Source organism: Marmota flaviventris, chromosome 8 (genome assembly GCF_047511675.1).
Source record: "Marmota flaviventris isolate mMarFla1 chromosome 8, mMarFla1.hap1, whole genome shotgun sequence".
In the NCBI taxonomy this organism is placed as follows: Eukaryota; Metazoa; Chordata; class Mammalia; order Rodentia; family Sciuridae; genus Marmota; species Marmota flaviventris.
Window position 1 is genome coordinate 2129856 of NC_092505.1, and position 62854 is coordinate 2192709.

Here is a 62854-nt window from a genome sequence, read left to right on the forward strand (position 1 = left end):
CAAGTTCAAAGCCAACCTCAGCAAAAGTGAGGTGCTAAGCAACTCAGTGAGACCTTGTCTCTAAATGAAATACAAAATAGGGCTGGGGATGTAGCTCAGTGGCTGAGCGCTCCTGGGTTCAATCTCTGGTACCAGTTAAAAAAAAAAGAAAGGTATAATAAATGCACAATGATTCCTCTGCAGGAAACTGTTAGGTAGTATTAATGAGCAGCGAAATGCAAATTAATAACATAAGTAGGGTCACCAGTGTTCTTCAAATTGCTTTTAAGACTAATGAATAATTGAGTTACTTACAGAAAAACAACAGGTGTTCTAACACTGAGAGTAAACAGGTGGACACAAAGGAGCCAATTGAGAAATGTGGAAAGGAAAGATCAGTGGGGCTGACTCATGATGGGCTAACTGGGATCACTGCGTAGTTAGGATTGATGGCCTGAGGTTCCTTGGTGCACATTAGAGGAGACAGTTCTCCAGTAACACCAGTGAGCTAAGATAAAGTCGATCTGGTCACCGAGCACAGCAGCTACATTAACAGGATTGACTTGCAGATGAATCCCCACCATAATCACCATGACAGTTCCTGAGAGAACCCACCCCCACCGTGTGGAGGAGGAGGTAAACATGCTGGGTAAAGACTGTAGAAGGTGATGTCAGTTCCTAGGGCAAATGTAGAACTGTAATAAATTTATTGTTCTCTGCTCGGAGATGACCCACTTTCTCTTGTGTTCTTTGTTTGAGCCCTATTTTACTTTCACTTCTTGCTTGGCCTTTCCTGTCTGCCATTAAATTTCCTTTTGTGGGAACAAAAGAACTGAGGCTTGGGGCATCAGCTTGCCACTTGACTGTGACAGAACCATCCAGTATGGGTATTGAAATTAGTGGGGTGGAGTGCTTGCCTAGCATGCATGCAGCCCTGGGTTCCATCCTCAGCACCACAAAAAATAAATACATGAAATTTTTAGTGGGTAAAAGTATGAAAACGTGTGCCAGGTTTCCAAGGACTTACAACAAAGGGAAAGCAATATCTTTCCAATAAAGAGATCAGAAGACACCCCCTCATGAAGTGACCAAGGCATGGCCAGAGCTAAGACATCAATGTCCTTAGGATGCCCTAAGAAATATTCCTCAAAATGACTGAAACTTTCCCAGTTCCTCTCAGAGTGCTGTGTGGGAGAAGCCTGGACCAGAAAAAGGGCCTCTGGTCGGGTGCTGGGAGAAGGCGAGGGGTCACAGACCAGTCACTGGCACAGTACCGCTGTGCTGGCTTCCTGCTTTGGGTTACCGTACCATCTGTAAATTGTGTAAGATGTAAGCCTTTGGGGACACAGGAAGAGCTGGCAGGAGCTCTGTGATTTTCCCCAGTACTTAGGATGAAACCCAAGACCTCTACTACCGAACTACATACATCCCTGATCCTTTTTATTTTATTTTGAGTCAGGGTCTTGTTGAGTCTAAGCCCTTGTCCTGAAGTAGTGGGAAAACAGAATTGGGGCCAGATCTGAAAGAAGGTTATCGGGAAGTTCAGAATCAAGGGTTAACCAATAGCACTGGTACTTTTCCAAGCACTGATGGGCATAATTTGGACCGCCAGCATTAACCCAAGAGCTATGTAAGTCCCTGGACTAGCACACTCAGAAGACAACTTGTAATAGGGTCCCTTCTCACCCTCTTTTATTTTCATGTGAATAAATCCTAGTCCTTTTACTCCTGCCTTCCATTACTGTCTGTGGATTTCATTCTTTGAATTTGCAAGACCCAGAAAGAAACTGTCCATGAGCTGCTGGGGTCGACTGTGACACCGAGGCATAGCCCATCACTAAGAGCTGCCACACACCACTGGATAGTAGTGGGGAGGAGTCCAGCTGCACCCTCTGAGCTGACTGTGATTCACTGCTAACACTAAAGCGGGCTTTCTCCATTGCAGAGGCCTGCAGGTGATGCACACCCCACCCACCTGCAGAAGCAGAGAATCTAGTTTCACCTCAAACTCCAGTTTCATCTCTGTGTTGCCCAGACTGGCCTGGAACTTGTAATCCTCCTGCCCCAACTTCCTGAGTCACTCGGATTCCAGGTTGAACCACTGCACCTGGCTTCTTCACTATTTTTAAAAATTATTTCAGAATAAAAGATTTTGAAGATTGTAAAAAGGAGATAATCTGACAATAATTTGATTAAGGCAATAATTTTACAAATTCACAGACACTACATTTTGCTATCAGCTCCCACAGGCAGGGATTTTTGTTTGTTTCCTGCAACCAGAACACTGCCTCACTGATGAGTGTGTAAAAAGCTGCCTGCTGGGTCTCAGCAAGCACAGAAGGGTGCACACTGTCCCACAAATAATAAACTCCAACATCTGGTCTCCCTGCAACATCACGGTGACCCACTTCCTGACCTGAGGTTGTCCTGTTGTCCTCTAGAGTGTCAACACTCCATGATCAGGGGCCCTGTGGTTTCTAAGCCTTGGTCTTTCAACTCCAGGCTCAACTTGATGAAAACATGCCAGTCCAGGTGTGCATGCGACATCCTTAAAAGCACAGCTTAACTCCCATGCTCGGGAACATATATGTGACGAACAGGGAGGAAGTACCATTTCTGGGGCTGCTGTGACAACCACCACAGACCTGCTGGCTCAACACAGCAGGAACTCCTTCTCAGGTTCTGGAAGCCTGAAGTCCAGGGTCCAGCTGACAGGCTGCCTGGGGCGTGCCCCCTGAGGGCTCCAGGCTCCTTGGCTTTGGCTGCCGCAATCATGCTCCAGTCTCCGCCTGTCTGCACTGGGCCTTCTCCCTCTGCCAACCTCACCAGCCATTCTTTCTTTGTGTCCTCTCCTCTTATTAGAACACCACCATTGGACTCAGGGCCCCCCCTGGTCCAGCAGGATCTCCTCTTAACTAATTACATCTGCAAAGACCTTATTTCTGTGCCCATGAAAAGTCTGCCACTGCCACCGAATACAGCTAACAGAGAAGAAAGAGCCTGACGGGCAGCAAGCCACAGGTGGGGGTGGAGGGCTGTCCCCAGACTCTGTCTCTCCCAGACTGCAGGTGCAGAGGCTGGGATGGGGCTCCTGGGGACCCATTTTTACCACAGCTGGTGGCACCAGCATGGTCATTGATCCTTGCAGGAATCAATTCTCTTACTGTGGCTGCGATGCTGTCTCCAGGTCACCTGGCATTCTGGGCGTTCCTGTTCCTCTAAACACGAAGGGAAGATGACCACTGAGGCGGGCGGGTGGCTGCCGCTCAGCGGTGCCCTTCCTCCCGCTTCTCTTCAGTCAGGTCCTTGAGGATGAACAGTGCAAGTTGACTTGCTAGTGCCAGCACCAGTCAACCTCTCACCAACTTCATTTCCAAAGTGAGGTCACACTCGCGGATCCTGCGTGGATGTAACATTTTGGCGAACACCATCTAGTCCACTCCAGGTGTGGGAAAGGAAGACAGACAATGCCCACTGCACTCGGAAAGGCCCACTGTGTGCCCAGGACTTCAGGAACGCCTTCACGGAACCTAGAAACCTTCTGCGAGGGAGGTGCCATGCTGACCCTCTGGCAGATGGACATAGAAGCTTCCAGGTCAAGCACCGGGTTCAGGGCATGAGTGAGAAGGCAGAGCACAAGTCCCAGCAAGTCCTAGTACCTGTGGGTGTGGCACCCTAGGCTCCAGCCAGGACACATCCCGAGCTGGGATGTGGTGCCCCTGCGGGATCTCCCTCCACCCCTTATTACAGGACATGGGGAAGGAGCTTCCCAGGGCCTGAAAGAACAAAGCCTAGGTGTTCATTCATAATTTTCTATGTATAGAATTAAAAAATAGTTTAATCACACCGTAGTGCTAATTTTATGAACTTCTTTCACTACACCGAGCATGTTCCCACAACATCACTGACTTCTCAAAATGCATAACATTCTAAAATAAAATAACTTTTTTTCCTAAAAGAATTTTTTTTTGGTACTGAGGAAGCGCCCCAGGGGTGCTTAACCACTGAGCCGCATCTCAAGGCCTTTTTATTTTTTATTTTGAGACAGGGTCTCACTAAATTGATGAGGCTGACATTGAATTGAGATCCTTCTGCCTCAGTCTCCCAAGCTGCTGGGATTACAGGCATGCACCAATGCACCTGGCTCAAAAGTTTGTTTTTTTTTTTTTTTTAAAAAAAAAAGGTCTTTTTTTTTTCCTTGCTGGGCATGATGGCACACTCCTGTAATCCTCAGGAGCCTGAGGAAGGAGGATCACAAGTTTGAGGCCAGCTTCAGCAACTAGTGAGACCCTAAGCAACTTAGAAAACTCTGTCTCAAAATAAAAAGTAAAAAGGGCTGGGGATGAGGCTCTGTGGTAGAGTGCCCCGGGGTTCAATCCCCAGTACCCCAAGAATACATTCAGAAAGATACAGAAAATTGCAGAGGTGAGTTTTAAAATACCTGTCCCACCCCCCAGGATGGCTAATGTGAAGTCTATGCCCTTCAGTTCTGCAGGCATCTATCCGAACCCCTGGAGTCTCCAGGGGAAGGGCCCAGGAACCCGCATGGCATTTGCACCCACATGCTGTCCTGTGAGTACTCCCTGGTAACTACAGTGCTCCTTGCTGTGGGAGGAGCCCGGGTACTGCAGTTGCTTCCACTTTCTGTGAGGGCCATGTTTATTGATAAATCTTCTATGCAGCCATTAATTTTCCTGTGATAATTGTTTGACTTGACAACTTTAATTTTGAAGTCTTGTTTTCTTATTTCCTAAGTGTGTAGGTGTCAAGTACTTTCCAGCCCCTGCTCTGTGGCAGACATGGAGGTGGGAGCAGACATCACTCCCTCCTACCAACACAGGGCAGCTGGCTCCCTGGCAGAGCCGGTGGGAACCTACAGCCCTGCCTTGTTCCTGCCTTGTTTCCACAGCTGTTACCTCCCACTTGTAAAACGTGGGCACCTGGGGCACAGCGAGGAACCGGCTGTCTGTCCACAGGGGAATCCCCAAAAGCACCCAGGGAGACACGGAGACAGAAGGTGGTCAGGACAAGAACAGCAGGTATGCCCCCAAAGTGGGGTCCCAGCGAACGCTTCTAAGCTCAGCAAACTCTGCTACCACTAGGAAGTAGGAGTGGCCTCTGTGTTGCCCTTGACTTACCCTCATCTTTGTGAGCTCCCCGTCCTTTCAGAGATGGCCGGCTTAGAGGGGCCCATCTCAGAGGCAAAGCCACTACCTGCCCCACGTGGGTATCCCAGAGCAGCAGGCTCAGGGTGGACTCCTATGCTTTGGTTGCCCCCCTCACCGGCACCTGACCTCTGTTCTGCTGTTTCCCTTGAAACGGGCGAGTTGTACATTAATAAAGGCCCAGCTGTTCAAACTGTCAACGTTTCTTTCTCTCCCAACCAGTTTCAGACTGGGATTCAACTGGTACGAATTCTGATGACGATGTTTTTGATGGGAACTGGGAAAGGTAGATGAGTCACTAGCACAGGAGTGCTAACAAAAGGTGGATTCGCCTGGGGCAGGGCGGACTGTGAGACTCTCAGAGAAACAAATGAATAAATACGGCTGGGATCCACCCTGGGAAAGCAGGGGTTTCACAGGCGAGACTTCAAAATAGTTTGACTTCAAGATCTTGATCTTTCCAAATACAGATTTCAAATGTAAGTGATACTCAGGCTCTTGTGGTGGGGCCAGGGTGACTCTGGTGGGGAGACAGGAGATTCATTCTTTCCCGGGCGCCTGTAGATGAAAAACAGTGGCACCAAGGAAAGAGGTACAAATATTTCCAGAATATAAGTATTTCCAGAGCGTCCCACAGAAAACCCAGCAAAACTCAGTGCATACACAAGCAACAGTGACGATGACAAGGCTCACAGCTCCTCTGGAGCTCACTGTGTCCGGGTGCTAATTCACTCACTTGGTCCTTTAGAGAGCCTTTGGGACTGGTTATGTGTCATCCCCACAGAAAGGTCCAGCAAGCAGTCCCACACCACACAGCAGGGACCAGGGCTGCATCCATACCCTGGCAGGTGGGCTCAGAGCCAGCCCTCTGTGGCTCACGTACATCTGGGTGCGCCCACACCTGCAGCAATACGACCCAGAGCAGCCAGACCACAAATGGCCAGAAAACCCACTGACACGACCAGGTACAAGCCAGACGACAGCCCTGCTGGTAGCAGGGCAGTTCCTCTGGGGGTTATCCCTACAGAGCCCCCCCCACCCCTTTGCCTTCAGCAAGGCTACCCCCTCCCCGCCCCAGCAAGCCTCATGCAGGTGTTCTGCCCCCGCCCCTCAGCCCTGAGTTCCAAGCTCCAAAAAGAAGCCCCACCTAAATGGTTATGATGTTAACTGTTCCATAACTTCTAGACTTATGGAGACCAGAGCCTCCGGTAACTTTCCTAGCGCCCTTCCTAAGTCTTTAGCTTTGTGTCAACTGCTCTGAGGTGTAACCTGCAAGAAAGCAATCTGTCTGAAGTACTCCACAGCCAGCTGTGCAGGCCTGTGATCCCAGCTACCCAGCAGGCCAGGCAGGAGGAGGCGACTTAGACCCGCCTCAAAGGAGTAGAGCACATGCCTAGCATATGTGAGGCCCTGGGTTCAGTCCCCAGCATCACAGCAACAAACAAACAAACAAACAAGCCAGGTGTGGTGGTGCACCCTTGAAATCCCAGCAGCTCAGGAGGTTGAGGCAGGAAGATCACAAGTTCGAGGCCAGCCCCAGCAATTTAGGCCCTAAGCAACTTAGTGAGACCCTGTCTCAAAATAAAAAGTGCTGGGGATAAAGCTGGGGTGGTGACTTAGTGATAAAGTGCTTGCCTAGCATGTATGAGGCACTGGGTTCAATCCCTGGCACCACATGAAAATAAACAAAGGTATTGTGTCCACCTATAACTAAAAAAAAAAAAAAAATTAAGTGCTGGGGATGTGGCTCAGTGGTTAAGCACCTCTGGGCTTAATCCCTTGTACCAAAATAAATAAATAAATACCAAGGCCTGAGGATGTAGCTCAGTGGTAAAGCATCCTGGGTTCAATCACAAGCACCAAAAATAAATAAACTACAGAAACCAGCCCCAGGAGGTCAAGATCCATCAAGCCATTCTAACCAATTAAGGAGGAGACCCACACTCCATACTCTCCCTATAAAAGCCCTGTGCACCCCTGAGCCCCCAAGACTGAGCCTTGAGAATGATAGCCCCTCCATCTCCCAAGGTGCCCACCCTTAAATAAACCTAATTCCCTCCTACCAACGCTTGCTTCTCCAGGAGTGGCTTTGAGTTGCCAGCAGGCCAGACCCTGGGTCAGTTATGTGCTGCTCTTGGCCCAGATAGGCCAGGACAGCTGCTTCTTAATGTCTGTCTCCACTTCCAACTTAGGACCGACCAGCCAGCCTCAAATATGCCCCTTAAGTCAAGTGCATAGAGCCCTCTTCTAGTGAGCAGCACCAAGACACAGCCACGCCTCACTTTGTCCACAGTGAGGCCCTTCCCCTGCCTACCTTCAATCTCTGCTGAGGGCCATCAGCCCCTTGCCCGGCAAGCCTTTACTAAACCCGCTTTCTAAGTGTTGGTTCTCATGGGGTGGCCTTTGTTTCCATAATTTAGTCCTCATTGTAAAAGGAGGGCACTGATAACCTAACCCGGGTCCAACAGAGAGGGAGGATCAGACACAAGGAAATCTCCATGGGACAAACCTCCCTGCCTCTGTCCTTGGCTACCTATTTTTTGATGCTTTTTTTTTTTTTTTTTTTTTTTAGAATTTTAATATTTATTATTTTTTTTAGTTTTTGGCCGACACAACATCTTTGTTTGTATGTATGTGGTGCTGAGGATCGAACCCGGGCCGCACACATGCCAGGCGAGCGCGCTACCGCTTGAGCCACATCTCCAGCCGGATGCTTTGTCTTCTACACAGAGGAGATCTCCATTTTTACACGGATGGAATCCTCACTCAATAATCAAGGGAGTCTGTCCCTCCCCAGCCTCAGGCCAACTGCACTGACTCCCCACCTTCCGAAAGTTGCAGCATCAGATGCCCCCCTTCGCCTCCCCTCAGGGCTGCTTCTGCTCGGACAGTGAGACAGCACCTTGGAGTGGACCAGACCAGTGTCCACCGAGGAGCAGCCCTAGAGGGGGAGGGGGAGGCTGGATCTTTCTGAGATGCTAGCCCAGGCAGCTCCCAGCGTGTATCTGTCCCAAATATAGCAGGCAGCCCTTCCCTTCCCCCATGGTGAGTCTAACCAACTCCTATACCCAGATCCCACTGAAGCCAGATTTAAAGTTAGGTAGTCAGTGTAGTTAGATAAATCGGGTCTAATACCGAGTGAAATCTAAAATGGAGGCCATGCTGAGAATGATTCCAGGAGACGCAGGACACCTCATGGAATGTTAATGAAGTCCTGAAAAGGCCCTAGGCCAAAATCCATCCCAAAGAAGTGTTAATGAAGTCCTTCCTGCTCAGACTACTTCTTTGGCCCACCTGTGTCCCACCCCTGGGGCCTTCCCACCTACATTCCATCACCAAAACTATAAAAAGGGGAAACAACCGCACTTCCACGGATTCCACCTCTTGGGTCCCCTTCTTCCTCTGGGAGAAGTCTTTTCTGCTGTCCTTTAATAAACTTCTAATTTCTACTCTGACCTTGCCTGTCGTGCTTCTTTGGTGTTATTCTTCAACATTGGGGAAGCAAGAACTCGTTCCCCGTCAACAGCGGTAACACCACCAGAACCAAGCCCTTTCCTAATTCCTCTGATACGCCCCTGCCTCACTCCAGGCTGAGGCCAAGTCATTTCCTTCTCCTTCTTGGGCCCCGGCGTCCTCCCTCGTTCCACATTCCCTGTGTCCCCAGGTGACACAATCCTGATGTCCACTGCAGTCCACATAACTAGCTGGCACCAGTGGGGCAAGGGCCGGGCCTTGCAGAGGAGCGACCCAGGCAGCCAGGTGGGCACCCAGGGGCAAACCATCTCCAGGCTGTTCTGGGCCCCCGCTTCTCCCCTTGCCTTCTGCAGCTCTCAAGTCCTGCTGGGCCTCCGCAGTACTGGCTCGCACTTGGCGGCAGGGTCTGGCTGCCAGGACCGGTAGCTGCGCAAGACAATAGGGTGTGGCAGTCCCACTGCACTTCGTGCCCACCACCGTACCCAGTGGTAGGACGCATGCACACCTCCGCTCACTGCGCAGGGGCCGGGAGCCCCAGATCCCTCGTGAGTGTCTGACCCTACTTCGTGTCCACCACGCAAGGGTCGCACTTCAGGACCCGTCTCGCAGGGCTGCGCCCGCTCCCACTTCCCGCGCACCCGGCCGCGCCCCCGCCAGGTCCTCGTGACTTGGTCACCTGGAGGACGACACCAACTCGGACGGGGGAAGCTCCTTCGCCAGGCCTTGGGTCCGCAGCCAGAACACGCGCGCGTGCGTGGACGTGCGTGGGCACTCGTGGGCGAGGGCGCTGGCGCGCGCGTCTGGGAGACCCCGCCCGCGCCCCGTTCCTAGCCAACCTTGCTGGACACCCCCCGCGCTTTGGTTTCGCCCGGTCACGTGGGCGCCGCGCCTACTCCAGAGCTGGGCGGACGAAGGGTCCACTCCGCCGGGTCCTGCGCTGTCACTTCGCCGTCCGCTCGGTCCCAACTCCGCCGCCATCATGATGTGCGGGGGGCCCAGCGCCACGCGGCCGGCCACGGCCGAGACGCAGGACATCGCTGACCAGGTGAGGCGGCGGGCCCCCGAGTCTTGGGCGCGGAAGCCGGGGCCGCTGCGGGCTTCAGAGCGGGGGACGCGAGGCCCAGGACCTGCTGGGTCGCCCCCAGGCCGGGGACGGCATCCGAGCGTCGGGCTGCGGAGCGGGCGGCGGGCGGGCGCTGGGCGCTGGGAGCGCTCGCTGGCCCTGGGCAGTGGGCCGCCCGCGCGGGGCAGGCGCGACGCGGTGGGGGCCGAAAGGCCTGTGCGTGTTTTGTGGCTGCGCTTATTCTAGCTTCGTTTTTAAAACTGAGTTTATACTTTTCTCCAAGTAAAAAGTCCAAAACCAAAATAAAACCCAGGCCGGGCTGCCCACAGCCCCTGGCAGTGGCCCCCCTCCCGGGCCTCTTCCCATCTGAAACGCGGTGTCTTCCCCTTCTGCACCTGCCCTGGGCAGGGTTCCCCCTGGCTGTTCATCAGCAAAGCCAGGATCCTTCACAAGCAGGACAGGCTCAGGGTTTTGAGTAAGAGGAAAAGTGGAACTTTGTCCTTTAAAATCCTGGCTGCTGCTTCCTGAGCCCACTGCCATGTGACTGGCTCACCATGTCACTGCCTTGGTGGTTTGGGTCATCTGACTGTAGTAAGGGTAGTGAGTCAGTCCACTGAGACCTTGAAAATGAGGAATTTGCCCAGAATGCACTTGCCAGGGCCCCCGTGAGCCACACTGGAGAAAGTCCCCTCTGAGCTGCTCATAGCCAGCGGTCCTTACCAGTTTCCTGGGCTCCGTGATTTGTCATTTCTTACTCAGCCAGGACAAGGAGTGGCTGTCTCATGGGAGGGACAAGTTAGCAGTAGCTTTGCTGCCGGGGAATTTTTAGGATGGGTTCTGAGGTGAGGAGGGGACAGGGGCACCTGCCCAGCACCTCCTGTCACCACAGCACGCTGGTGACTGCAGTTTCTCCCCTTTGCAGATGAGAACAGACATCAGAGACTAGCCCTAGTTAGAGGGAGATGGAGTCCTGCATGCGATAGCAGATGCACGGCAGAGTCTCCCCCAGCCCAGAGGGACCCTGCCTGTGGCTCCCCTGTCCCTGGGCCCCACCTGATCCCCTGAGGGCTGGTAGCTTACAGCTTCCCAGCTGACTGTGGCCATTCAGAAAGCCTGCCAACAGGACCAGGAAGCTTCCCTCAGCAGGCAGGGACCTGCCCGGCCCAGGCCCCGCAGTCCTCCACCATCTGCATTGGGTCTGCTCACTGTTCATGCTGCTGCTCCTCAGGTGGGCAGAGAGCAGCTTTATCTTCTCAGCTCCTGGATGATTTGTTGGACAAGTGACAGCTGGGACTTGTCACTGTGTGTCCCCCCAGGTGCAGCACAGTGCTTCCATCAGAGATTTGTCTTTCCATCAGGGACCCGCCCTGGAGGTGCTGCTCGGTGACAGAGCCTGAGTCAGACTGCACAGTCCCCTCATCTCCCAGCTGGGGCCTCTCTCACTTGCTTTGCTTTGCTAAACTAGAACCAGCCCAGTCTCTGCAGAGTCGAGGGACCCAGTGCCCCAGCCAGCATGGATGCATCCACAGAGCTCCGGCCGTTGGTGTTTTAGTTTTGGGGTACTGGGGCTAGAACACTTCCTACATGCCCCACACACATTTTGCTTTCTGTTGTTTTCCGTTGAGAGAGGGTCTCATTGTTGCCAGGGCTGGGCTCAAACTCCTTGGCTAAAGCAGTCCCCCTGCCTCAGTCTCCTGAGTAGCTGGGACCAAGGTTTGCACCACCACACCTGACCACAACACTGAAGCTACATTACACATAAACATGTTAGTTTTTTTAAAATGATTTTTGCTTTACTTTGCAGTGCTAGAGATGGAGCCCAGGGCCTGTACAGGCTACGCAAGTGCTTAATCACTGCACTGCACCCTCAGCTCCCTTAAAATGTTTTTTAAAAACAAACTTGCTCTTTATTTCCACCATAAAGATTATCAGCTTCTGGGATGTTGTTGGTTTTGGGGGTGCTAGGAATGGAGGCCAGGGCCTCAAGGTTGCAAGCAGTCTACACGAGCCACACCCCTGGCCTCTGAAAGGTCAAGTCCCCAGGATACAGCCTCAACTCAAAAGCATGTTTCTGTTCACTCATTGCATGTCCTAAAGCAGCCACCTCAAGATACAGGCGAAGTGCTGGTCACCTGCTGCCTGTGGCAAGGTTAGGCTTGGCCTCTGTGCCCACAGAAGGATGCTAAAGGAACTGAGATGTATTTGTGAAATGGAGGCTTAAATTTAAACATCAGAGATCTCAGTTAATCGAAAAGTTTTAAAAGATTAGGGCTGGGGTGTAGCTCAGTGGTTTCCTGTGTGCTTAGTATTCTCAAGGCCTGGGTTCCATCCCCAGCACCAAATAAATAAAAGATGAATAAGGGATTAGATAAAAATGGTACACAGGGCTGGGGCTGTGGCACTGGGTTCGATCCTCAGCACCACATAAAGATAAATAAATAAATAATAAAAATTAAAAATGATATACAGCCGGGCATGGTGGTGCATGCTTGTAATCCTAGTGACTGGGGAGTCTGAGGCAGGAGGATCACAAGTTCGAGGCCAGCCTCAATAATCTAGTGAGCCCCTAACCAACATAGCAAAACCCTCTCTCAAAATTAAAAAATAAAGGGGCTAGGAATGCTGCTTAATGGTAAAGCACCTCTGGGTTCAGTCCCTGGTTTAAAAAAATCATACTCTTTCAAATGAACTATTTGCATATTGAGTGGGGAAAAAAGCGGTATGAACTTGTCTACAGTGTTGTAATGAAAATATTAAATGTCCTATGCCCACACGGGAAGGCGAATGCCATTCTGAATGTGTCATTAGACTGGTGGAACTGAGCAGGAGTTGGTTTCTCCACTGTCACTGGGAGGACAGTTGCGGTGTCCGGGTTGTGAGGCACAGTTGTGCTGGGGGCTGGTGCTGGAGTCCTTCTGTGTTGTCACCCTGCCAGGTGAAGTCCCAGCTTGAAGAGAAAGAGAACCAGAAGTTCCCTGTTTTCAAGGCTGTGTCCTACAGGAGCCAGGTGGTGGCAGGAACAAACTTCTTCATTAAGGTGGGTGCTAGGGCCGGGGTCCCTGGCGCCAGGGCACAGTGCTATGGGGGTCCGGGCTGCCCCCACTTTGGGGGACCACGGGTGCTTAGGTAAGCATGGTGCTGTGCGTGTGGGGGTGGGCATGTGCACCAGGCCAGCTGGGGGCTCTGGGGGAGGCAGGGGGTGGCGTGGGGTCCTGCCCGTGAAGGAGGAGCCGGGGTTCGGCCGGCCCTCACAGGACTCTCCCGCAGGTGGACGTCGGCGATGAGAAGTGCGTGCACCTGCGGGTGTTCCGGAGCCTGCCGCACGAGAACAAGCCCCTGACCCTGCACGCCTACCAGACCGACAAGGCCAAGCACGACGAGCTGACCTACTTCTAGTCCCCTCCGTCCCCGTCACAGACCCTTGCAGGATTCTGCTGAGTGCAGCACGGGTTTGGGACCACGGAGCGAAGAACGTCACCTCTGTGCCGAGCCCCTTATGGCCCGGAGGGTACTGGGAGGCAGCTGCTGTCACGTGGCGGTTCCAGTGTCCTTGAGATGATATTTTCCTGCCCCATTTATGATCTTAATCACTTTCAAAGAGCCCCACCCTGACTCTCCTTAAATATATTTTCACATCTTTACTAGTTGCTCCTTTGTTTGGAGGCTGTTTCTCTGAACCCTAGTCCATCTAGAGATAGGCCAGGGGCAGCTGGGTTGACGTTCTCAGCACTGACACCACAGGGCTGTGGAGCCCCAGGCCAGCGTGCTCAGCCACGGGGCTGGTGGCCAGGAAGGCCGGGTTCTCCCACGCTCTGGCCGTGGCCTCCTACGCCTCAGCCCCCTCCAGGAAATAGAAGGTTTCAGTAAGCCCAGTTCTTTTTTTTTTTTTTAAACCAGGGATTGAACTAAGGGACACTCGACCACTGAGCCACCTCCCCAGCCCCATTTTTCATTTTAGACACAGGGTCTCACTGAGTTGCTAAGCACCTCGCCATTGCTGGGGCTGGCTTTGAACTCACAATCCTCCTGTCTCGGCCTCCTGAGCCACTGGGATTACCCACGTGCTCCGTTGCACCGGCTTCCGTAAGACCCGTCCTGAGCTTAGCTCTGGGTCTACTGGTACACGCTCGCACACTTGGCACCGGAACAGAGATGTGCACAAGAGGCAGTAGCACCCAGTGTGACAGAGACTAGGTGCAGCCGAGCCTGGCAGAGCAGGCAGTGAGGGAAACCCCTGGAGCTCCTGTGGGGCACGCTGCCCTGAAGGGAGGTGACTGGGAGCCTGTTCCTAAAATGCTGTGTGGCTCCTGTGGAGGCCGCCTCCTGCTGGGAAGCCATGTCTGCCCCCACAGTGTTAGGGTATTGATGGTGGCACGCCTGTGACTCCAGTGACTGGAGGCTGAGGCAGGAGGGCAGCAAGTTCAAGACCAGCCTGGGCAACTTACAGACCCTGTCTCAAGTTAAAAACAGAAAGGCTGGGTGTGTGCTCCGTGTGAAGCACCCCGGATTCATTCCCCAGCACCCTGTCCAGGTCACGGGTGATGAAGCCCAGCGAGACCTCGGGTAGGTAACGGGCCGGTGTCCCACCCTCCACGGGAACTCGAGAACGCTTTGAGGGCTGAGGAGCGGCTCAGTGGCAGAGCGCTTGCTGACGAGCATGTGCGTGGCCCGGTTCCATCCCGTGCTGTAAAGTAAGGAAAGAAACAAACACTGATAACATGCCAACCCAGGCCACACCTCCCACTGAGACGTTCCCTGGGAAGGCGGCTGGACGGATGCCATTCAGGTCTGGGGAGGGCCGAGTGCCCATCTTTGCCAGAAAGGGAGCAGGAGGCACAGGAAGAGGAACCGGGGAGCCCAGAGCAGGAGCAGCCCGGCTCGGAGTTAGAAGGCCGTGGGAGCAGGACGTGTCAGTGCCTCTGGAGAGGGGAGACTGACACTGGTCTAGTCCAGGTGACGGGCAGAGTGGCCCCGCAGCTGTCACCTGCCCCAGTGGTGCCGGCATCAGGAGGCGAGCTGGCTTTCCATCCTGGGGACCGAGGTCGTGTTGCCGTGTGTACTGTGGGCTGTTCCGATGACCGCCCTCTGGGGTGGGCAGATGGCTGTGTGGAGGGACACTCAGGATGAAGGGGTTTGGTGGCACTGTCCTGCTGAGACCACCCAGCAGTGGCAGAGTGAGGGCTCCAGGCTGGGTGAGCGCTGTCAAGGGGCCTGCTCATGGCAGGGGCCTTGTGGATACCCTGCAGTGGACTCCCCTGGGTGAGCCCGAGCAGGTCCAGGTGCCCAGCAGCCTGGTGGTCACACTGGTCGTGCTCCTGGACCAGTAAGGATGGTGCCAGTCCTGTCCAGGCCTCAGGATGATGGGCCCTGAAGCCCGGGGGGGGAGTCCCACCCATGGGCAGGACACCAGGGTGGACCACTTCCCGCCCTCACAGTCCTGGAGAGCCGTGAGGACAATGCGGGGTCCTGCTCATGCCTCCCACAAAGTGTCCTGCACTTGTGACAAATGGCACCAGAAGCCAGGGCAGCAGGCACACTGGCGCCTCCCCAGGGACTAGGCCTCTCCAGCTTAGTACAGAGCTCCAGTCTGGGTGGTGGGCTGGGGAGGAGGTGCGGGCAGCTCCGGCAGGTGTGAGGACTGGTCGGAGCGTGGCCCCCTGTGAAGGGCGCACTCTGCTTCCACACAGAACTCCCCTGCGTGGGCGCCCCTCAGGCACCCCGTGTGGGCACTGTCTCCACCCAGACCTGGACAGTGCGACACGCCAGACGTATGCTGGCCAGGAGCTACCCCACCCTGAGCACCAAGACCTCACCCAAGCCCCCAGCTGAGCGCAGTGCTGGTCCCCAGCCGCCATCACCCTCTCAGTCGCCCTGCAGGTTCACAGTCATGTCACTTTTTCCTGAGCCTGCAGTTTTGCAGGCCCCAGGTCCCCATTCTGGCCAAGCTGGCTGCCCACCCGCTGTGCTGAGTTCTGTCTATAGGAGAGGGTTCTGGTGGGCAGCCAGGAAGGCTAAGGTGTCCTTGCCTGTGGGGAGCGAAGCAGGTGCCTCTGCCATGCCCTCACTGCCATCAGAGACAGTGTGGTTACGGGGCGGGGTGAGCCGACCAGGTGACATTAGACTCTCCTTAGACAAGAGCAAGAACATGACTGGACGCACGTTGTGCAAGAAGACCGCAGACCTGGGGCTCTGATGCTCCAGGACGGGCGCACGTCCACAGTCCCCTCGGGGCTCCTGGCAGTGGCAGCAGAGGGTGCAGGTAGGGTACAGCCCGCACCCAGCTGGACGCTGCTCACAGCCACAGCACAGCAGCCCTGCGGACACCCTTCTCTCCGGGTCCTTCCCTTGCCCCCTCCCACAGCTGTGCCCCCTCCCAGACACCCTGCCCATGTGAGGACAGCGGGCAGAGCAAGATGTGTGGGCCGTCATCACAGACGACCAGAGACTCGGCCTTCCTGCCCAGACCTTCTCCAGCTCCCTCACGGGGCGCTTAAAGGACACTGCAGGTGCTGTGGGAACAGGTGCAGCCCCATGACCAGGTGGAGCTCAGACAAGGCCGGCCGAGGGGCTGGTGCTGAGCACGCTGGGTGGAGAGCCCTCGTGTGCCAGAACTGCTCTGGGGGAAGGCCGACCTGCTAGGGCAAGGAGAGGCCCCCGGGGCAGCTGGAATGAGGCAGGTGAGCCCCGCCTCTCCTCAGGAGGCTGCCACCTGGCCTGGGCTGGCCAAGCAGCGGGGACCTGTCCCCTTCCTCCTCCCCCCTCTTCCCCATGGAGTGCTCACCTGTGTGCCCACAGGGTCAAGTGATCCAAGAGCAGCGTTGTCAAGGTCACCAGGTCGCTAGACTAGCATGCTGTCACTAGTCTGGGGTGGGCCTGAGCTTGGGGATCTCCCAGAAGAAAGGACCACAGCCTCTGTGGGAAGTGTGGTGGCCTCTGGGTGTGCACTCCAGGGACGGAGATGTCCCTGAGGTTTTTGGATACTGGCAGGACCGGCCCTTCCAGGGAGGCAGGCTAGGGGCTTGGCCAGGTGACACCCTCAGGAGCCCAGGCGCATCCAGCCAGGGTCATGCCTGCGGATATGGCTTTGCCTGCAGCCAGCCATGGGGTCCTGGGGATGCCCAAGTCGGGAGGCTTTGCTCCAGGGATCCTGGAGCTCACAGGACCAGTGGGAGTCCACGGGCTTGCAGCCTGGTCACCTCCCTTTGCTGGGGCATGGAGTTGTGGGGTGACTTCTGTCCTGCCCTGGCTGATGTCAGAATCAAAAGCTTTGGGAACCTCGGTTCTGCCGGTCTGGGGTCAGGGGTCAGGAGGGGGTCAGTCTGGGTCCAGGAGCTGCTGTGCCTACAGCAGACGGGTGGTTCTACGTGTGGCCAGAGGGTGAGCCGCAGGAGCCATGAGGACCGAGAGCAGAGGGAGGCCACCTGGCCACACAGGTGGGCGCTGAGGGGGGTGATCAGGGCGTGGCCACCTCATCTGCTTTGGCTGTGAGCACATCTGGCTCTCCAAGAGCCCAAGAACAGACCCTGGGCAGGGGGTCCTGGCCTGGACATCCGACTCTGAGCAAACCGCCCTCCTGGGGCCAGGAACCAGCACCACAGGGAGGACGGAACAAAGGACCTTGCTCTCCCCAGTGCCAGAGGTCAGGGGCCCAAAATGCAGGGCCGGGCTCCCTCCCAGGACCTGGGCGGCACCTCGGTTCTTGGTGCTGCCTGCTGTACTCCTGCCTGTCTTCCTGTGGCCTCCGTGTGTCCAGGTTCCCCTCTTTAAGGACACAGCCATTGGAGGAGGGGCCACACTACCCCAGTGACTCGACTAATCCATCCGCAACCACCCTCCTTTCCAAAGAAGTTGTGTTCGTGGGGACACTACCCTTGCGGGACACTAGGTCACTAAGCCACAGGGCAGCGTCTATACCCATAAGCACCCCCTTCCAGCCAGTGCACAGCACCCGCCCCCACCAGGCGCTGCCTGCCTGCTGGCACCCGGGGGTGGTGGCCCTAGAGCACCAGGGCCTGGAGGCAGACGGGGAAAGTGCCATTCTGCGGGCCCTGGCTGGGTTCCCCTCTAGCAGTGGGCAGGGGAGCCCTGCTGCTGGAGCACAGGAGGTCGGGAGTGGGACCACAGCCTTGTCCAGGGTCCAGTCCTGGTCCCAGGGGCTCACTGGGTCCCACAGGGACTCTCGTTTGGAAGTCACCTGTTGTCTTAGCTGTCCAGAGCTGCCAGGCCCAGGATTGCAGTCACACGGCCACCTTCTTGTGAGGACACCACATGTTTAGGGTCTTGACCCTGTACAGCCACATCCTACTCATCTGATTAGATCACAAAAACCATATTTCCAAAAATGTCGGATTTTGAGGCTCAGGGACATCCCCGAATTTGGGGAGCCCCTGTCCAGGCCTAAGTTAGAGTCCCTTTCAGCAGAGCTACCTTAGAAGCAGACCCTGACTCTGCACTTGGAATGGGTCACCAGCAAGGCACGAGGATTACAGCTCAAGAGCGCATTACAAAGAGAGAGGGCAGAGGGGCAGGCCAGTCCCGTCCTCTCCTGGCCTCCCTGGCTGGAAGCCACCTCCAGGCTGGGCTGAGGGCCACCACACAGGAGGGGTGAGGCCTGGGCCAGCCTCAGTCGGCAGCTCTAGGTGTGCAGGTGGAACTCTTGTGTGGCACACTGAGGGAGGTCCTTCTGGCGTGGAGGGTGGGTGACGGGCGCACGGCAAGAGCAGGGTGCTCATGGGCATGAACAGGCACAAAGGGCCCTGACCCAGGGGAGGTGCTGCGGCCAGCCCTGCCTGCAGTCACCAGAGGCAACCTCCTGCAGCCTGCTCATCACTCCCTGGCACCTTCTCTGCCTCTCTCCCCTTCCTGTCCTTGCTCTGGCACAGTGGGGAGGCCCTTCATGTCACTTTGGCTGTGACCCAGGCTTGGAAAGTCCCCAGCCACATGGCTCCGGGGTAGACCTGGGTGAAGGCCAGCCTTCCCCACCCTACCAGCGAGGCCCCGGTGGAGTCTTTGCAATGGTTGAGATTTGAGGCCCAAGCGTGATCCGCTGCTCAGGTGTTTGGGGGGGTGACCAAGTCAGGACCCACCCCAACCCGTGGTGGACGTGGTCTGCTAGATAATGGCCCCAAGGTGCCAACATCCTCATGCAGGAACCTGTGAGAACGGCGTCGAGGGTCTTGAGATAGAAGACGGCCCTGGGTTATCTGGGAGGTCCAGGGTCACCACGGGGTCCTTACAAGAGAGAGGCAGGAGGGTCTGAGTCCCTGAGATGGAAGACACAGGAGGGGCCAGGGAGCGCAGCGCTTCCAGATGCTGGGAAAGGCAGGAGACGACCCTCCCCTGAGCCCCCCGCAGGCACCAACCCTGCGCCCCATTTTTAGACTTCTGTGGAACTGTAGGAGAACGGATCCATGTCTGTGGAGACACAGCAGCGTGGCCTCGGCACACTGACCCCAGACCCTGGCTCCAGGCCAGAGGGCCCTGCCAGGCGCCCAGCGGCAGTAACTGGGAAGTGGGCTGGGTGTGTGGCAGGTGGCTGGGGTCCCCTGAGTCAGCCTGCCCCTTGCTGAAGTGTCACACACAGGCCAGGTGCCATGAGATCACAGTGCCCACCAGGCCAGCAGCCTGCAAGTCACCATCTAGGAGTGGAGCCGAGGAGCAGGGCCAAGGCCCAAGGCCCGCCCTCAGGATCCTGCAGGGAGCCCCAGGGCCCAGGGCCCCAAGAGAACAGGGCACAGAACGAGAGGGGAGCCGGGTCCTCGGGTTGAACGGGACATGGCTCTTCCCTCATGAGATAGATCTTCAAGGAACCAGGTGCCACCATCAGCGGCGGTGACCAGGCCCAGTGGCTGGGTGACAGCAGGCAGTGACTGCTCGGCCAGCCAGGCCACGAGGCTTTCAGCCCGGCACAGTAATGAAATCAAGGTGCTCCAGGGAGCTCATCACCCTTCCACGCGTTGGCCGCGAAAATACTTATTTGTGGATGATCAGCGAAGTCAACAGGAGCAGGGCCCGCACGGCACTGCAGGCTAGTGTCACTGCCACCCACACAGACAGCAAGCAGGGCTGGGACGTGGCTACCAAGACACGGAGCCCCCGACCGTCCCTCCTGCTGCAGCAGGGACTGTGGGGCAAGAGGTGCCTTGTTCCCAGGGCAGAGGAGCCTCCGGCAGGGGCAGGTGGCCCCAAGCAGCACCTCAGTCTTCCGTTGGTCCAGTTTTGCAGTAATTGTAACAACTGGGGGGACCCCAACTATGGGTCTGCTTCAGGACAGCTGTCAAGTTAACAGCGCTCACAGGGCCACTGCGGCTTCTCACCCTTAGAAGCCATGTGCATTAAATGAAGAGCTCCCTTCATTCTCCACCTCCTCATCCAGGAGACAGCCCAGGTACCTGGAGGGAAGAGTCTGCCAGGCCCACCAGCCCTAGCACCCATCCTCCTCGCACCATGGAGCTGGGTCCTGGGTGAGAGCAACACCAGTGGCCTTCCTGGTGACAGGGTAGGGAGGGATGCTACGGGCAGGCTCTCCCCAGGAGCTCCCCGGTCAGCCAGAGGCTGTTAGGAGAACTTGCCCAGCACAGGACCTCAGGGTGGTGCGCTCTGACCCCACCTACCCAATTCTGCCACTAGGGGGCGCCCCTTGGCCAGCTGTTCCAAACTGACTTCTAGGACAGCGATGGCTCCTGGCCAGGGTGAGCATCATGAAGGCATCTCCCTGCCCCAAAGGGTGTCATTTGCAGAAGGATCAGAATCTTCCCTGCAGTGGTCTGGGGGAAGGGAAGAGGAGAGACCTGGGCTCAGGAGCACTGTTCACCATCAGGGTTCATCCTCAGGCAGCAGATCAGAGATGGTGACCACAGCTTCCTGCTCTGAGGAAAGGGGCCTACCTGGTTCCCAAGTGCAGACACTTTTTATTCTTAAACACAGGGCCCAGGAGTGCTTAACCACTGAGCCACACCCCAGTCCTTTTTATCTTTTGAGACAGGATCTTGCTAAGTTCCTAAGGCTGGCCTTGAACTTGGGATCCTCCTGCCTCAGTCTCCTGAGTAGCCGGGATCACAAGTGTGCACTACTATGCCTGGCTGGGGATGCACTTTAAACCCATGTTTATTCTGCCACCACCAAAACAAGAAAACCGCCAGGAATAACTTTCTATTAATATGAAGTCTTAAAATACAGTCAGCTCTGAAATCGCTCATTCATCTCTTCTAAGCAAATAAGCACACTGGGTTGAGATGCCAGGCGGAATGTTTTTAATCAGTCTGCACCCAGAACACACTGCAGAACAGGAGACACACACACCATGAAGGCAGCCCAGCACTAACCCCGAGGCTGTGATGCTGAGGAGGGTGGGGATGCACACCCAGCCCTCCTGCTGTGCGGCAGGGCTGCAGCCTGGCTCCCATCTCCAACAAGGAGGACTCACATGGGAAGGAAACAGACAAATTCCCCAGAAAAGCGGCTGATGTCTGATCTACCAGGGGCTGGGCCAGGTACCCACCTCCACCTCTGCCTCTGCCCACCCAGCCCTGCTGTGCCCCCTGCTGGCTGAGGCTGGAAGTGCATGGCGGGCAGGCAGGAGCCCACCCACTCCCACCTGCAGGTGGCCAGCTGTTCCTCTACTGCTGCAGCTGCAGCGAAGGCGCCTGCCTGCCTGTGACATATGAGCGCCTGGCCCAGCTCTGCTGAAACCCAGGCCCTCCACTGTGCTGGGGCCCTGTGAGTAGCATTCACCCAGACCCCAGGACCCAGCTCAAGGCTGCCCTGGCTCAGGACTCATGAAGGACCTTTGGGCAGTGAATCTGGCCCCCCAGAACCATGCTCTCCAGGACAGGGGTCCTTCTGAGTGCCCACTTAGTCGGCTCTGGGGTCACTTTCTGTGTGGCATGCTCCTCTGAAGGACCTAGCTTCCTGGAGACCCGGTGCAAGAGGCCACGTGGGAAGCCCCCTTGGGCCCGCAGGGAGGGGCGAGGGGTGGAAACACCCAGGAGCCACACCTTGAGGGCAGAGTGGTCTGGGCCACGTGAGGGCCACCACCAGAGTTGTCCCCCTCTGCCCATGCAAACCCCAGTGCCCTCTCCCTGGGCAAAGCCAGAAGCTTGGGAAGGATCCTGAGGGACCCTGCCCCATAAGGAGGAGGTGTGTGAAGGAGGTGCTTGGGAGCTGCTGGGAAGCAGGAGAGACGAGGGGCTCTCTGGGCAGCATGAACATGGACCCAGGGCCTCCAAGAAGTGGGCCCCTAAGGCTGCAAGGACAAAGAGTCCAGAGCCCAGAACACTCTCACCTGCTTTTTTCTGTAGTTTTCAACTTAAGAGAGAATATGAGGCTTGAGGCAACAGGACATGGACACTGTGGTCAGGAGTTTTCTGGAAGCCAGCGACCAAGGACACCGCCTGCTGGCCCTGAGTGACCTGCCTTCTCCCAGGGCCTGATGGCCCGAGGCCCACTCAGGGTGCCTGTCTCCTTACTGTGGGTGATGGTGGAGGTGACCCACCCCTGGGGGTGAGGGCAGCCCCTCCCTGGCAGGCAGTGCTCCTGCTTTGAGGTAACCCCGGGTACAGCTCAGCCAAGCCCGGCTCAGCCCGACGTAAAAGTAAACGTTACAAAATAGTCTCTGACAAGTTTAAGAACAGGACGTGAAACAAAGCATCGTTTTTACAATTATTGGTATATATTGCGAAATCAACACAGAGGCACACGATTACCTTGGCAGGACTAGGCGATGATTGAAAATCGATTAAAAAAGGATCACATTTTGTAATTCCTTCTTGCAGTCTTCAGAAGGCTTGAGAAGCTGGATTAAGAAAGTATTAAAACCCTACCCCCTAGGATCGAGCGAGCAACACTGGGCTAACACAGCGTTCACCTCGGATTGTTACGATCATGATTCTGATGTCATTAAAACTATGGAAAGTAAAAACAAGCCTGGATTCTAACTTGGACCCGAGCTGTATCAACAATCACTACCAAAGCCCACGGTCACTTTGGACAGCAGGCTGTGGATCTGGACCCCGAGGCGGCACCTGTGGTGTGGAAACAAGGCCGGGAGCACCGGGACGGTGGCAGTGCCACTTTGAAGACCTGCGCTCACAGGTGGGCTGGCCAGACCCTTCCTTGCGAGGAAGCTAACGTTTTCTCTTCTTTTACTGGGGGTGGTGCATGGCTGGGGATCCCACCCAGGGCCTCGCACAGGCTAGGCCAGGTCTGCCACGGAGCCACACCCGGCCCTCTTAACGTTGTTTCAGCATGGGTCCCACACCTAGAGCCCCACTTGGAACATGGCTCCAGCTAGGGCCCCTCCTGTCCCCAGGGCCAGGTTCATGAAGCTACAGGCAGCTCCACAGGGCACTGGGGGAAGGAGAGGGGCTCACCCTCACCTGGATTAAGCCCCGAGGTATCACTCAGGAGCAGAGGGTCCACGTGCCTGCAGAGTGCAGCCCCTCAGGTCCTCTGCACACACAGCTGGGTCTATGGCCCAGGCTCCCAGCAGCCTGAGTCTCCCCACGGTGTGGAAAGGACACACACGTAGGTCCCTCCTCCAGCCGGACACTTGCTCTCGTGTTAAGAAAGGAAATAAAGGAAAAAAAAAAAAAGATGGGGGACAGGAGAAAGAAAGGGACACTAATCAGCTGTCCTCATTGCTGGCACTGGGTCCCTGGCTCCACCTGGCAGTGACAGCTTTCCTGAGAGGCCATGCAAAGGCCCCTGGTCAATTTGGCTGGTCTTCCCTGCCTGGCTCTGGCCACAGCCTCCCTTCTCCTGTGGGTCCAGTGGTCTTGTGCTGGGAGAAGTCTGCCGTTGGGACCAGGAATCATGGCAGCAAACACATCCGGCTTGGTGGCCTGGCAGAGAGCCAGTCAACCGTGGCCAGGGAGTGCTGACCTCAGAATGGGAGCTGCATGGGGTCAGAGAGGTGTGAGGGTGCTGAGGTCCCATGGGGACGGCGCCCTCGGTTCTGGGGCATTTTCCAACAAGGTGAAGAATGCAGACCTGGAGGAGGGTCTTCCCGGAAGACACTGGACTGCACTGAGTGGGGGTGGGCTCTGGGAAAGGGGCCACCATGGGCATGGAGCCGGGGTGCCCCGGAGGAGGTACCCCACTCCCCAGGGTGCAAGTGCTAGGAGAGGCAGACCTTGGCACCCCCAAGAACTGGGGTGCAGGAAGGAAGGGTGGGAGGACAAAGGGGCCACAGACACGCAGCCCCACTTGCCTCGCCGGAGTGGCCCCAAATTCTGGACAAGGTGGAACCAGAGAGGTCATCTTGAGCAGCAGACAGCTGGACTGGTGCTGGGCCGCTGGCCTCCACCACTGCAGCCCACGGGGTCCGAGCCGACCACCCGTGTCGTGCTCCAGCACCTGTCTCCAGCAAGCAGCCGGCACAGACAAGGAAGGAGGGGATGAAATGGCAAGAGGGGACAGCGGACACTGCCTCGTCCTGCACCCCACACACGTGGCCCCACGCAGTGTCACCACGGCGGGCAGCAGACCCACGGCCTAGTGGCACACGACAGATGGAGGATGCTCCCAAGGAACCCACAGGGCACCTTTCTCCAACCCCACCAGCTGCCTTGGCCAGGGGCGGCCCTGCTGCACCAGCACGTCCCTCCCAACACCTGGCAGATCCCCAGAAGTTGTTCCCGAGTCACAGGAGTCCCACTGATACCGTGAGGACTGCAGACTGACTGGAATCCGCTGGGCCCTGGAGAGGTCCCTGTGCGGTGACCACACGCCAGTGTGTCTGAGCGTGCAGACGTGAGCAGCTGTACAGCTGCGTGAGGCCAGACCCCAGGGACCCAGCACGCAGCAGACTAGGACAGTTCCAGTGCAGGAACCGAGAGGGGACAACCAGAAGGACAACACAGGAACTTGGCGTGATTCTTCCAGATGCTCACGGTTGAGACCCGACGCAATCCAAGACGCGGACAGAGGCCTTCATGGGCCCAGCCCACGCGGGACAGGGGTTCCGTGGGGCAGTGGCAGCCAGCGGCCCACCGAGGGCAGTCAGGAGTCCTGAAGCCTTGGGGGAGGGGGCCGGGTTTCCAGATCACAAATTCCCGTGATGGCTTGTTACTTTTGAAAAGCACACTGGCAGGTTTCACCATCGGGACCCACGATGCCCGACACTCACAGATGGAAGGCAAGTCAGTCATGGCACTAAGGCAGACGTCACACTGTCACAAGGATGAAAACAGGGACATGCTGTGCGCTGGGGCGAGTGGGTGACCTCAGAGCACCGTGGCCTGGACGACGATCTCTGGGTCCTCGATGTCCTTCTTGCTCTGCACCATCCTCAACTCCAGCTGTGCTGAGCTGGGCTTCCGTCCCTCCCCAGCCTGGGCTGCAGACCAACAAGGGCCAGTGAGAGTGGCCCGGGAGCTGCCTGCCCTGGTCCCCCGCGCCCGCCCATGTCTAAGCCAGTGGAGTTTGGAGAAAGGTGCCCTGTGGGTTCCTTGGGAGCTCCCCCATCTCTGCCTCAGCCCCGAGCCTCTGAGCTCCAGGTTCAGGACAGGGCTACCCACCAGGGCCCCCGCCCCCCGGCTGCTACCTGCAGCTGCAGGGGTCTGTGCCCTCCCGACAGGGCCTCCCTCTGTGGGCAGCTACCTCTTGCGCACTGGATGGTCCTCTGCAGAACGTGGTGCATGGCCGACACGGTCTTCTCGCAAGCCACCTGCAGGGAGGGAGAGACACTGTGGCCCAGCCCCTGGCTGCGTCTCAGAGCTGACCACCACCGCCTGGAGGGGTGTTCACATGCACCACCACACAGGCCCCAGACATGGGAGCCCCCAGGGCTGACCACAGGACTGCCCGCCACAGAACCTGGACTGTCCCAGGAGGCCATGTGTTAGGGCTCAGGCCCATCCTGTGGGGCAACTGGGGGCGGTGGAAGCGCGAGAGGCGGGCCCGGCGGAGCCTGAGGTCACGGTGTGTGTCCTTGGAAGAGGGGTGGAATGCCCACCTTTTCCTCTCCTGTGCTTCCTGCCAAGTGGGTGGCTTCTTCCCCCACACTCCCACCATGACCGGCCACCAAGACCCGAGAGCACGGGGCCAACCCACCATGGACTGAAACTGACCCCAAGTAAACCTTTTCTCTTTGTCCTCTCAGACATCTTGTCACAGTGACGGGAGGTGGCAAGACCAGACAGCCGTGGGAAGGGGCTGTCTCAGGAACTCAGTGCTGCCTGGTGCGCAGCACGTGCTTAGCTAGAGTCCCTGGAGTTAACTGTCAAGGCCATCGGGGAGAACGCTTGTCCCCAAGGCAGCCAGTCATCATCACTGCTGCCTGGGGGTCAAAGGCTGGGGGGATCCAGCGGGTGTGGGGGCGTGAGACTCATTCTCCGAGTCTATCTGGGCGGGTGAACCCAGGACCTGGCCCCCAGAGCCCTGAGCCCTGGCATGAGGCCTCTTCCAGGTGGCAGCTGGGTGTCTCCGCTACCCTGCACCTTAGGATGCAGGTGCCACAGCCAGGTACAGGTGGCAGGTCCTGCGTACACTCTACCCTGGAGGGAGGCAGGAGGGGGCCAAACAGTGAGGGCACCGCACGTTCCAGCCTGAGCTCAGGGTTCGCAGTGGCTTGCCACTCGAAGGCCACAGTGGACTTCATTTTATAAACACGGAGCCAGACACTGGCGGTACTGACTGACTGGAGAATTGCGTCCAACCCCAGGGGACCTGCCGCCCTTGGGTGCCCAGCAGAGGGCATCAGGGAGCCACCACCAGAGCTGACTCCGGGAGCCTTTCCCAGAGAACACCATCACGGTGGCAGGGCTGTCCCTTCTGGCCCTCGCGGTGTTCTACAGGATGGCGGACCCCACCCCAAAGGGATCTGGGTGGGTCTGCAGGGAGGTTTCCAACTCTGCTTCCCCTCCCCTGCCCTCTCCTCCCCTCAGTCCCGCCAACTCTGCTCCCAACAGCGCGAAGGACACTGGCGCCAGTGGACAGGGTGTCAGACAGGAGTGACCCGATAAGCGTCCATGATGCAATTTCTTGCACACAGCGCAGGAGGAGTCCCACTGAGCTCCGCGCTCAATCGAGTTTTCCATGAGAAAGGCCCTGACACGTCACCCTGTGCACGAGGTCAGTGGCAACTGACCCACTGTACCCAGCAGTGCCTGAGCAGGGCCGCCCATCTCAACTGCACAGAGCAGATGGGACAGACTCCCAAGGGTCCCCAGGGAGCAGACCTCCATGCCAAGGCCTGCAGCGACCTACTGCTGGGGCCTCTGTCCTCAGCTCTGGCTCGGTCCCTGGGGTGGGGGGCTGGCTGCAGCCTCTCAGACCCTCAAGTCACAGCAGGGCCCCACACAGTGGCCCCAGGGGGCACCTAGCAGGCTGCCTGGACTCAGGGCTTCCCCTGGCGGACCTGGCTGACCCAGGAGGGCCCCAGCCTTCTTGTTTTTGCCATGCTGGGGACGGAGCCCAGAGCCCGCACACGCCCTGCAAGGGCCATACCACGGAGCCCCACGCCAGCCCAGCCGGGGTCCTGAGTGCTCTCCCACAGCACTGTGACCCCTACTTCCCAAGCGGGGAGAGGGCAGATTCACTGTGGGAGTGGGGTCCTGAGCCCAAAGCCCAGCAGCCCCTCCCCCTACTTGGGCTGCTGCTCAGGCCAGGCCCCTCCCTCCCCCTGGGCCTGCTGTAAGGCCCCGCGCAGGGCACGCGGCTGACCTTGAGGTTGTCAGGGTGCTTGTGTGTCCACGCCAGGAGCATGGCAGCAAAGAGGTCCCCGGTGCCCACGAAGACAGCATCCACCCTGCGCATCTCCATCCGGATGCGCTCGGTCACTGTGGTGCCATCAGGCCTCTCTGCAGGAGAAGACAAGCCAAATAGCTGACCCCAGACTCCCTGGCCGGAGGAGGATCAATCCTGCAACAGGAGGTAGCCAGCCCACAGTATCCCAATCCTCCCTGGACCAGAGGGTCAGCGCTGCCGGCCCTTGGGGTGTTCACACAGAGCGCAGGTGACCTCCTGGGTGCCCCGGGGCTCTAAGAGCATGTTGTGCTGCCTCCCGTCCCCAGTGCCACCCCCGTATCCCTAAACAGAAAGTGGAAGACAGAAGCCACAGTGACGATGGCCTCAGGGACAAGGTGCAGCTGACCAAGCACCAGGAACTGCCGGATGTCCTCAGCTGTGTGCCCACACACCGTGCCCAGAGGCAGAGGTGCCAAGGAGGCAGCCACCTGGGAATGCTCCCTGGGGCTGTGGGTGTGACCCCCGTCACTGTCCCAGCAGGGGACCCGGCCTCTGTCACCCTAATGTGGTTCAGAGAAAATCGGCCCACGTGGTATTCCCATCGCCACTCAACGCAGCCCAGCAGAAGGCGCTCCCGTGAGATCGGGGCCCGGCCCAGCTCCAGGTGGCCACTTGATAAAAGCTGTGCTGTCCAGGGCTGCTCACTGCCCTGAGCCTCCTGCAATGAGAAGTGCTCAGGAAATCTACCACCAGCTGAGCACACGACACTCCCTGATGGCCAAATGTCCCCTGAGCCGTGAAGACAGAAGATGCACTCAGGCCCGGTCACTTACTCATCCTCTGGCTGCCCAGTGCGATCAGGTAGTCACTGCCCTGCGAGGAAGGCAGGTCGGAGCTGGTAATGACCACTGTGTCAGGGCCCATGGCATGCAGCACATCCATCACCTGCGGTGGCACAGGGAGCACGTCAGCCCAGTGGACACGCCACATGCCCACTCCACCCAGCACGTCCCAGTCACAGAGAAGGCTCCTGGGTGTGCACAGCCACCCCCTCAGCCCAGCCAGGGCAGAGCCAGGAGCCTGCCCAGGTCAGCAGCTGAGGCCCAGGTCAGCAGCTGAGGCCCAGGTCAGCAGCTGAGGCCCTGGGCAGTGCTGGCTTGGAGCCAGGCCTGAGTGGGAGGGGTCTGCCCTGGGTCAGACCCCGACGGTAGTGGCCCTGCCTGACAGGGACACGTGGCAGCTGTGAGGGTCAGGGTGACCTGCATCTGGTCCCTGGCCATGTTTACTGGACTGTGCCCAGAGCTCGTGGCCTGGGTTTGAATGTGTCCCCTGGGGCCGTGAGGTGGGGCCTTTGGGAGTGAGGGCCTGGTGACAGGGCTACCGGGGCCAGCTCAGGTCCCCTGCTCTGCCACTCTGCCGGGAGGACACCGCCCCTGCACAGAGCCCTCCCCAGGCGTCTTGACCTGGGACTTGCGGCTCCAGTGCTTGAGCCGACGCCTGCTGTTTACCCACCACCTCGGTTCTGTCTTTTGCTTTGAAAGCAAAGGACGGAGGTGGCTCCAGTGGCAGCTCGAGGGTGGAGACCGTCCCCCAGGGCTGTGCTGGCATGAGGGCAAGTGGCAAGTCCCAGAGGGGAGCGCCCAGGAACAACAATCTGCCCTGGGCCGCGCCCGCTCCTGCCTGAGCCCCGCTGCACCAGGCAGCCTGCCAGGGGGCTGGCCTGGGAACAGCCTGTTCCGGAACCCCCCTGCCCACACATGCACCCTGCTGGTCTCTGGAGCCCAGGGCAGGTGGCCTTGTGAAAGGACCCCAGGGGGCACAGCTCACAGCCCAGGCACCGCTGCCACAGGCTTCCTGACCACTCCTCTCGGGAGGAAGGTGTGGGCCTGAGGTCACTGCTGGGGGGCTGCAGGCCTCGGGGGCGACTGCCGAGCTCACGGACCCTAGCCTGCAGCGCCACTGGGGGCAGGCGGCCATCTGGGCTGCGCTCTGAATGTGTACGCTGCGGTCCTGATCCCAATGCCTCAGAAAAGAGGTCACAGCAGGGTGGGACATCTCAAGGACAGGCTGCGGGCCCTCTAAGGAGTGCACACAGGCCGCGGTGAGGCGTGCTGCCTCCCAGCCCAGCAGGCCCTCCGGCCCCCTCAGAGGGAGCCCTGCAGCACCTGAGCCCCAGGGTGCCGGGGGTGTGCTGCTTTTGGCCCACTGTGCGTTGGCACTTTGTCCCAGCAGCCGCAGGGCTCGCAGGACTGCTGTGATGGGCAGGGCAGATCAGCCTGGGCCCTGCCACACGCTGCCCTGCCAGCACCGGCTGAGGAGGAGGGGACAAGGGCCAGCTGGCTGACCAGAGGGCTGGGTGCAGCCACATCCGGGGCCAGAGCCAGCCTAGCTGGGTGCCCATCTCCTGTCCCCAGATCTGTGCCGCACCCTCCCGCCGTGAACAGTGTGACTGGCCACACGCACGGCCCCCAAGGTCTCCTCACCGCTAGCGCTTCTTCCTGGCTGTGGATCTTCCTGCCGCTCAGCAACCTGGAAGACAGGTGGGCTGGGGTCAGGGGTGATGTCTGGTCCTAAGGGGACTCTTGTCCACTGCACTGCTGTGAGGTTCCAGCTGTGCTGAGCGTCCACGGTTCACAGTGGAAAGGAACAGCCCCACAGGGCCCCAGTGACCCACGCCACAGCACACAGCCCCTGTGAAGGGACCAGCGTCCAGACCCTCCATGGACTCACACGGTCATCGCTGTACCAACAGCTCAGGGTCAAGGTGAGATATCACCCCCCAGATTAGACAGGGCTAGGTCAGGGATCCCTGGCCACCAAGAGTCCAGGGGCCACACCTATGGATGACAGGCCTCAGGGACAGAGGGACCAGCTCGTGGCCAAGAAGAGCAGCCTCAGCTCCGCAGCCTGGTGACTGGCTTTCCCAGGTCTCTGCTCCTTCAATTAGTCAGGCAGGAGGCCCACAGCCCCTCTGAACCCCACAGAGAGACCCCGCGGCCGGCCTGCCTGCCTGTGGCACCACCGTGGCTCCCCACCTGGAGGCATGTCCAGCCTCCAGCGCCCTCCGCTGGCCAGAGCGCCCCCCTCCTATACCTGGCTATTCAGGTAAACACAGGCCAGCAGGTGGGGCCTGAGTGAGTGCCACTGTGACTCAGGAGCAGGTGGCAACCTCGGGGTAACCTGACCCCAGTGGGGAACTTCTGGGGACACTTCAGGGGCAGGCACAGGATCCTCTGAGGCCCGCCCTGTAGGTTACTTACTCGGCCTCAAACTGGTTGGGGGTTATGATGTCCGCCACGGGCACCACCTTCTCTCTGTACACCGGGAGGAGGTCCTCGGGAACGTACTGAGCAGCACAGGAGACAAGGGGGACTCACTCACGCTGCAGAGGCTCGCGCCACTGAGCAGCGGGCAAGGTCAACACAAGGGCAAGGGGTCCTGCAGGAGGCTGGGGCGGGCAGAGGAAGGGCAACTCCAGGGACAGGGGTCTGGGATGGGAGGTGCGCGATGGGCCAGAGCACAGAGGAAGGAGAGGCCGCGGAGAAACAGGAGAACCCAGAGGATGGGGAGAGGGGTCCTGAGGCCAGGGTTGGCCAGAGTGGCCCAGGGCGCACCTGGGTCTGGGAGCTGACCCGCACATCTTCTGGTATCTACGGAAGCCAGGCCGTGAGCCACACTCACGATCAACTCATTTTTGTCTTAAATTGCCCAACAAACAGTTCGACCTAACAGCATTCTTTAGCTTCCACAAGTCCTTAAGAAGGGCCCCAAAGCCAAAGTCCAACATGAGGGTGTGCAATGATTCTGCTTGCTTTAGGGGTACTCCCAGGTGCCGCGGGACAGCTGGTTTCTAATCCTTCCCCTTCACGTAGCTTGGGGACCTCCCTGGAGACCCAAGACCCCTACAGATGTACCCGTGCCCTCGGTGCTCAGAGAGCCCCCAGGTGCCACTGCTCCAGCCACAAGCTGGGAGGTGCTGAGAACGGGTGGGGTGCAGCCAGCCCACCCAGGCCCTAGCTCTTGCCTCAAGTCGGACCATGATATCAACGGAAGGTTCTTCAAAACCTGGTTTTCAGCTGGTGCCACAGCGCACACCTATGATCTCCCACGACGTGGGAGGCTGAGGCAGGAGGATGGCAAGTTTGAGGCCAGCCTCAGCAACTCATCAAGACCCTTAGCAACTTAGCAGGACCCTCTCCCAGAATAAAATAAAAAGGACTGCAAAATGCACAATGACACACGCTTGTGATCCCAGCTACTCAGAAGCAGAGGCAGGAGGAGCTCAAAGTAGGCCAAGGCCAGCCTGGGAAACTTAGCAAGGTCTTATCTCAAAAAGTAAAAAGGGTTGGGAGGTCACTCAGCGGTAGTGTGTGCGCAGAGCATTAGTGAGGAACTGGGTTTGACCCCAAGCACTACAAATAAAACAGAACCAGTTCTGGGCAGAGCATCCTATTTCCTCCTTCACATCTGTGTAGGAGCCTGAGACTGTGGGTTCTCTCCACCTCTGAACCGAACCCGTCACCCCGCGCTTAGGCTGCTCTCAGATCACAAGGAAAAATCAACCTGATCAAAACAAGGACAGGTCCTAGTCAACGAACAGGTCGGGCCTCGGCTCTTTAGGACCCAGACGCAAGCATCCCGAGCCCAGCACAGGGAGCAGCACCAGGAGCAGGCAAGGCCTGGTGCCGGGTTCCAGAAAACAGGCACTGGGGAAGGTGCCCAGGAGAGAGCACGGAGCAAACCAGAAGCCCACGAGCCACTGACCAAGTGGGGCAGGGAGGGCAGCTGCCAGGCGTGCCCTGTGCCAGTGGAGACCATGCTCGGCTTCTGCGCTCAGTGACCTCCCAGCACACAAGAGAGACCAGGCCCACGGGCGGGCGGAAGGCAAGACGGTGCAGGTGCTAAACTGCCGACCTCGAAACCCACGGGCAGGACGGCCCGAGTTCCTCTGTGTCCACCTCTGTGAGGGCCACAGGACGGACTTCACCTGGTCCAGTTTGTCCTGTGCAGGGGCACTGCACCATGCCTGTCTTACCGCCTACTTTGGAACAGCTCGTGAGCTAAGAATGATTTTTGATTTTTAAATGTTCAGGGGCAAAGGTAAGCAAAACCCACTTTCCGCACAGGAAATCCAACTTCAGTGTCTGCCTGTGACCTCCGCTGGGAGGCGGTGCCCCGCTCGCTGGCACTGCGGCTGCCCTGGGGCTACAGGAACAGGGTGCCGCAGAGCCCAAGGGCTTATCCACAGCCTGACCGGCCCCCGAGCCTCCCCCGCAGGCCCCGAGGTGCGGCCTGTCTCTGGGTGTCACAGGGCCGGGCCAGGCCCTCACGGCAGCACCGAGACTTACCATGGAGCCTTCGCCGTTCCACTTGTCGCCCATCACGGGATCGCACACTGCGGAGACACAGGCCGCCGGTCAGCCTGGCGGTGCGGGCACCCCCGACCCCTTCATGCCACCCCCGGCCAGATGTCTGTAAGGGCCGGTGGGCTCAGCAGCAGAGTGCTGGCGTGTGAGTGAGGCCCGGCTTCAGCCCCCAGCCCCACGATGCACGGTGGCAAAACGTCAGTAAGGCGGTGAGCGGGCAGACGGAGGAGGGCCCACGGAGGAGGGGAACCGCCACCGCCACCTTCCCCTCCCCCCGACTGACACTGCCTCCGTCACACACCGACTCCCCACTCCCAGGCCACCCTCAGGCCCTGACCTTCCCAATCCCCACAGCTCATCTACGTGGAATCCTATTTGCCCTCTGGAGACTGGCTGCTTACGCGGAGTGAGACATTTTCAAGATTCATCTGGGTCATAGGGTTTCCTTTCTTCTTCTTTCTTTCTCTTTCTTTTTGGTACCAGGGATTGAACCCAGGGGTGCTTCACCACGGAGCCACATCCCCAGCCCGAGTTTTTGAGGCAGGGTCCCAGTAAGTTGCTGAGGCTGGCCTTGAACTTGTGATCCTCGTGTCTCAGCCTCCCAAGCTGCAGGGATCACGGGCATGACCACCCTAACAGCCACTTCCTTCCTTTTAAGGCTGACTCGGGCTCTGTGTTCCACACCACCCTGTGCCTGTCCACTTGACCATCAGTGGACCTGGTTGTGTCCACCTTTGGCTGCTGTTAACACGGTGCACAATTGGTGGAGGGTCTGCCTCAGTTATTCCGGCACACAGCAGGGAGGGAGCTGGGTCGCGAGGTGACTGCGCGTGACTTTATGAGCGACTGGCAGACTGTTCTCCGTGGTGGCTGTGCCATTGCATATTCCACCAGCAGCGGCCAGTGCTTGCTGTTACGACCACGTGTGGGTGTGAAGCCGGGGGAGCACAGTCCAGGCACCCCCCCAGCTCCCCACTGTCCTCGGCTACCTGGCTCCTGCGTTTCCTTGTCTAAGACGACTGGTGAACTCTGACCTAACTGAGGAGCATCTGCACCATTTCTCAAGTGACATGGAAGAGCATCGAGGGGCTCCTGAGCCAGCACAGCAGTCCCTCCCCTCCCTGGCCGTGGACAGGCCAACCCAGGTCTCCCGGCACTGGCCTGTACAGCAGCATGGACAAAGCAACAAGCTGGGGCAGACCCGCCACTGACCGGGGGGACAGGGTCACCATGCCCCTGGAAAAGGTCCTCAGTCTGCCAGTCTGGCGACACTGGCCCTGTTCCAGGTGACAGGATGGGCCCAGAGCTGCCTGGCCACGAAGGAGGGCTGCTCTGTGCAGACACACCCAGACGTGGCCACTCCCCTCGCCCCCTTGCAGCCCGGCCCTGCCTGCGTGCCACCCCACGCCCACGCCCTTAGGGTCATGTGCAGGCACATGCTGGGTACCCCGACTTTTAGCACATTGACTCTTCTCTCTCACACGCCCGAGAGACCCGGGAAACGTTTCCAGCTCCTCTGCACAGCCGCGAGGTTCTCCTGGACACCAGTGGACAAAGCTGACTGGCCAGGGGCAGAGCGGGAGGGTGACCGGGAGGAGGCAGCTGGGCCTCCCTTCCTGTGCTCCCGGCCAACCCCACTCAGCGTGACGGGTGCACCCTGGCCACTCGGGCCGAGAGCGGGCTGGTCCAGCACCCACCGTACACGAGCCTGGAGTTCTGCTGCTTCAGCTCCCGCACGATGTCCACCACCATGGCCAGGAAGGACTTGTCCCGGGTGTAACCTTCGGGGGGAAGAAGCCAGATCACCCTCTTAGTACAGCTGCTCCGCGACCACAGGGGGCCTGGGCAGCACAGCAAGGCCTGTGCCCAGGCAGCACGGGGCCAGTCCAGGGTCATGGAAGGAGACCAGGCCTTTTTCTTTTTCCCAAAAGAAAGGCAACATTTGACATGAATGGACCCCTGGGTGCCCAGCACATGACTGAGTTCTTCCTTTCTTTTATTTTCTACCTTCGATAGTGAGCACGTATCGCTTTTAACCAGGTGTTTTTTAAAAGTTCCTGCTGGCCCCCTTCCAGCCCAGCAGCACCCCCAACACCCACCTGTGCTGCCCGCCATGGCCCCAGGACACCCAGGACCCAAGCCAGGCCCCGAGTGGCAGGCCCAAGGCCACCAAGGATGTGACACGCCTAGGGCACTGAGACCCTCCCTGAAGAAAGCAGGGACCAGGTGCAAGCCTGGGGAGGGGGCTCTGGCCCTCGGCGGCTGCTCGCCCTGGGCACGCACCCGTGAGCACATAGTCGTACTTGTTCACGCTGTTCAGCTTCAGGCCTTCATACAGCTCCTGCAGCTCATGGGCATTCAGCACCTGGCCCTTCCAGTGGGCGTAGCCTGCAGGGGCGGCAGATCACACGGGCCTGAGGCACGGGGGGCCAAGGGTGGAGCGGCACAGGCCTCTCTGGTGGCCATCTTAGCCCAGGGACAACTGCCCACCCTCCCTGGGGATGCCCAGGGGGCAGCCCAGGCACAGTGCCTCGGCAGGCCCCCAACACGTGTCCAGCGCCCCTGAGAGCCCCAGGTCCTGCACCAGTGTCTGCACGCTCTGCTGGCCAGTTCCTGCTGCAATTGTGTCCGGCAGAACTGGGGTCCTGAGTGGGAAGGGCAGCCAGGCTGCAGGAGTGGCTCAGTGCCCTCCCCCCATCTCCGGATCCAGTCCCCACTGTGTTCCTGGGCATCAAGCGGGGCTGTCACCCAGCACTGGGCACCCTGTCCTGACACCTCCACCACAAGGTTACCGAGTGGCCAGGAAAGCCTTGGACCAAGCTGGACAAGAAACAGACCCAAGTGCCCAGCCTGCCCTTGACCAACAGGAGTCCAAGCAAGGTGTCCACTCCAGGACTGCCCGCAACCTGGGGTACACCTGAGGTGCAGGACGCTGCAGCACTGCTGAGGGTCCCCTGTGCGTGCCAGGGGAAGCCAAGTGTGGAAACCCCACCTCTCACCACTCCCCCCACCCAGGGGCCTGGCGTCCCTGACTCACTCCCCCGAACACACGATCGCACAGCCCTTCTGTTCTGATTCTTGGAACAGCAGAGTCCAGGGGTGGGAGGCGTCAGACCATCCGACTCCCTGCATGAGGGGCCTGTGACACCCCTCCCCGAGTGTCTGGCCTGTGTGGTGACAGCTGTTCCCATGGCAAAGGACCCTGGCTTTCCCAGGTGCCATCCTAAGGTGTCTGGAACAAATGCCATTCTCCAGAACAGCCCCACGGACACACGAGGGTTCGGCTGCCCCACCCGGCAGAGGCACCCTCCGGTTCTGACTGAAGAAGGAAATGCAGGACCCCAGGTACACGGTGGACTGGCCAGACAGAAACAGACTGACCCCCGGCTACCAGCTCAGCTGGTCAGGAGCCTGCCCCTCCAGGCTCCAGCTGCCCACTATCTGGGATGCCCCTGGGCCCTGGGCTAGCTTTCCTAAGGAGACCTGAGGCTGCCATCAAAATTTCACAGGCCTAGTGGTGCGGGGTGCAAGACAAAAAGGTCCTTTCTGACCCTTGGTCTCCAACATCCTTCCAAATTGGGGGGTGGGGTAAACCCAACTGCACACCTGTGTCCTGGTGTGCTCAGGCACCTGTGACGAGGTACACAGACCCTGCTGAGACCTCGGGTGCTCATTCCCTCACATTCTGGAAGCTGGAAGTCGGAGATCAAGGGCTCAGGGCTGGCCTCTCCGGAGCCCTCTCCTCAGTTCAGATGCCATCTTCCCCTGTGCGTCTGGGCGCTATGGCTTCTTCTTCTTCTTTGTTTTTGGTAGTAGGAATTTAACTGAGTCAAGGGTTGCTTAACCACTGAGCCACACCCCAGCCCTTTTTAGTTGTTGAGAGTCTTGCTGAGTTGCTTAAGGCCTTGCTAAGTTACGGCTGAGGCTGGCCTTGAACTGGCAGTCCTCCTGTCTCAGCCTCCTGAGCCACTGGGATTTCAGGTGCGCACCACCAAGCCCAGCTCTGATGTGTTCTTCTTATGAGGACAGTTGTGTTATGTCAGGGCCACCCCATGACCTCATGAACTTTAATTAGTGCCTCTAAAGGCCTCATCCACATAAAGTCGCATTCTAAGGTCCCGGGGATTAGGGCTAGAGTGGGGACACAGTTCAGCCCCTGGCTCACTAGGAGGAAGGTGAGCCGCCAGCACCCAGCCAGGTCCCAAGCACAGGCCCCACGGCAGAGCACAGGATTCCTAGAGAGGTGGCTTCCGGGCGGATGTATTTGGATCTGCAATGTCCCCAAAGGTCCATGTGCAGCATGGTACTGTCGGGGCGGGGCGGGGCGGGGGGCTAGTGAGGTTTTTAGGTCGCCGGCGTGTGCCCTCAAAAGCAACGGTAGGCCCCCAGTCTCCTCCTTTTATGCTTCCTGGACAGAAGGTGAGCGGTTTCGCTGCCCCCGGGCTCCCCTGTGATGTGCCGCCCACCACAGGCCGCAAAGCAGCAGAGCCAACCAGCCTGGGGCCTGGGCCGAACCAAGGAGTCTGAGGGAGAGACCAGACAAACACAAAAGGCTGGTCCCGGGGGCCTCCTGCACCTCCCTTGTGACTCAGATGGGTCCAGAGCCTGCGAGAACCTTCTGGAAGGGACACTCGGATCCTTTGGTCAACCCACAGCAGCAGAGAAGGTTTCCCACTGAAGTCCCGCCCCCGGGTAGTCCCAAGACTCCTGCCGCCAGCCCTCTCCAGTCCTCAGGCTCCCTGTGTCCACGCTGGCTGCCCCTGGCCAGCTGCCTCACTCTCCAAACTCCAGGTGACAAGACAGTGCCCCAGTCCCAACCACCAAGCCTCAGCCCCGCCAGCTCCATACTGTCCGCTCGAGGCGGGGACCTTGGGAACAGGAAGCTCTGGCAAGGCCTGTTAAGGAGCAGCAGGACACAGGGAGGCTAAGGCCACCAGGCCCAGAGAGACCCTTTCACAGGGCTGTCCCTGTGGCATCGGGCCCGGACTCCCCAGGGCCCCCCTCGGCCAGGCAGAGGAGGAGTGATCAACCCCAAGCACTCAGTCTCCACTGAGCTCCCAGCAGATGACACATCACACGTTGTCACGGCTCCTTGCTGGGAGTCAGGTGCAGCCCGAGCCCCCTCACCTTTCACCCCTGGGTGAGGTGTACACTGCAGAGCATGGAAGTGTCCCCACGGCCCGATTCAAAACAGCCCAACGCTGGACACAACCAGAAGGTGCGACTGGTGGCTGGACAACAAAATGTGGCCACCCCGGGGGACCCCGCTCACCCGCGAAGGGCAGGGAGCACCCCAGGCTGGGATGCGAACAGCTGCTTCAGTGAGAAACGCCACATGTGGAGACCTGTGTCCCTGACCCCATTCACAGCAAGGTCCAGCACACATTCAGATGGAAAGTAGTCTGTGGAGGCTGGGAGAAACAGCCGACAATCTTCCTTCATTCCCGTATTTTCTTTTAAGCTGCCAGAGTTGAACCTAGGGGTGCTTAACCACTGAGCAACACCCCAGTCCTGTTTATTTTTATTTCAAGACAGGGTCTTGCAAACTTGCTGAGGCCGGCCTTGAACTTGGGATCCTCCTGCCTCAGTCTCCTGAGCTGCTGGGACCACAGCTGTGCGCCACTGTGTGCTGCTCTGATGGTGGAAACATTCTAGAACATCGACTGTGAAGATGGCTGCACAATTCTGTGGATACACCAAACCCATAGACTCTGGGCACAGTGACACACATCTGTAATCCCAGCGGCTCAGGAGGCTGAGGCAGGAGGATGGCGAGTTCAAAGCCAGCCTCAGCAAAAGTGAGGCACTAAGCAACTCAGTGAGACCCTGACTCTAAATGAAATACAAAATAGGGCTGGGGATGGGGCTCAGTGGTTGAGTGCCTGAGTTTAATCCCTGGTACCCCCACCCTCCAAAAACCCCAATGACTTACACTTTGATGGGTGAATTAATCGCATGATACGTGAATATCATAATAGAATTGTTTTAAAAAGGGGAGGGCAATAAATATGTATAAGTCAAGAAGTTTCTTCTGGCAGCTGGGGACATAGCTCAGCTGGTAGAGTGCTCGCCTTGCATGCACAAGGCCCTGGGTTCAATCCCCAGCACCACCACCACCCAAAAAATAAAAATAAAAAAAGTTTCTTCTGGACCAATTAAAGGAAGATTATACAAAAATTAATAATTAGCATTTAGAAGTGTGTTTTTGATTACATTGATTTAATGTAATAACTGATTTTCAAAAATAAATAAAAATAACAAGGGGGAGGGGGCCTCTGGCCTGGAGGAGAGGGCAGACCCTGGAGTAGGGCTCAGAGCTGCTCGGGCACTGCCACCCAGGAAGTGCACAGCAGGCAGCAGAGCAGGGGAGCCTCAGTGGACCCTGGCTGGCTCAAAGGGCCATGGGCTTTGTGGCCCAGGGCAGAGACAGCACGTGGCTGAGCCTGCATGGCCATGGGCTTTGTGGCCCAGGGCAGAGACAGCACGTGGCTGGCTCAAAGGGCCATGGGGCTTTGTGGCCCAGGGCAGAGACAGCACGTGGCTGAGCCTGCATGGCCATGGGGCTTTGTGGCCCAGGGCAGAGACAGCACGTGGCTGAGCCTGCATGGCCATGGGGCTTTGTGGCCCAGGGCAGAGACAGCACGTGGCTGAGCCTGCATGGCCATGGGGCTTTGTGGCCCAGGGCAGAGACAGCACGTGGCTGAGCCTGCATGGCCAGCCCCACGTGGGACCACATGACAGATAATCGCTGGGCTGAGGCAGCACAGCCCTGGCCCAGGATGCTGGCTGTCACTGACATGGCAGTACGCCTCCCCTGCACGAGGGGCCTTGGCGGCTGCTTCTGGGAGGTGGGGAGCAGGTGAGAAGCCCCGCACTCCAGGAATGAAGGTCATTCAGTCAAGGACCTGCAGGTCCGCCACCCAGGACACGGCCTGCGCAGCCTGTGACGCGAGGACAGAGATGGCGGCATGGGGTGCTCCACCCGCCCCAGAGCTGCAAGGTAGGAGCTGTCACTCATCCACCAGCTCCATGGCTGCCCAGGGGCCACACACCTTGGGGGCAGGTGAGAGGCACCAGCCTGGCTTCTGAGCAACAGTGTGGTGGGGCGAAGGGTGGGAACAGGTAGGGAGCCCATGAGGCAGAGGTGCAGTGAGGCCTCCCCTAAGGCTCACCCCTCAGTTGGTGGCCCTGAGACAGAAGCACCATGAAGCCCCAGTGGGGCTGCACAGCCAGCCCCAAGTGGGCCACCTGGGGCCCCCGGGGCCAGCCCAGCCCCCGTGGTGTCTGGAGGTGGGAGCCTGGGGCACAGGCACTTGTCCACTCAGGGGATTCCCCAAGCCATGGGGTGGGCCCCAGTGAAAAGAAGCCCCAGCGCCCTTGCCCTCACCCTGCACCGGAGAGCTGCCCAGCACCCAGGGGTCTGTCTTTACCTCCTCTGGGACAAGCCCAGGCCTTTCTGCCTCAGATCCCAGGGTGGCCACCCAGCCACAAATGGAGAAAGGTGCAGGACCTGGAGGGCAGCTGGCCACATCTGCAGCCCGAGGCCCTGCCCTGCTGGAGTGCTGGAATCGGCAGGGGCAGCAGGGGCTCATGGGCGGACGTGCTGAGGGGCTCCTTGCAGTCCTCAGGCACAAAGGCAGCCACTTAATGTGCAACCATGGGAATGGAAAACGGCAGTCAGAGCCCATCGGTTTCTGGACGTCTCTGGACTTCAGAGCCCTTACTGACAAGCAGAGGCTCCATCTGACGCTGGCACCCACCCCAGGTTATAAGGTTAATACCCCATCCAGGTCTTAACCTCCCCGGAGCCCTCCGGCACCCCTCCTGGGAGCACCCCGGAGCCCTCCTGCACACAGGGCTGCAGCCCACCCTGCGCGTCCTGCTGGGCTCAGAACAATGTCAGGGGCATGTCACCCTGGCGAGTGGGGCCGACTCCACACACACAGCCCCTGAGGCCACACAGGACAGGTCGGGGCTGTGGGGTGCACACCCTCCCCCCAGACAACCCCTCAGTGCTCAGAGCAACCAAGTCCTCGGCGTCCCCATGAGCGCACACACACACACACACACACACACACACACACACACGCGCCCCGCTCTGTGGCACTGGTGTTAAAAATCCAGACTGCCTACAGGCTCACCTTGGAACTTAGGGGACCTCCTCACACCCACATCGACCCCCTCCCTGGTGGACAGGGTGTGAAGAGGCCTCCCGCAGGGCTGACCCCGCGGGGAGGACAGTGCTCCTAGCCAGGCACCAGCCCTGGGGCTCACCCATGGAACTCTCTCCCCAAGCTGGGCCTTGGATCACCACCCTGGTTTTCAGAGGAGGACACTGAGGCACAGAGAGGCCCTGTCACCTCTTCTAGGTCACACAGCTCCAGAGCAGCAGAGCTGAGATCCAAACCCAACAGACATCAAGGATGAGGAAACCCTAGCTCCTGCCCCCAGACTCAGCATAGAGTGACATTTTGGGGCCCTCGTCCATAGGAGGGTGGCACTTTGGCTCCCAGGGGCCCATGCCACCTACCTGTGCTCAGCTCTACCTCAACAGCTGCACGAGGCCTTACCTGTGTGATTTGAAAACTGGACAGAGTTCACCGCGTCGATCTCAAATCCCAACACCTGCAAGACAGACAGCAGGACGGGTGTGAGAGCCCAGGGTCGGGGTCCCAGGGACCCCTCATCAGGGCCCTGATGACAGCCCGAGCACCTGCCTGGAGGAGGAGGAGGGGAGTAACAGGGACGGTGGGTACGGCTCTCCATGACCTGCTGCCCCCTGGCACTCTCGGGCCCCCTGTGCCCAGCCAGGGGCTTCTTGTCCTTTGTTTAGGAAACTCATGGGGCGCAGCAGCCCAGAGGCTGAGGCAGAGCCCCTGTCCAGCCTGCTGAACTCACTGAAGGGGTCATGGATGATTCCGGAAATTCCACCAAACGAAATCACTCAAGGAAACCAATATAGTGCGGGGACCAGCCACGGCTGTGAGGCCATCTTGGGTGCCAGATTTTCGGTTCCCAGCCTCCGCCCTTCTGAGGAAGTGAGGCCCGAGCCTGCCAGGCCACCTGGTTGGCCATCCCTGCTCCTCACGCGCCAGCTGGCCCGAGGTTCCCCGAACCACCACAGCCACCTGACCCTCACTGCTCCCTGGCAGGGAGTCTCCTACTGGCCCTGATGGGGTCACTCAGCCAGGGCAGCTGGGCCCTTGAGACACCCTGGGCTGCGGGGTCATGTGGGGGGGTCTCTGTGGTCAGAGGAAGCAGATTCGCTCTCAGGGCAGGAAGCAGTTTATTAAAGAAAATTAAAACCTGTGAGTTTAAAAGCTTACGTTTTTCTAAAAGTAAGAGCACTTTTCTGGTGGAGGGAGGAAGGGGAGCCACGTCTGCGGGGCCGGCGGGGCCTGTGGGTCTGCAGGGCCAGCGGCAGGCTATGCCGTGGGACGCGGTGCAGAGGGAGTCCTCCCTGGCTCTTCCCACTTCCCTGGCCTCCCACGTTCAGTAGGTAGGACTCCCTCGGTGCCCCTCGGCTGCTGGAGGTGGTAGACAGCAGACATAGGACAGAGGACACTCTTCGGCCCATTACCTGGATCACTGCCAGGCCTACCCACCTTGCCCACCTGCCTCTGCCAGGCTGGTCCTGCGGGCACCATCACAGTGGACCTACAACGGTGGCCCTGCCAGAGAGTCCCCTCCCTGGTCGCACACTGCCCACTGTGCCCCTGAACAGAGCCAGCCATTCCAACGGCCCAGGGAACTACTCAGCACGGAGCCTGTCTCCCGTCCGTGGCCCTGTGCCCAGTGTGGGAACAGAACAGCAGCCCCCCCCCTGCCCCCGGCAGGGCCAGGCGCTGCAAGAGCGCAGGGCGCAGCACACGCAGCGGGGCGGTGTGCAAGGGCTCAGCCACCTGCGGGCCCCGGCTCTCCTGCTGGCCCTACGAGAGCACAGGGAGAGCCTGGGGCCTCCCGCACCCCACCTGCCTGCCCACACCAGGCTTGGGCCCTCCTGTCCCCGTGTCAAGGCCAGACATGCCATCAGCCCTGACTTGGGGGCCACGGGCTCAGGTGTTCAATTGACTGGGAGGCTCAGGGCTTGTCCCCGGGCTCTGTACTTGGGGAGGGCTGGCCACCTGCAATCAGGACAACTGGCCATGCCCAAGGAGCTTGAGGCTCATGCTGGCCAATCCTCCCACCTCCCCTGCCTCCTCTGCTGGAAGACACCCCACCACCATCTCCAGGGACGTCCCTCCTCCTGTGTGCACCCCTCCATTCCACCACCTTCCTGAGAGCTCACCTGCTGGCTGCCTCGACCTGCTCTCGGCTCCCTGTGGCTGGCTGTCCACCCCGAGGGGCCTCTTAGCTCCCAACACACCAGCCTCTCCAGAGGGCGCTGAGTCTCCCCTCTGCCCCCGTCCCCACTCCCAGCCAGGTCTACGGTGGCTCCTTCCATGCTTAAGTCACCAAAGGGCCACTGACGAATCCACCAACCAAATGTTCCACACTGGCAGGTGCCACCAACCCAGGGAGAGGGCCTGGTGGGCATGGGAGCTGGGGCCTAGGCCTCAGGGAGAGCTGAGTCGAAGGCCGCCCACTCCGTCCACTGGTGACTCAGAGGTAGCCCACCAGGGGGGAGGGGACAGAGCTGGGAGCATGAAAGTCCCGACAACCAAGTGTGAGGACTTCCAGGTAAACATGGCTCAGAATCAGACCCTCCCTTGGGCCAAAGTCCCAGGAAAATGAGAACAAGGAGCTCTGAGAACCAATTGGCCGGTCAAGGGGACGAGGCAGCAGGAGACAGCAGGTCACCAAGATGCTTTTCTGGTGCTATTTCCATAGAACGTTCCAGAAAAAACCTTAGGACCTGCAGCGGGCAGAGAGAAGTGGGCCGCCTCCCCGGCAGAAGGTGCTGGACAGAGGGCAAGAGCGCACGTGGCAGACACAGACAGAGGCGGGCAGCGTGTGGGAGACAGAGAGAGACAGAGCAAGTGAGAGACAGACAGAGACACAAAGCATGTGGGGGACAGACAAGAGACAGAGAGACAGAGGCAGAGCACGTGGGAGAGGCAGAGGCAGACAGGGTCTGTGAGAGACAGAGAGCATGTGGGAGAGACAGACAGACAGAGGTAGGCAGCGTGTGTGAGAGACAGAACATGTGGGAGAGACAGAGATATGCAGAGACAGAGGGACACGTGGTGCACGTGAGAGACTGAGAGAGCCAGGCAGGGACGAGAGGCAGGAGGCGGGCAGCAGAGATGGCAGCTGTGTCCCAGCCAGGCGTGAGCAGCTGGCCGGGTGCCCTGGCATTCTGCACATTCTGTCTGCTCCGTGGGTGGCGTTCACTTGGAGCTGAGCCACTGGACGGTACACTCACGATTTGTGTTCACCAAGGTCATTCCAAGGACTAAGCCGATGCATCACTAGAGTAATCAACAAAAATCAGCAGTCCCACCCACAGAGTTCACTTGCCTGGCCGGGCCCCCTCTACGCGACTAACGCGGCCTGCAGCATCTCAGTCCCCAGACTGAGGAAGCAGACTAAAGCCACGTGACACAATCCTGAAGATCCTGCCAGTTCTGGATGTGGACACTCAACCCTTGTGTCGAGAAGGAAGCTGCTGTCCTCTGCTTTCAATGACAGCTAAGGGGCTGAGATGCGCTTGGCATCTCCGTTCCAAACGCCGCCCCATCAGCTTCTTCAGCGTCACATGCCTGTGGCAGCACCCCAAGTCACCTGTCAGCGCTGCACTTCAGCCACACTCGGGAGGAGGCAAAGCCAGGCGGGCTCCCAGGAGCCCTCGGCCCGGGAGGAAGGGGTCTCCACCAGGCCCTTCCCGAAGGCCCCTGCCTCGAGCTGGGAGGGCACTGATGCCCTTCCCTCGCTCACAGAAGCCCTCGCCACGGCAGGCCCCATGGCCCCCAGCGCAGGTTCCCCGCACGGCCCCTCCCCGCTTTCAAGTTCTAATGGCCCCAGCCTCTCCCTTCACCCCAGGCCAGCTGCTGGCCCCTGGGTCACCACTGGGTTCCCTTTTTGCCTTTTCTGGCCTAGCAGCTGCCTCATTAGGCTCCCCACCTCCCCTCCAGGGAGCCACAGACTGCTCCTTCAGCTGAGGGTCAGGAGATGGCGGGCAGCAGGCAGACACAGGCCCCTGCCAGGGTGCCCCAGACCCCTGACTCACACAGCCACCTCAGGCCACTTTGGGGACAGCACTGCTGGTCTGTGCCTCCTGAGGGAGAAATCACTTTGTGTCACAGAAAGCCTGGTGCCCAAAATGGCCTTGGGGCCCCCTGGTTCAAAGAGTGACACCAGTGGGCCTCACCTGCCCTGGGTGGCTTCTGCATATGGGTGAAACCTGAGGTGGCCTCTCTCCCAGGACTGTTACTAGCCAGGCGGGTCCCACCCAACTCCAGTGGCTGCTGGGCAGAAGGGGAGGCCCGAGACGTGAAAACTGAGGACTCTGAGTGGCCGTGTGGAACCGGCCTGCACGACTGCACCCCTCCCGTGGCCCCGAGCACCCCAAGGCCAGCAGACCTCGCCTCTTCCCAGCTAGCTCACCGCACCTCGCCATCACTTACGCCCTGCAGCCTGGAAGCCTCTGCGCTGCGCAGCGGCCCTGCGCCCTGTGCCACCTGCATCTCCCCCCATCTCCCGCCACAGCCCCGCTGGGCCGGCAGGAAGGGTCCACACCTGGGAAACCAGCACGTGCCTGTGAGCCAGCCCCTGCCCACCTGCACACAGCTGGCACACAGCCAGGAGATCTGGACAACCCGCTTCAAGACAAGGAAGAACTGGCTGGTGCCACCCAGGGAGAGAGGACCGGGAACCGCTCCAGCTCGGACGCCCCTCGGCCTACCTTCCCACAGGTCCACGTCTGCTGGCACGGCCCCCCCGCAGCCTGTTCACTCTGCCTCACGCCCTCCCTGCGATGGTCCTCACTGGCCTCTGAGCTTGATGCTGCCCCAGCTCCCTCAAGTCGTACCCCTTGCACCCCTCCAAACCTGCCCCTGAGGGTCCACTGCTGCCCAGACCAGTGTCCACCACCACAGCCTCACACCGCAAGCAGCAGCCAGGGTCCCCGCCATTCCATGAGCCCCTGCTGCAGAGCTGCTGGCCACTTTCTGGACCCAAAGCCCCAGAGCCACTGTGCCATCAGTTCCGCTCCCTCGCCGAGGGCAGCACCCCTCCACCTGCAGTTCTGCTTCCAGGGTCAGCTGTACAGTCCTGACAGAGGGCCGTCCCCCACCTCTCCCACAGACAGGGCATGTGAGACAGACACAGGGACACAGAGAGTGGGGGGGCAGGCAGACCCCAGCTGTTCTCTTGTATTCCTCACTGCTGCCCAGACGTCTCTCACTGGTCTGACCGTCCCCACCACAGGTGTGTGTGCAGGAAAAACCAGCACAAAGAGTCCTGGGCCTACCTCCACCCAGGCATGGCCAGTCAGGGGAACAGTGTGCTCCTTCCAGCCCCCAGGGCCCATCAATGTCTTGCCTCCTGGACTCTCTGCAGCACCTGGAGTCTCTGCAGCACCTCAGACCTGCCAGGATGCTCAGGGGCTCAGGCTCCCCGCTCCCACGGCCTCTGAGATGGGGTGTCTCGGCCAAGAAGCTCAACAGATGAAGCTCCAGTGCCCAGAGTCAGCCGCAGCACGGGTCCAGCTGAGGAAGGCCTGGCAGAGCACTGGGAGGCTCAGCGCCCCAGGAGGCGAAGATTCACTGCCGCCACAGTGGGCGCGCCCTGGGAGACCTGCAGTGGGCAGCCTCTGCCCCTCAACACCGATGGTGCCTGAACTGCAGCAGGGGGTCCCTGGCCTGTGGCCTGGGCGAGATCTGTAGCTGTGTGCATGTCGTGTGCATGTTGGACACAGGCTGTCTTGCCGGGAGAGGAAGCTGCTCGGACTTCCTGCCCCAATGCCCAAAGCAGCCCAGGCAGGGCCCAGGCAGGACCTGGAAAGGCTCTCAACCCTCCACTGCCGGAACTCCATAGCAACACGGCTCAGGTGCACCCAGGAGGAGGGGCACTCCCGGCAACAGGGAAGCCAGAGGCTCTCTGTTCCTCCCCCTCCTTCCACCCACAGCTGCACGATACAAGCTCCTCCTCCTGCCACAGCAGCCCCAGTACCCGGGCCCCATGGCCACCAAGCATCCCCCACTTGGCAGTGACGCAGGCTAGCGGCTGCTGTGGGCAGGTGGCCCCCACTCCCAGCGGCCCCGTGACGCCTTCCTTCCTGGGTCTTCAACCCTCCTCTCACAGCGAGACAGACACAGAGAGACCTGCCTTGAAGCAGCAGCTCGGATCCCTCCTCCCGGGAGAGGCAGAGTGACTCAGAATGCAGGAGCGGGGAAAGCTCCGGAATATTCCAGCACAGTTCCTCCAGGGGCCAGCCCACCCTCACTCAAAGCCTTCTAGGGGTGGAGAGGAGATCAGTCACCTGAGCAACCTCAGGGCCCAGGGCCCATGTCCCTCGAGGCTGCCCACAATCCAGCCAAGCCACATCCTCATCCTGATCTCCACGGGAACTTCTGGAGACAGCCTGTGTTCCCCAGGGGGCCTCCTACCTCCCCAGCTCACCCCCAGCCCCCCAGTTGCCTCTGCCCACGTGTGTGCCCTGCCTCTGCAGTCACAGCTCTGCCCCCGCAAGCCCCCAGCACCCACTTCTGTGCCCACAGCACTCACGGCTAGGACCATGATGCCAGGCAGGCCCCGCCATGGGCAGTGGAGTCCAGGGTCTCCCAGGTACTGGGCTGCCCTGCAAAGCCCCAAGGCAAGGGTCTCACCCCAAGCTCCTGGCAACACCTAGGGGCTGACCATGGTCAGCCCATCTTGCCATTGGGTCACTCAAGAGACTTGGTAGCCTAGCCACGGTCCTTCTAGGCAACCGGGGGTCACAGAACCAGGCTGGTAGGAAGCCCCGCTCCTCCTGCCACTCACCAGCCTGTCTGCCACTCCCCTGGCTTAGCAGAGGTCAGATGGCCAGACAGCTGGGGGCTGCTGAGCTGTCCAGAGGCTGCCAAAAAGGTACTCCCGGCCCAGCATGGGCTACTCAGTGCGGCCTCGGGCCTGTCCACCCCAAGGCAGCAGAGCAAACGCTGCAGGTTCCAGCTCCAGTCCTGCTGCACCTCCCTCTGTACGCAGCTGCTCTTCCTGACCTGCTCAGCAGGATCTCTGCCCAGTGCTGGCCCCCTCCTGTGCCTCACTCACACACAGGAGGCCACCAGGTCAGCCTTCCTGGGGCCACAGGAGGAGGGGCTGGCAGGCTTGTGCCAGCAGCGGAACCCCTGAGAACAGAGGCCCCATGTGGAGCTGGGTGCGGAGGGAACAGGATGGCAGCTCCGCCAGGCAGGGAGGGAGGGCGGCAGGCGGGCAGGGAGGGAGGCGGGCGGGCAGGGAGGGAGGGCGGCGATACCGGGCGGCATCCCTGAGCCCGTCCCCAGCACTCCCCCTCCTCTCTCCTTTCTTCCAATCTTCCCCATGTCACGGCTCCAGGTCACCAAGTAGGACCGGCCATGACTACTTCAGAAGCTCTGTGTGGGCGTGCAGCCGCAGACGTCAAAGCCAGTGAGTGAGTCAGCGGCCGGCCCTGCAGACTTGTCCCCGCTTTCCATAGCATCACCCCAAGCCTTTCTGAAATGAGGCCAGTGTCCTGCAGAGGGCAGAGCAGCACCAAGAAACGCACCTGTAACGCACAGGCACCCACCTCACCCACACACGCAGCCGTGGTCCAAGCAGGGAAAGAGCAATCAGAAAATGAAACAGTTCGTTCTCACCTTTCTCTGAGACAGCAGAGAACAGCAGAACCCTCAGCCCCAAACTCAGAGTCAAGAGCAAGAACAACGGATACTGTTCTTTCATGCAGAAAAAATACTAAAAACACCACCATGTTTCCAGGACTGGGACCCATCTGGCTCAGACCCGGGTTCAGCAGCGGCCAAAGGGAGACAGGAGAACTCAACCAGAGAAGAGCAAGCAGGCACGAGGGATGGAAGACACGGGACCGTTTCCAACTCCGACCCATCTCCAAGGAGGTGAGCAAGAGTGGCCTGCCCACATGTGCATGTATACCATGCATCTGCCACGGTCCTGTGGCTCCAGGGACCCCGGACCACAGCCTTGGCTACTTTGCCAGTGTCACCTGTCAGAGAGGAGTAGAGCCATGTTGAAATCTAGGATTCCAACGCAACCTGATGCCCACCCCCTGCTTCTTCCTGCAGGGTGTCCAGGCCCAGGCCATTGGTCAACAGGCATGGCTTTGCCCCTCAGGGTCTGCCCCTGCACCAGGGGCCAGGACAGTCAAAGAATGAGGCTGCTCTCTGCAGGCCCCAAACCAAGCTGTCCACCTGACCACGTCCTCAGGGCCAGGAGATTATGGCCTTGCCTTCTTGTTCCAGGGACAAAGTATTTAAGTGGGTTTTGAGCTCAGGCCCCAGGTTGGATTTTCAAAGCCAATGGATTCAGTAAGTTGGTGTCCAGTGCTCATGATTCCCCGACAGTCCTTGAGGCTACCCCAGCACAGACGCCAAACGGCCACAATGCTCAGGCCCACTCTTCCAGAGGTTGACACAAGGACGTAAAGTTGCTCCGAGCCACCTGCAGGCCCAGTGGCTGTGACAGGCTCCAGTGCCCCCCAGCAGGGCAGGTTTGGCAGTGCTTGCTACCACCCTCAGGAAGTTCATGTCATATCCCAAAAAGGATGTCATCAACCTCTGAGCCTTTCAGAAAACCCTAACTGCCCCTTTGGGTTTCTCTGCAGGCCCCTCCAACCCCAGGCAGACCACATGGTGGCCCCAAGGGTGTGTCCACTGAAACCTCTGAGCATGATCATTTTGGAAAAAGGTTCTTTGCAAATATAAGTTAAAGATCTCAAGATAAGATTGTCCTGGATTAGCTGGTTGCCCTGAGCTCAGTGACAAGTGTCCTTGGAAGGGGAGACAAGGGGAGAAGATCACATGATGCATCTGCAGGCCAAGAACACCTGGGCCCACCAGAACCTGGGAGAGGCAGGAAGAACCCTCTGGGAACATGCAGGGCCCCGCTGCCAGCGAGTGCACCCTCTGCCCTCCAGAGGAGAGAATAAATTTGTTTTTAGCTCACCCCATCTGAGGGGCTTTGCAATGGTAAACTTGACCCCACCTTGGGAGGCTGCTCTGAGCATCCTGGGATCTCCACTTCCCAACCAGCATGCCAGGAAGGCTCTGCACCAACACCCACAGGCTCAGGCAACCCAGAGCTCCGGGCCTGAAAGACTTGGAGGTTTTCCCCTGAAGAGGAATAGGCTGGGGTCTACCTCAGCGGCAGAGGGTTTGCAGGCACGCGCAAGAAAGGCTCTGGGCTCAATCTCCAGCACCACAAAAAAAAAAGGAAGAGGAAATGGTCCTGGCAGTGTGTGGACAGGCAGTGTGCAGCAGGACACCTTTCCTTCCCCTGACCCACAGCCCAGGGCCAGAGCAGCAGGGCCTCCCTGCCCCAGACGCTTCACAAGCCTGTGTGCAGGACTCCACAAGCCCCTTGCCTCTCCTTACTGCAGAGGTGGGTAAGGAGGGTGGGGACACGAGAACCAGGAGACTACCTCATCCTCCTTGTACTCTGCAAACCCCAGATCACCCTGCCTGGCTCGCAGCCCTGCTGGCACTGGTCCCACAAACACGTTCCCCTTGGGCACAAAAATGCACCTTGGATTCAGGCCCAGAAATAAAACCCAAATCAGGGTCAAGGTTCTACTCCCTTCTCATCAGCATGTTTTCCCTGGCCCAGGGCAGGGGCCGCTCTGCTGCCTGCATGAGACCCAGGAGAGGGCCTGAGGACTCAGCAGTGGGCAGGAGGCAGGACCCTGACGGTCCTGAGGTAAGAGTCTGCACCAAGCCACAGCCGTCAGCCATCAGCAGGAATACGAAGGCCAAGGGCACGTGTCACACCTGGCACGAAGGGCTTCAGGAGCCCTGGCACCAGACCCCAACAGAGATGGTGCCCAGTATAGGGAGGCTCAGAAACCAGGCCCAGGTCCCCCAGTGCAATTACAGAAAGAGGGGACACCTGCTTGGTGTTACAGAGCCCTGGACACTAGGGTCAGTCTCCACAGTGGCCTCTCCAGCCCCATGCCAGGCCGCTGGGGCACTCTGTGGTCTCTCTGATGCAGTATTCGGGCATTAGGCCTGGCCCCAGCCTAGACCTTCTCCTTTTCTAGCTTTTCTTTCCCCACCTTTGGCCATGTAGACAATACTCTGGCGTTCCAACTTGTGTAGTGTTGACCAAAACCCCCACTACAGTGACTCTGGACCTTAGGGAATGCTCCCCATGGACCTGCCTCTGAAGGCTGGTGAGCGCTGCTCCAGATCCGTTTCCAGGCTCTGCCCACCGAGGCCCCTCCTGTGCTGGCTGAGGCTGTGCAAGCTGGATGGGCAGGTCAGCCAGCCAGCCCACTGCTCCTCCCTGCCCAGTGGTGCTTAAACACAGGGGTGGAAGAGCACAATGCCAGCATGGGCACCTGTGGAGCCACAGATAAGGATGCTGGGCACTGGGACCCCAGGTAAGAAGCACAGCTCTTCCCCGAATGGGTTGTCCGGAAGAGCCGCTCCCTTGGCAACAGGCACACTATGTCCTCCTCCTTGGTGAAGAAGCCGAGGCACATGCCTGGGAATTCAGGAGCCAGGAACCCTGCTGAAGGACCAGGACAAGAGGAAGAAGAGCAGTTTACCCAGTGAAGGGAAGAAGAGAAGCAGCAGCCAGGTGGGGAGGAGGGACGGGACAGACAGCCACAGCGGCTTGCACAACTGCCCGGGTGGGTAGGGCTGTGCAGAGCCCAGCCTGGCTCTACCCTGCCTGGCTACCCCTGCACCCCTGCTCCAAGCACATCCCATTCAGTGACCCTGTCTTTTGCAGTCCTAGGATCTAAAGTTTGAGGTCAGCCTGGGCAATTTAGCTAGATCCTGTATCAAAATAAAAATTTAAAAAGGGTCTTGGGATGTAGCTCAGTGGTAGAGCACTTGCCTAGCATTCTTGAGGCTATGTCCCTCCTCCCCCGCGAGCCAGGGGCTGCACACTGACTGCCCCAATCAAGGTCTGCCCACTGGAATGAGAGGCAAGCCTGAGACTGAGGTGGGGAGGCACCGTACACCTCCCAACAGAGGCTCAAGACTCAGTGGCCACCCAATCCCTTTGGTCTTGAACTCCTGCTCCACAGCTGAGCATGCTACCCCCAGGCTGGCCCTTCCTGTCTTCCTTCCACACTAGCCCAACCTGCAGGCCTGCTGCAAACAGGCGGCCCTTTCTTTTTCTTATTTCTTGCATAATTGAACCCAGAGCCTCAAGAATGCTAGGCAAGTGCTCTACCACTGAGCTACATCCCAAGACCCTTTTTAAATTATTACTTTGATACAGGATCTAGCTAAATTGCCCAGGCTGACCTCAAACTTTAGATCCTCCTGCCTCAGCCTCCCAAGTAGCTGGGATTACAGATGTGAACCAGAACACCCAGCAGGTGGCCCTTCTTCATGTCCTGCAATGCTCAGCACAGGGACTGGGTGTGCACAGCAGGAGCCCAAGGACCTGCCATATCTGCCCTGGTCACAGACCATGCCAAAGGTGGGCAGGCAAGGGGGCTACCACCTGGCCAGGCCCACCCAGCACAATACCCTGGTTCTGCCTCAGGTCCAGCCTAATTATCCAGGTCCCCTCCTGACCATCCAACCATAACCAGGAAGCAGTAGGTGCCTGGCCTACAGTAACACGTGAAGACACAGTGGGCTCCAGGAATGGACAGCCCAAGAGCTGGCCCAGCCTCCTGACCACCGGCCTGTCTGCAACCTTACTATCCTCTCCTTCGTGAGGCCCACAAAGGACAAGGGGCAGAACCCGGAGGCCAGCGCAAACACCTGCCTATCTCACCGTCCTGCCTGGACATTGCCCGCGAGGGCCGGGTCCTACCAGCTGTCACTCCTCCAACCCTGCTGCATTTTTGTCGCCTCCAGGGAGCCCCCGCCCACGGCTGGCCTGGCGGCGGGAAGCCGGAGGCACTCGCCGGACGCCACAGCTGGTGCACCGGGGCTTGGTCCCATCTGAGCACCCCCCACTCCAAGCCCCGGCCAACCCGCCAGCAGGGCTCCCCGCCCCCGCCCACCAGCCCACGGAGCAGGCTCCTGGGCGCGCCAGGCTCTGGCCGCAGAGCCCCGAAATCCAGACCCCAAGCGGGGGCTCACTGCGGGACCCCGCCAAGGTCACGGCTGGGGGCGACCGGCCACCCCGCCGCGGATCCGCACGCAGGGCGCGAGTGCAGCCGAGCGGGTTACGTAAGCCGCGCGGAGCGCGTACCTGCAGCGGGAACGTGGCCGCCCGGTTGCCCACGTAGCCGCGGACGACGTGGCTCTGGATGGAGAGCACCCGGCACTCCTCCTCCATGCCGGGCGGGCGCGGCGGCGCGGGGCCGGGGCGGTGTCACGGTCTTGGCGCTCGCTCGGGATCCCCGCTCGCGGCTCTCCGGCGCGCGGCCCGGCTCGCGCAGGCGCTGGGCTCGGACGCTGCCCGCCTCCTCTGACCTCAGCAGCGGCTGCGAACCCGCGAGCCCCGCGCGTCGCGGGGCGGGCCGGGGGCGGGCCGGGGCGGGAAGCGGGCGGGCACCGCCGCGCAAGCCCCGCCCCTCCCGGGAGCGGGAAGCGAAACCCGGCCGGGGCCCTCGCTCCGGGCGGCGACTTTGCGTCCCCGCACGTGGGCGCCCACCCTCTAAGCGCCGGTCCGCACCTCGGTACACCCGGAAGGGCTGGGCAGCGCCGTCTGTTCCTTCACTGATTCATTCGTTGCCCGGACCACGGCACAGCGCTCCAGTGCGCAGCTGGACACAAGTCCGTCCCACGCCCAGCGCCGCGAAGGACACCAGCGGGGGCGCGGGCCGGCACCGCTGCGCACTCGAGCAGGCTGCACTCTCAGGGCCCAGGGCCCCAGAACCCACGGGGAGACGCGCACAGCTTAGCGGAGCAGACATCCCCACACCACCAAAAGACGCTGGAGGACCTCTAGTGTTCCCCACCAGGGGCGCAGCCTGCAGCAAAGAACAACCCTCAGCCGCCAGTGCCTCGCCCTTGGCCACAGGCTGCCCCCAAGTTGGGCCACGTGTTTGGCCTATTGGCTGCAGGTTCAGGTACTTGCCCACTAAGGATGGCCTTAGGCCTGAGCCCAAGCAACTCCACTTTAAAATTCCAGTTTGAAACCTGCAGTCTCACCAGGCACACCCACAGAGCCCTCCAGTGTGGCCCTCAAGCACCAATAGGTCACTTCCCCCACCCTGACATCAGAGTGAAGTCTCTGGCAGGCTGTCCTCGCCCAATAAGGGGGAAAGGAAAGGCGGCCGTTAAGAGGGAAAGGCGAAAAGATCAGAGTGGGAACCACGAGACCAGATGCTTTAACCCAGGGTAAATGAGATCACTGAGAGACCCCCATGGCAGCTGACGCACACAACCCTGAGAGCCCGATGAGGACCTGGACTGACATCCCAAGTCTTCCCGTGTGCCTGATCCTCGGCATTGTTCTTACCACCCTCAAACTCTACAGCCACATTTGGCCCTGTGAGAGCTGCAACTTCTCCCTATGACCCTCCCCTCAGCCAGCCATCAGTTCCACCCAGGAGAAGCCTACCTTGGTTCCTGACCTGATCACCGTGGTCTGAGTGAGTGTGCATCTGCTGGACTTGAAGCCTAAGACTTGAGACTTCTGATCTGACACTTGAGCTTTGCATGCAGAGGGAATGCCTGTCATGAGCCTGTCATGATGAAGAGTGTTTGCAGTGCTTGGAATTAATCCAGAATTGTTTGGTGTGAATTGTTTATGTCTATTGCCATGCCCAGAGTTAAGGATTGTCATTCCATAAGAACCTATAGAGTGAAATTGTATTAAGTGATTTAAGTAAATAAAGCATTGAAAAGGGCAGAAGTGCATGGACATTCATTATCTCTCCCCTGGACTGCAGATGCCGCACCTTTTGCTCTCTCAACACCCACCTAGGTCCTTCCAGGAGGATGAACCTGACCCTGCCCTTCATCTCCCAACCCAGCCTTCTCCTGAGCTGACGTGAGGGCACAACTCCTCCAGGTTGTGGGTCTTAGACATGTCGCTTTGACCCTTGGGGTCAGTGATATAGACAGCACATGAGAGCAAGCATGGTACCCTGCAAGAAGAGGGCATTGCTTAGGGAACATTTTCAAGAGAAAGTACATTGTAATTAATAATAATCAATCATCATCCATACCTATACTCCAAGAAACTTGGGATGCTGAGGCACAGACAGGGGAATCCCAACTTCAAGGCCAACCTGAGCGACTTAGTGAGACCCTGCCTCAAAAAATTAATTAATTAATTAATTAAAAGGTGCAGCCACGTCAATGTTTATAGCAGCTCAATTCACAATAACTAAGCTATGGAACCAACCTAGGTGCCCTTCAACAGATGAATGGATGAAGAAAATGTGGTATATACACACAATGGGATATTACTCAGCCATAAAGAACAATGAAATTATGGCATTTTCTAGTAAATGGATAAAAATGGAGACTATCATGCCAAGTGAAGTAAGCCAATCCCAAAGAACCCAAGGGGGATAGAAGTTCATTGGATTAGACAAAGGGGAGTGAAGGGAAGGGAATAGGAAAGACAGTGGAATGAATCAGACATTACTCTCCTAAGTTTCCTACAAGACCAGTGTAATTCCACATTATGAACGACCACAAGAATGGGAAATCATACTCCATGTATTCATGATATGTCAAAATACACTACTGTCACATATCTAAAAAGAACAAATAACTTTTTTTTTTTTTAATTAAAAGGGCTGGAGACATAGCTCAGTGGTAGAGCACCTCTGGGGAATCTATTGCCAATTAGTAACAGCTAACATTTTCGGGCACTTGCTATGTGCTAAGCACATTTTGTCACTCACTGACTCTTCACAAACACCAGTACTGTGGGGTCCATCCCATTTTACAGACGGGGAAGAGGGAAAGGCCAGCGGTCACAGGGCTGCTGACCAGTGTGGCTGAGTGACAGCCCTAGGAATCCACGGTGGCCACAGTGACAACCATGCCCTCATGCCCCTGTCCTGTCCTGCCCTGTGAGATCACCCCCTTGGCTCTTGGGATCCGAGGAATCCGTCTCTCTTTGCGGCTGATCTCAGCCCTCCCCACGCTGACCTGTGGCCCCACTCCTCTCCCTGGGCAGACATAACCAGCACCCTGCCCCCCACACCTTTACCCAGGTGAGTCAAAGCACTGAGAGGAAGGAGCAGAGGCAGAAGGAGCTCCTGTCCTTCAGGCCTGTGGGCTCTGAGACGCTCCTTGACAGGGCCCAGGTGCCCCAAAAGTGATACTTCATGAAGACACTTGCTCCTACTCTTTTGGACCTTGAAAGATCTGGTTGCTAGTTCCCAGCTGTTACACCGATGTCCCGAGGCTGGGTCTCGGACTAGCCACAGCAGAGTCTCCCGGGAAACACAAGGCCTATGCCCAGGCCTAGCCCTTTCCTACTCACTGGGCTGGCCTCTATGCTTCCTTTTGGCTCTCCCCGGGCTTCTGAAACCCTCCCCCAAAGGATGAGAGCCACTATTTAGGCAGATGAGTTAATCGGGCATTTTTAGGAGCACATGTCGGTAGTCACTAATGATCAGTCCAAGCATATACCTTTTTCCTTCACAACTCAGAGAGCAAAGACCTATGGGAAACTGGAAGTCTGTTGGCAAGACCTCCCAGGCTGGCCAGCTAGGACACAGGTGAGCTGCCTCCTTGCTCCTCCTGTGTCCAGCCAAGGTCAGCTTTCCTGGGAGGGTCCTGGAAAGGTGGCCCTCCGCCAGGTTGGAGCACAGCACTGCTAGGACAGGTGGAAGGATCTCTAACAGAGAGTGACCTGAGAGGGCTGGAGTCGGCCCACCCTGGAAGGCAAGTGGTGGTGTCTAGGGAAGTTTCTAGAACAGTATTCATGGAGACAGAAAAGAGGGGACCTGGAAAATTCAAGCCAGGCTCATCTTTCATCAGAATGATTGAGCCACAGGTGTCTGCATCAATACTGTGCCGAGGCTTGAGACATAGTGGTTGTGGTGACCATGTGTCATGTGATAATGAAAAAGCTTCCACTGGGATACAGCGATGTAGGTTTGAAATGTCCCAATCAGGAGAAAACACCAGAGGAAGACAGAGCAACAGCTTCGGGCTGCCGGAGACTGCAAGATGAGCGCCACAGGATGTGATGGGCCAGCACAGCAGTGGTGTCGTGGCTGACCATGGTTAGCTGTGTCACTGTGACAAACCGCCAGGGTCCGAGGGGCGTAGCCAGCAGAAAGTGTTCTCAGCGCTCTGCAGCTCCAAGGCCAGGGTGCCAGCTGATTTAGTTCCTGGAAAACAGGCTGAATCTTCCTGGCTGATGGCCATCTTTTGGCAGTGTCCTCACGTGGCCTTTGTGAAGAGGATCCGAAACAGGGAGAGAGAGCACGTTCACACACTCTGGTCTCTCTTCCTCTTCTGGTAAAGACACTAACCCTGGAGATCCAAGATGGCACTAGAGGCAGGCTGCGCTCCCCCTTGCTCCCTGACTCTGGGTTCAGCAGAGGAGACACTGTTTCTCTGCAAGGCAGCCATCGCTGTTTACCCCATCGGTCAGCTGAAATCTCCCGCGGCCTACCAGCATATCGCCCACCTTTTGAGCTCAGATCGTTCGCTGACTGCTGCCTATTGTCCACCATTTGACGTTTGCCTGCCTTCCCACCTCTTGTCTGACCACTTCTTGCCTGCCCATCGTCCACCACCCAACATCCACCTGCAGATCACCTGCTGTTAGCCTGCAGACCACCAGCAGACTACCCACGGCCTGCTGCCCCCTGCTGCCTGGAAGTACCCACAGATTTGGTTACACGTGGCCACAGCCGTCTTGGGACATTGGCCAGGGCTTACAGGCTTACTGCCACATCCGCATCTTGACACTGGCCAGGGCCTGCAGATATGTTGTCGGGATATCTGCAAGTCTGGTTGCACCTGGGGTCTTCCTGTTAGATGTGCTAGTGGCTGCCATCGGGCTGCCTCCTTGCTGGGCCGCTTGCTGTGTGAGCGCATCCCTGGTGGTCTCTCTGCACGTTGAAACCGCATTGAGATCTTGGGACTGCAGCAAGCAGAGCCTGGGGAAGCCAAAGCCCAGGTTCCTCAGGTTGCAGCTGGTCTTGTGTGGGCTAGCTGGGGTCTAGCAAGCCTGGGGAACCCCAGAGACCAGGGACAGTTCCCCAGGGGGAGCACAGGTTGGAGAAAACCAGGCTCTCTCCAGCTCAGTGAGTCCTGGGAAGGAAGGGGATGAGGAAGATGGGAAGACGGGAAGAGGGTGTGGGGGCATCTTGCTATCGGCTCACCCGCCTGACTGGTCGGGTACCCACCAGGCTGGATCTACCATCAAACTTCAGACAATCCCACCTTCCGCAGAGAAGGAAGGTGAGAAAATGTTTTAAATCCAATGGAAGCAGCTGGTCAATTTTCCATTGAAACTCTTCTTTTTTTTTTTTCTTTTGCCCTCTCTCTCACATCTCTGTCATCTTTGAATCCAAATATTTTTAATGCATCAATTTATTGAGGAATGGAACATCTGAATAGTATATTTCAGTTTTGTTGTGTATCCTGATATTCTTACTTTTTAAAAAAATCTATATATACTGGTTCTGTAACCTGTCTGTCTCCTGGATTCCCTTCTCCCTTCTCTCTTACTAACAGCCAGTCTCTATTAATTCCTCCCTCGCTCTTACTATAAAATTTCACCTCTATCTTCTCTCCTTCTCCCTCATGAACATCACAACTTACATGACTTCTGTTTCCTCATTGTCCATCATTAGAAATGGTACACACTTTTAGCAAACTTACTGTTTATATTGCAGACAATAGTTGAACACATCATTTCTGTTTATTGCAACAATAGTGTACCTGCCTTAATAGCAGATATTTGGTTTAAAGGTGAATATTGTTTGCATTGGGTGCTGTTAATATCGGTATCCTTCTTAAAGGTGAGGTAGCCTTCAGGGACACTGTAAGCCAGGGTAGAAACTCTCTGCCTCAGATCCATACCTCTAGATGGGAAGACACATGAACAACATGAAGATATAAAGCCCCTCATACAAACCAACATGTTCCAACAATACACTCCATAGACAACACAGTAGAAGAAATGTCAGAGAGGAGTTTAGAAGTTACATGGTTAGGCTGGTCTTCTAAATGAAGAATGGTATGCACACCCTATAATCCCAGTGACTCAGGAGGCTGAGGCAGGAGGTTCAAGAGTTCAAAGCTAGCCTCAGCAACGGGGAGGTGCTTAGCAACATAGTGAGACCCTGTCTCTAAATAAAATACAAAATAGGGCTGGGGATGTGGCTCAGTGGTCAAGTGCCCCTGTTTTCAATCCCCAGCACCCGAAAGAAGGAAGGAAGGAAGGAAGGAAGGAAAGAAATCAGAGAGAAAATGCAGGAAGTGAAAGATCACTTCAATAAAGAGGCGGATATTATAAAAAGGAATCAAGCAGAAATCCTTGAAATTAAGGAAACTATAAACCAAATTAGGGGCTGGGGATGTGGCTCAAGCGGTAGCGCGCTCACCTGGCATGCGTGCAGCCCGGGTTTGATCCTCAGCACCTTATACAAACAAAGATGTTGTGTCTGCCGAAAACTAAAAAATAAATACTAAAATTAAAAAAAAAAAAAAAAAACCAAATTAAAATTCCAATGGACAGTATCACCAATAAGACTAGACCATTTAGAAGACAGAACCTCAGGGAATGAAGACAAACTATATATACTCTTTAAAAAACATTTTTTTAGGGGTGGGGCTGAGGTTGTAGCTCAGTGGTAGAGTGCTTGCCTTGCACATATGAGACACTAGGTTCAATCCTCAGCACCACATAAAATAAATAAATAAGTAAAACGAAGGTACTATTGTCCATGTTCAACTAAAAAAGTTTAAAAATTAAAAAAAAATTTTTTAGTTGTTAATGAACCTTCATTTTTATTTATTTATATGCACTGAGGATTGAACCCATTACCTCACGTATGCTAGGCAAGAACTCTACCACTGAGCTACAGCCCCAGCCTGCTAAAGTATATGTTTGAAAATATATACGGTTGAAAATAAAGTCAATCACACAGAGAAGATGGAAGAAACCACAAACAGAACATACAAGAAATATGGGATAACATGAAAAGGCCAAATTTAAGATTTATCAGAATAGATGAAGGCATGAGATACAAACCAAAGGAATGCACAATCTTTTCAAAGACATAATATCAGGAAATTTCCCAAGTCTGAAGAATGAAATGGAAAATCAACTACAAGAGGCTTACAAGACCCCAAATGTAAAAAACTACAGCAAACCCACACCAAGGCACATTATAACGGCAATGACGAACATACAGAATAAGGATGGAATTTTAAAGTCTGCAAGAGAAAAAAAAAAATCAAATTACATATAGGGGAAAACCAATTCAGATTTCAGCTGATTTCTCAACCCAGACCCTCAACACCAGGAAGTTCTGGAATAACATGTGCCAAGCTCTGAAAGGAAATGAGTGCCAACCAAGAATTTTATATCCAGCAAAATTAAGCTTCAGATTTGAAGATGACATAAAAACCTTTCATGATAAATAAAAGTTAAAAGAATTCCCAACTAGAAAGCCTGCACTACAGAACATTCTCAGCAAATATCCTACAAGGAAGAAATAAAAAGAAAAGAAAAGAAAGCCAGCAAATGGAGGTGCTATATAAAGGAAAGGTCAATCAAAGGAGAAACAAAGTCAAGTCAAAAAACAAAATAAACCAAAATGACCAGGAATACAAGTCACATCTCAATTATAACCCTGAATGTTAATGGCCTAAACTCAACAATCACAAGTCATAGACTGGCAGGTTTGATTTAAAAAAAAAAAAAGACTCAACAATATGCTGCCTCAAGAGACTTATCTCAGGGCTGGGGTTGTGACTCAGTGGCAGAGCACTTGCCTAGCACGTGTGAGGCCCTGGGTTCGATTCCTAGCACCACATAAAAAAAAAAGTTAAATAAACAAAATAAAGGTATTGTGTCCATCTACAACTAAAGAATTTTTTTTTTTTTTAATTTAAAACAAAGAGACTCATCTCATAGGAAAAGACATTCACAGACTGAAGGTGAATGTTAGGAAAAAAAACATAAGTTGTCTGCAGGGCAGGCTGAACAAAGTTAGCTGCAGGATGACCTGGCTTCTCAAACCCTCTGTCTGGTTCTTTATCACCTGTTTGCTTCAAGCCCAAATGGCCCAAGCCCCTGCTCAAGGCTGAACACTCAACCCCCTGCTCAAGGCATGTAACAGCATGACTTTCAGACAAGGCAGGCTGGGCCACCGAGTGAGAACTTCATTCCTCCAGGAGTCTGGTGGGGGAGATTATTCACAGAGAAAGAAAAGAGGAAGGGTGAGGGGATTCTTCCTATAGGGTTCATCTCCAAGGGAACCTTTGGATTTTCCTCCCATCCAGCTGAAACTGAGCTGGGCACAGTGGTGCACGCCTGTAATCCCAGAGGCTCTGGAGGTTGAGGTGAGAGGATCGCAAGTTCAAAGCCAGCCTCAGCAATTTAGAGAGACCCTCAGCAACTTAGCAACACTCTGTCTCAAAATAAAAAAATTGAAAATGGGGCTGGGGGTGTGGCTCAAGTGGTTATCGCGCTCGCCTGGCATGCGTGCAGCCTGGGTTCGATCCTCAGCACCACATACAAATAGAGATGTTGTGTCCGCCAAAAACTAAAAAAATAAAAAATAAAAAATTGAAAATGTTATGGGCTGATTTGAAAATTATCCCAGACTGACCACATTTTATTCAGACACCTCCTCCTGGATGAACTGGTCCCTCCACCTGAGTCCTCTCTGGTAAAAGCTAACCCTCTACCCACAACTACTTGCACCTTGACCACAGTATCCTTGCTCTGTGGGACTAATGCAAGATTGCTTTTCTGAGAATGTGATTTCTCAGATATTGTGACTCTATGGCTCTTTTTGGTAACTTTCCGTTTGTATGAAATGTGCCTTGGAGTGTGATTGCTTCTCCTGCCCGCTTCCTGCCAGCGTTCTGCCTGCAGAGGACGGCCAGAAAACAAAGCTTTTATCTTCACTTTCAAAGGACCGGAAGCTGAGGTTTTGGGGCTGGGGATGTGGCTCAAGCGGTAGCGTGCTCGCCTGGCATGCGTGCGGCCCAGGTTCGATCCTCAGCACCACATACAAACAAGGATATTGTGTCTGCCGAAAACTAAAAAATAAATATTAAAAAATTAAAAAAAAAAAAAGGACCGGAGAATTATTTGGAGATTTGGGAATAGTGCATTCATAAATGGACTAGAGATGATGTGGCTCAGGGGGAAAGCACCCCTGGGTTCAGTCCCTAGTACAAACAAACAAACAAAACCTGAAAGTGAAAGTTTGCTGTCCTCATGGTTTGGGGTTCACTCTGCAGCAACTGCTGTTTTTCTTACTCTCCTCTCTACCCCACAGAGAGAATTTCAGCACAGCAGCATCAGCATTAGGCATCTTTTTTGTTTTGTTTTCAGTGCTAGGAATTGACCCCAGGGCCATGTGCAGGCCAGGCAAGGGCCCTACCACGGAGCCATATCCCCAATCCTCAGGCATCTGTGTTTTTAAAGAATCTTTGAAAACTGCTAATAAAAAACACAGGAGCCAGGCACAGTGGCACACAGTTGTAAACCCAGTAACTTGGGAGAATGAGGCAGGAGGATTGCAAGTTCAAAGTCAGCCTCAGCAACTTAGTGAGACCTGCTTAAAATAAAATATAGGGCTGGGGATGTAGCTCAGTTGGTAAAGTGCTTGCCTCACGTGCACAAGGCCCTGGGTTCAATCCACAAAAATAAATAAATAAAATATAAAAAAACAGGGCTGGACATGTGGCTCAGTGGTTAAGCGCCCCTGGGTTCAATCCCTGGGAACAAAACCAAACCAAAACAAACAAAAACCCCATGTTTATATATATAAACTTATATAAACTCTCCCTACAGTTTTTTGGAAGTTAAATATAAAAATAAAAGGTATTAAGGCGGTTGTAGAAGTTGGATGTTTAGAGGTTGGGGGTCTGTGCTTTAGAAAGCCTGATGCTTCTCCTCTG

General features: G+C 57.3%; 2 protein-coding genes across 2 annotated transcripts; one reads left to right on the forward strand and one right to left on the reverse strand.

Moving 5' to 3' along the window:
• Positions 1–9493: 9493 nt before the first annotated feature.
• On the forward strand, positions 9494–13322 carry Cstb (cystatin B). Its single transcript, XM_027929266.2, has 3 exons — positions 9494–9663; positions 12617–12718; positions 12949–13322. Exons 1-3 carry the CDS (start codon positions 9598–9600, stop codon positions 13075–13077), a joined length of 297 nt encoding a protein of 98 aa, XP_027785067.1. The 5' UTR covers positions 9494–9597; the 3' UTR covers positions 13078–13322.
• A 9007-nt stretch (positions 13323–22329) lies between these two features.
• On the reverse strand, positions 22330–53237 carry Pdxk (pyridoxal kinase). Its single transcript, XM_027929160.2, has 11 exons — positions 53031–53237; positions 41306–41360; positions 35019–35123; positions 34433–34516; positions 32718–32764; positions 30630–30715; positions 29853–29898; positions 28203–28314; positions 27346–27482; positions 25282–25348; positions 22330–25018 (listed from the first exon to the last, which is right to left on the reverse strand). The coding sequence occupies exons 1-11, from the start codon at positions 53115–53117 to the stop codon at positions 24906–24908; spliced, it is 939 nt and encodes a 312-aa protein (XP_027784961.2). The 5' UTR covers positions 53118–53237; the 3' UTR covers positions 22330–24905.
• Positions 53238–62854: the final 9617 nt, after the last annotated feature.

Excerpts from the sequence above, each read along its gene's own strand:
- Cstb (XM_027929266.2), top strand. The coding sequence starts at position 9,598 with ATGATGTGCGGGGGGCCCAGCGCCACGCGGCCGGCCACGGCCGAGACG. Across the intron at positions 9,664-12,616 it reads CGCAGGACATCGCTGACCAG|GTGAAGTCCCAGCTTGAAGA; the intron begins GTGAGGCGGCGG and ends TCACCCTGCCAG. Across the intron at positions 12,719-12,948 it reads GAACAAACTTCTTCATTAAG|GTGGACGTCGGCGATGAGAA; the intron begins GTGGGTGCTAGG and ends ACTCTCCCGCAG.
- Pdxk (XM_027929160.2), bottom strand. The coding sequence starts at position 53,117 with ATGGAGGAGGAGTGCCGGGTGCTCTCCATCCAGAGCCACGTCGTCCGC. Across the intron at positions 34,517-35,018 it reads GTACGACTATGTGCTCACGG|GTTACACCCGGGACAAGTCC; the intron begins GTGCGTGCCCAG and ends TTCCCCCCGAAG. Across the intron at positions 28,315-29,852 it reads GCCAGGAAGAAGCGCTAGCG|GTGATGGATGTGCTGCATGC; the intron begins GTGAGGAGACCT and ends GTGCCACCGCAG.